At 31.8% G+C, this 62,894-nt stretch overlaps 2 protein-coding genes and 1 long non-coding RNA gene across 4 annotated transcripts in view; 2 read left to right on the top strand and 1 right to left on the bottom strand.

Moving 5' to 3' along the window:
- Positions 1-491: 491 nt before the first annotated feature.
- On the bottom strand, positions 492-21,634 carry LOC106679151 (uncharacterized). Of its 2 annotated transcripts, XR_001342909.3 has the most exons (6): positions 21,193-21,634; positions 18,935-19,037; positions 11,200-11,340; positions 10,954-11,048; positions 1,326-1,382; positions 492-1,250 (listed from the first exon to the last, which is right to left on the bottom strand). It is a non-coding gene; the product is annotated as an uncharacterized lncRNA (long non-coding RNA). The 2 variants fall into 2 exon arrangements; XR_001342908.3 differs by lacking the exon at positions 10,954-11,048 and having other exon boundaries at positions 21,193-21,612.
- An 8,850-nt stretch (positions 21,635-30,484) lies between these two features.
- LOC106679136 (serine/threonine-protein phosphatase 2A 56 kDa regulatory subunit epsilon isoform) lies at positions 30,485-53,177 on the top strand. Its single transcript, XM_067045352.1, has 9 exons — positions 30,485-30,763; positions 34,255-34,451; positions 36,334-36,435; positions 38,914-39,066; positions 40,170-40,420; positions 40,498-40,711; positions 40,787-40,906; positions 44,668-44,897; positions 52,954-53,177. The coding sequence occupies exons 1-9, from the start codon at positions 30,631-30,633 to the stop codon at positions 53,045-53,047; spliced, it is 1,494 nt and encodes a 497-aa protein (XP_066901453.1). The 5' UTR covers positions 30,485-30,630; the 3' UTR covers positions 53,048-53,177.
- An 8,684-nt stretch (positions 53,178-61,861) lies between these two features.
- LOC106679139 (uncharacterized) overlaps positions 61,862-62,894 on the top strand; it is a 29,855-nt gene continuing 28,822 nt past the window's right edge. The window contains exon 1 of the mRNA XM_014418111.2: positions 61,862-61,965. Within this exon, the coding sequence (XP_014273597.1) occupies positions 61,936-61,965 (30 nt within the window). The 5' untranslated portion in view covers positions 61,862-61,935. The remainder of the gene's footprint in view (positions 61,966-62,894) is intronic.

Below are 62,894 nucleotides of genomic sequence, written 5' to 3'. Positions count from 1 at the left end.
ATTCTAATTTATAAGTTTTTAATTCTGTTTATATTTATTCTAATTTATAAGTTTTTAATTCTGTTTATATTTATGTTATATCAATTTTATCGAAAATTAGTTCAAATGTGTTATTATCTTGTAGGACCCAAAAATAAAGGTTTAATTTCAATAAGCTGTGTATTTTAATTCACTTATTCCAACTAATCAACATATCTTCTCTTAAACTGTGATACCTTGAAAGAAAAAAAAAATTGAACAATACAATGTAAATAATTAGAAAAATCAATCCATCAGTCTAGAAACATATTATCTCTACAATTATTTAGTAGAATACTTATATATTTTTTTTTTACTTAAAGAATTTTTCAATTTTAGAATTTTCAAGATGTCTCTAGAATTAAGCATTAATTTTTATGTTTTAAAAATTGTATTAAGTTTTTTTTTTTAAACAACGATAAGTAGCTGATCAACTTTTATCACTGTTCTATACATTTCTCAAAATAAAACAATCAAATTTTATGAAATTTATTCTACCTCCAATCTCTCCAATTTCCTTTTGAAGGTTCAGGTCTTTCAGATAGCCCATGAGCTATCGATGATTTCAGTGTTAATATCCTTTTAGAATATTAACTATTAATCAATTTCTAGAGATAAAAAAAATTAATTTAACAATGAATAATTAATAGCTCCGATCAACAAGAATGGTATAACAATCTATTCAGTTTTCTTCAGATATTTTGAAAATTTGCAAAGCAAAGTTCATGTTTCTCATGTTAGTTATCATAAACCTCAAGTTTCACATTTAATTTATAACGACAATAATTGAACACATATATTTCTAATATAGAGTATAACTAAGTTGCTTTATGATACTTACTGTAAATTATATCTACTATTCAATTTAAAAAAAACTTATTCCTTTTTAGCTTATTCTAATATCTTAAATAATAACCATTAAATACAAAAGTTTAACCAAAAAGTTGATCCATTTTGTTGATAAATTTAAAATAATCATACATTTATATTTTTGAAATTTTTTCATAAAGTCTTTCCACTACAAACCACCTATTTTGACATTTGTTAGCTATTATTTTCCTGGCTTGATTAGTCTTATATAAGAATCCATATTTGTTTCAATTTTTCATTTTCAATATACTTTTCCCCTATATGGGGTATATAAATCTTTTGGAATAAAAATAATTCAAAATAATATTCTTCTTTGATTTTTGCAGAAGGAATCTCACTGATCATAAGGAATTCTGTTAGTTCTGAAATTAAAATAGTTATGTTAATATTTTTCCAAAAAAGTCAAAATTTAAGAATAAACATCACTAACAACATACCTTCCATTTTGTTGAGTTAAATTAATGGTTGGCAAGTATAATATACAGTCTATCCATCTAAAATATAAATCAGATATGTGGGTAAGAAATAAAATTGAATATGCAGTCAAATTTGTTATTTATCAAAATTCATAGTATAAAAAAAGTAATTTTTAATGATTTATAGTTTTTATTAAATTGTTGAGTCAAGAAGGTGAATCCCCATAATGAGAAACATTTTACTGAAAACAGTTTGTTGGTTGTAAAGGGTGTCCCAAAATTAACACTAGATTTGAAAGGTTTTTTTTTAATTATTTTTTTATAGAATCATAAAGTAGATGGGATAAGGTTAGGTATGAAATAACACATAGAGTAAATGGCCTCCATGGCTTTTCTGGTAAATACTCACTCTTGTTGAAATTTGCCATAACCATTTTGCATAAATGTGGCTGGATTTCGATGAAGGAGAGTTTAGTTAGTTGCGAAAACAGGACGAAGCGACTTCATGGTTTTGACCATTTCACCAACCACTGAACCTGCGAAGCGGCTAGAAGATGTCACCAGATAAGCCATATTCCTTTAGCTCTGAGACCACCCTAAGTTTTTTTCTCAGACTATAATAATTCACATTTCAACTAATACCATCTGCCCCTCCAGGGAATTAATATTTGAATTTAAAGGAAATATATGCATGTTTATTGATAAGCAGGTCTCACAATTTCAACACCCCTTTTCCACATTAATATAAATAAAAAATTCAACATACACTCGGGATACCTGAAGAAAGATGCGACCAGGTCCTGATGTATACACGGTTAGTTCTCCTCTTTTTTGGTTCTCAGATAGTCTCTACTGTAACAATGGTTATTACCCTGAATGGACCCTTGTACCGTTGTATCTCCTTACCACTGTTAGACCCCAACTTTCTATATACAATCGTCCCGATTTTGATCGCTCCCATCCTATCTATGACCTTTATATTCTCCTGTGCCACCCTCCTGGATTTTTCCTTTTCCATTTTTCCCCATTCCTTCTTCCATAACTTTCTTCGAGCAACATGGATGTTGTGTATTTCCTCTATTTCCGCTGCCATGCCCTTATATTATAGTCCTGTTGGTGTCCATGAAGCCCAAAGAGGATCTCAAAAGATTATATGCCGCAATCGCCTTAGGTATTGGCATGTCCGATTCCAGTCCCTGGTGGACCTGATATAATCGAAGATGGTCACTCAACGTGCCATGATGCCACTCTATGACTCCTCTACTCTTGGGGTGCCCTGGTGTGTTGAGATGCCATATTACGTCAAGGTCCTTCATTTCTGTTTGAATCATGGCATTGTCGAATTATCAGCCTGAATCTGATGAGATGCGCTCCAGAACTCCATAAAATTAAAACCACCTTCGGAGAGCTGCCAACACTGCTTCTGATGACTTTTCCTGCACCTGGTGCTCCATTGCCACCTTACTGAAGAGATCAATTATGGTTATCAATATTTAAATGTAAATCCTTTCCATGTGAAAGTGTCGACCTGTAGATCATTGAGCAGTGCATCTGTGGTAGGTGTTTCCTCTTGTCTGGCTTTTGGTGGGGGTCTGTCATACTTTGTGCGTAGACAAACTTCCCAGTTTCCAAAAATTTCTGTGATTGCCTTCTTCATCCCCCACCAAAAGTACCTTCTCTTTAACGCTTGCAGGGTCTCCGAGAATCCGTGGTGATTTGTTTTGCCCTGATGAAATGCAATGGTCACCTCTCTATGTCGTTCGTCCTCCCAAAGGGTTTCCACAATTAGCTTGCATCAAGTAAATGTCCTGTCCATTCCTATGTGTTCATCACGCCATAGCCGCTTGATTTTCTCCCAAACGGTTTTATTTGCCGTACAGGTGATACTTTTCTCCAGACTTTGAAGCATGATTCAACGTTCTACAGATCTTGTCGTTCTTCATGCCTGGCTACAACCAAATCGTCATGATATTGCTCCTCCCATACTTGTTACATTCAATTTTGACCAATCCAGTGGTTCTTGTCTTCCATATAATCTGCAGCCTCTTGTCGTTAATGATATCCTCAAGTTCTTCCATATCTATTGGTCTTCCTTCCTCCAAGCACTCGTTAGACAAAGATTCTTCCCTATCGTCTTCCTACGCCACATTCTATTCTTTCTCCGGAAGGCCGGTTCCCCAGCCTCTTCTTCAACTGCATTTACTGTTATTGCTCAAGACAACCAATCAGCTACCACACTTTCTTTTCCAAGTTTATAAGTGATTTCCATCATGTACTGTCCCAATAACGCCTTCCAATGCGTAATCCTGGCTGAAGACTCTATTAACTTTCCTACCCATGGCAGGGGCCAAAAGTGGTCAACAGCCCACACTATTCCCAAGAGCTCACCTTCCAGCATACTGTATCTGGTCTCCATCTCTGGCAGGCACTTACTGGCGTATACCACTGGGCGATCTCCTCCTGCACCCTCTTGAGACAACACCACTCCCAGTGCGTACTCACTCGCGTAAGTAGTGATATTGAATTACCGAGTAAAGTCTGGAAAAGAAAGAACCAGCTCCTGCTGCAGCTTCTCCATGCACCACCTAATATTGTCTTCCACCATCTGAGTGATAATTACCTTCCTGCCTTTCTTCAGAAGGTTGTTGAGTGGGACAAGATACTTAGCCATTTCTGGAATAATTTAAAGTTCCCAGGAACCTCCAAACTCCCTTCATATCCCTAGGCACTGCCATCTTCTGTATAGCTGTGACTTTATCCGCATCAGGTTTAACTCCTTCCCTGGAAATCATGTGGCCCAAAAAATTTATTTGTTCCTGCCCCAACGATGATTTCTCTCCAGATAATTTGAAACAAAATTGCCCAATTCTCTGGAATACACTGTGTAAATCCTGCACGTGTTCTTAGTTCTTACTGAACACTAGGAGATCATCCATATAAATCTGACATATAGATTTGTCAATTCCTCTCCAAAACTCGTTTATCAGGCACTGGAAGGTTATGGGGCGCATTTTTGAGGCCAAACGGCATCCTTGTAAATTTGTAGTGTCCTCTCTCAAATGTGAATGCCATCTTATCTTGAAACTTAGGGTGCACAAGATATCCAGCCTTCAAATCCAATGCGCTGAGTACCGTAGCTCCGCTCAGCCTGTCCAAAATCATCAATCTGGGGATTGGATACTTTTTGTTCATGGTATTTTCGTTCAGCTTCCTGTAATCAATCACCACCCGGTGCTTTTTGGTAGTTTCTCCAGGCACACTTTTCTTTTTCACTGCCCACAATGGACTATTGTACGGAGAATTACTGTCAATAATTATTCCCTGATGTTTTAAACTTTCGAGCTCTTCCCGGATGCGGTGACGTAACACCTGTGGGAATCTCCTCTCTTTCAGATAAGTCACTTTGTCTTGTTTTAGTAAGATCTCATGGATCATTCTCCCGTTCGTCCCGAGCATGTGTCCCCCTTCTTTGAAAAAATATCTTCAAATTACCTTTGTAGGCTTTATCTCCAGTCCTCGGCCTGATTGATTGCTCCAACCCGAGCGCCCATGTCCTTCCTCTGAAAATAACATTTGTAGATTTTACCTCCCAACTTAATCTTCCATTTCCCCCAGCTATTCCTAACCCAAGTTAGGTTCCAAGTGTTGGAACTGCCAGTGTCCACCAGGTATCTCACTCCTGCTATCTCTATTATAGGTAGATTGCCGCTCTTCTCCCTTAAATTGTAATTCAGCAGTGTGCGGTTGTCCCTCTGCTGACATCCTCTTCAGATGTCTTGTGTCTTCCTCTCTCCCATTCTTTGCCTCCATCTGGCTCTGTTCCCTTGTTTTCATCCTCCTAGTTCCACTCTGTCCTCTTGACTACCTTGGTTTCATGGCTCCTCAGCTTCTTCTTCGGTTTGCGATATTCCCAATGCCTCCATGGATTCACCAGATGATCTACTCAACCTCCAATTGCTTTTCCATATCTTTTGGGCGATGGTTCACCCCGGCCCACATCTCTTCTACGGTACATGTATGGGCACAGTTTGGCTATCCCCCTCATTTTCGCATTCAAATCACCTTGTGCGTGGACAGTGGGCTACTAAGTGTCTTACTTTTCCGCAACCGTGGGATTTTCTTGGCACCCACTGCTTCTTGGTATTATCTGCCTCCTTTTGGTAGTTGGAACTCTTTCCTTTCTACTGTAACAGTGTTCATTTCTTCTCCATGGAACTGGATTAGTCCTTGGTCAATTGAAAGCAACTCTCGTCCATCTGGTTTCTTTAATTTCCATACGGGACTTTTCCTCTCTGGTGCTGGTGTCAATTACGAAGGAGGCGCTCTCTCTTCCCTCCTTCTTCCCAAGCTCTTTTGCCAACTGAATCTTTCGTACACTCGATAAGAGTTGCATCCTACCCAGTACCTGGATTGTCTCCATCATCTCGCTGAGTTCCACAGCATACTGCCCATTCGTCTCGCCTTGATCAGACTCCAGGGTGTCTCCTCATCTGATTGAAGATGGTCCTCTTTACTCTGCAGACGACCACTGCTTGTAATGCCTCCGCATCTTTGCTATTGAGTAGATTTTCAATAGACTTCGCTTCAATACAGCTTATTAGTTGGTCACCCCCCGTTAAAAAGTGAATTAATTCTCCAGTCTTTCTGGTGAATTTTTCCAAGTCTAACACCGCCTTCCTCAAGTCCTGGGTGGTTGCCGTACAGGGCTTAATCCATTCTAGCATTGTGGCATGAGCTTGCGCTAAAGAGACTTCTGGTAGTGCCTGAATTTCTTCTGGATGTGGGTTCCCTGCAGATAAAGGTTGGTTGAGAGAGGTGACAGTACATTGGTAAGCAACAATGTGAAGAAAGCGACTGGTGGTCTGCCTATTATTCGGGTGGGAGGAGTCAGATGCCTCTTAGATACTGGGAGCTCTAATACTATCACATCCCGAGAAGCGCTGGAGAAATTGAGTAGTGGAGAGGGGGCACTCCGGGTTGAGGGATGCAAATGCCAATGAGTTACTCTGGGTGGACCCTACAGTGTAGGAGGGGAGATAGGAATGGAATTGGGTGCTAAGGGCAAGAATTTGATAGTCCATATGGTGGAAAAAATGCCACGAGATCACCAAGTAATCATAGGTTGTGATTTGCTAGAGCAAGTGGGGGCATGAGAGAGAAATAACAAGGGACGATGGAAGAAAGTATAAGTGCTAGCAGCTGGTAGAGGACTCTAGGGCAGGAGTAGGGACAATGATGCAGGCAGAAAGTTGGAAAGACACCATCATGAATGAGTAAGACAATTTTTTTTAATGAAGGAGTGGTGCTGGGTGCCATAGGAAGGACAGTTCACGAAATTCTGCTTAAGCAGGACAGGATGACATCTGTAAAGGAGTGGTAGTATCCACAGGCACTCCAAAAGCATATTCGGAATGATGTAAAGAACCTCAAGAAACAGGTAGAGAAGCATGAGATAATCATGGACAGCACATCACCTAATAATAGTCCGTTGTGGGCAGTAAGAAAGAAGAATGCATTAGCTGAAGAAGAAAAAAAAATTATTGGTTGGTTATTGATAATCGTAAACTGAATAAAAATACTATCGATGAAAGATATCCAATCCCTAGATTTGAGGACATTCTGGATATTAGGTGGAGCAGCTAAACCTCAAGGTGGGCTATCAACAGATTAGAATACACCCAGATGACCAAAACAAAACGGCATTCAGTTTTGAAATAGGCCACTATGAGTTCACGAGGATGCCCTTTGAACTAAAAAATGCCCTGCAGATTACATTTCAATTGCTCATGGACGAGTTCTTGAGGGGGTTGGATGAGTCCATGACATGATGCTGAAGGATGAGAGAATTTGGACTGAAACTATCCCGAGGGAAGTCGACACTGGGACAAGAGCAAATCAACTTTTTGAGACACACCATCTCCAAGGAGGGAGTAAGACCAGATATTCAGACTAAGTAGCAGCCTTAAAACGGATAGCGATGCCAACCGATATCAAAGAGATTCACAGGCTTAGGCGCACTGAATTATTATCACAGGTTTGTTCCTGATATGACAAGGTACCTGGTATCCCTCAATAACTTGCTCAAAAAAGAAAGTATACTAGTCATGATGCCAGATATTGAGCACAACATTCGGAAGTGTATAGAACAGTTACAGACGGAGCCAGTCCTAGCTTTTCTGGACTTCCAAAGACAATTCACACTAACAACGGATGCTAGTGAATATGCTCCACGTGCAGTGTAGCAGTGAGCAGATCGCTCGTTTATCCAGTGTACAATGATCATGGAGACAATCCCAAATGTGTCAAAAGGAGGTGATGCTCACGTATCATCAAAGCAAAACCAACCACCGAGGACTCAAGGAAACATTGCACACGTTACGCCACAGATACTTCTGGTGTGGCATAAAACGTACCATCTAGGAAACCATCGGAAACTGTAAAGTATGTCTAAGTACAAAGTACTATAGACATCCTCCCAAGGCGACACAAGAAGAGACCCCCACCGCAGAGGCTCCTCTCAGAGATCTTCAAGTAGACTACTTCACGTGGAAAGGTTATAGATGAATCACAATCATAGATGTCTTCAGTAAACTGGCAATAGCACATGCGGTGCAAGATAGATGGCGGAAGCAGTATTACGAGCATTATGGACTTGTTTCTAATTTTATGGAGTGCCAGACAGAATTTCATCAGACAGTGCCAGAGAATCAATAATGCCAGCATCAGGAAGGAAATGCAAGCCCTAGAGGTAGTATGGCACCTTAACATCCCAGGACATCCCAAGAGTCGGGATCACTACCCAAAAAGATGGTGAAAATAACCACTCAATTCACATGATCACTGGGTTCGCCCCTTATGAAATCCTTTTTTGGTATGAGGGGACATTGTCGGGATTATCGATGTACAGCCATTGAAGAGGGCTATCAGCAATAATCAATCCATGGGAAATTATCAGCAATAGTTTGGCACAAAGAAAGTTGTGGAATATTGTAAGAGATAGAATTGTGAGGGAAAAGACGTAAAAAAGTGGAGCGGCAGTACCTCGGGGATACAGGATCTGATGGGACAAGTTAGAATAGGGACAATAGCATACCGCAAATTAGGTTCTAACAGAGGGGAAGAGCATAATGTTGTCACCATTGAGAGCTGAAAGGTACACAAAAAGAAATAGACGGTCCAAATCGAACAATTGAAGCTTCCTATGACGAAAGTATCATGAAGGCCATAATTAATCAAAGTTGAGAACAGAATGATATGAAATATTTATATTTCATAATATAATGTTTAAATAAAACAAATTTGAAAATAACCAACTGCATTAACCCTTTCACAATATGGTAAATTATGAAGTCTATACAGTTTGGCCTTAATGGCAGTTGGGGAAATAATATCAATAAAATGTCGTTATGTCAATTGGAGAGGTGTGGGAGTAGAGGAAGGTCTATCACCTTTGCTTGGGCTTGGTACTTGTGGTATTTTGTTATAAGTTAGAACTAATGAAGCGCTAAACTCTGGTGCGAAGGATTGTGTGATCAGTTTCAAATTCGATGGCATACTGAATTCAAAACTAAACCATGTCTCCTACTTCAGTTAAAATAATCTTAGAAAACAGAGAATAAACCGTTTGGTACTTGACGCTCTGCCTGTGATCGTCACAGGATAAACTGTCAATGGGTTAAAAACTGCTGGAGGGAAAAACTGATCCCATGATTGCTGATTCAATATATAAACAAAAATAAAGTAAAAAAAAATTACAAACAAATGGACAAATCAAATAATATTTGGAAAAAAATAAATGGAAGATGGTTGGGGGGGGGCCGTCAAAGAACAAACTCAAATAGTCATAAAACTATTTAATTTGAGCCAACGTTTCACCCAACATTGTAGTGCTAAAAAAGTAACAAATACTCAAATGAGGTAAAAAGTAATACAGATAACAAAAATAAAATTTAACAAAGGTGTGGCTAATTATGATAATTTCTATAAAAATGGACAATAAATAATAACAGATAAAAAAGAAATATAAAAATACATTACACACTAAAAGATTGAAAAAGGGAATAAGAGTAAAATCTTTATCAGATACAATCTTCATCAATTTTATGATTGACAGATTTCTGTGTTAAATTGATATGAATGGATTCCAAAATGAGCCTTTTTTTTTATAGCTGGGGACAGTAGCGAGAATTGATGTATGGTCAAAGTTAGAAAAATGATAGAGGTTTAAAGCATGTCCAGACAATTTAGAGGCAAAAGGGTTACAAGAGTTGATAGAAGTTTTGAGCTGGGAAATAAGGTTTTAAAGTTGGTTTTTGTTTTCCCGATTTAAAAAGAATTATAACTAGAGGTAGAACAGGGAATCTAGTAAACAACATTAGAACAGTGTAAAAAAAGGAATAGGATTTTTGATGTGGGACTTCAGGCCAAGACATAGGGCAGTCCATTGTAAGGATTTTTGTATATAGTCAAAAAGAATAGGAATATACGGAAGGGACCTGTACTATGAAAGAGGAGGCATAGGCTAAGAAGAGTTGAGGACAGGAAGAATTGGAGTAGTAGAGTTACCATAAGAGTCTTAGAGTTTGTCACATTAGGTGGTTGCTAAGCAAGATCTGTTTATTAATACATTGTATGTTGGTCTGGTGATATTGAGGGTCAGAAAGAGAAAGAGATCGGTGGATAAGGTTATTGGCAACAATGATTTTTTTGGTGATAAGGATGTTGGGAAAATAGTTGAGGAGTCTGCCAGAATAGATAGGTTTGGTATACCAATCGGTAAGTAGGGAGCCATCAGGATTCCTAATTAGAAGTAGGTTAAGAAAAGTGAGGGAATGGTCAATTTCATGTTCAACAGTAAACTGAAGGCGAGGATGGTAGGAGTTTAGGAGTATAAAGTAGATAATTAGGACAATATTATATTGAAATAAGTAAAGGGATTTTCTTTGTAAAAAAAAAAACTGTAAAAAGCCTTCTCTTATATTATCCAAAAACAGTCAGCCTGCTTTATTGGAAAAAATATTTATCATATTACTATTAGACTAATAAATGTTTCATACAATAGAAACGTTTTAATTCAAAACTGCCCTTTATAAAACTTTATCATTTGAAGCATTTTTGAAGAAAATTATTAACTTGATATTACTGACCAGATTTAATACCAAGGTTCAATAGTGTTTAGTGAATATAAAAAATATAGTGGTCCATCATTATAAAGTGGTTTGTAATGGTGTGAATTTGGATATCAATTAGGACTAGTCCTGGGCCCAACATGTGATTAGTCTTAAAATAAAAAGATAATATAATTTTTTTTTTTTCGTACTGTAGAACAAAAAATAATGGAAGGAATTATACTAAGATATTGGTTCTACAACAATCCATACTGCCGAAATAGCAATGTCCACAATTGTTGTAGTAATTGATTTGGATGAAGGGGCATAAAAATCATCTATCGAGCCTGTAAAATTGCTCCTAATTGCTTCCATTAAACCAACAATTATGAAGGCACAGCAAAAGGGCTTAAAGAAACTTAAAATAACTGATGATTAATATTAACAACAAAATAATAACATAAATTTGCTAAGTAAATATCAATAAACAATTTTTTTTTTTACTTTGTTTTGTATAAGTTATTATTATTGATGTAAAATACCTTTTTATTAATAAAGTATCTTTTATTACATGCATGTAGTTTTATATTCTCCTATTGATTTATATTTTTCTGCCCTGGCTATAGCACAGGATACCCTACAATGAGGAAGGTTTCATTACTACTTGATCAGCTTCAGAAAGGGTATTATTGAATGATTAATATATGCACAAGAAAACACCATAAATTTATGTAATTGATATCAAGATCAGAGGTCAATGAATATATATACAATTAAAAAGAACTCACCTTAACACATAACTGCATACTGCTGAGCAGCCCAGACCTGAAGCCACAGCTCATAGTGTTACAAGTGTCACAACAATGACTCACTCAGTTATCATCCTCAATCTCTACTTGGATACTTTGAAAGCCCTTCTTCACACACCTCTAATAAGACAAACAAATATTTGTAAACATATATTACTAAATAGGACCACCAATACAAAGCATAAAGAAATTTTAATTGACTTCAACCAAGTAAATAAGAGTTTAGAATGAGATAAATTCAAACATAAGAGGATAAATAAGTTTCTTCTTCTAACGTATAGCTCTGTCAAACAAACGATTGAGGCAAGTAAAAAACTTCTAAATGAACTAGTACTGAATAACCTGTTTAGAAGGTACAAATATTGCCTGTTTCAGAATACAGGCTGGGTACAATTTCCTATCAAATTATTTATAAAGAATCGATGTCTTTGAGGATCCACTCTGCAAACTATGCAAGATTGAAGACATAATTGCCATACATCTTGACACTTGTCCATCAATATAGGACATTCGAAATAATTTCACTGAAGATGAGACTTTCTGGGTGAAAAAATCTAAAATATATTAGGCTGCACGAGGACAGAAGATCAGTGTCCCGTATCATGGCATAATTTAAAAAAAAAAATAATGTTTTTTTTTTTTTTATTATATAACCCAACATTCCCTCATTCTCTGGGACCATTTCATTAAATACTGTCCCCGTATGGTTGCCACAGTAACATTTTTCCTTGTCCCATCCATACTTACTGCAGGACACAATTTGTCCCATATTTTGGTGATTCTTTCATTTTAGACAGAAAGATTTATTTTAAATATTGGTTACATTGATTCTGTAATTTTTTTATTTCAGGGAAAAAGCCTAATAATACCGTCATAATCCCTCTGTGCTATCTAATATTTACTTTGTGACTCGATTCACAACTGTTTGCAATTGTCATTTTTTTCTTCCTCGGTAAGAAAGGTAAGGAAGGAAACAAAAATAAAATAAAAATCAATTTTAGTAAAAACTGTTCACTAGTATTTTGCATTTTAGACATCAAGGAACAAATTTGGTTATACATTATAATTTATTTATAAAATATTGTGTGTAGAAATGATTTGTTTATGGCAGACTTTGTTTATAAAATCTATAAAGAAACTAATTTTTACCTCACAATAAAAAAATCATATTTACTAGAATTGCAGTGTTCAATTTTTTTATTTCTGATATGATTTTTTTTTTTCAATTGATATCCAAACAAATTAAAAATTTAATAATGTAATAAATCAACCTTTAATAAAAAAATATAGATGACTTGTTCATTATTTTTGAGAGAAACCACCATTTTTAGTAGACAGCAAATTAAAGCAAAAGGGACAACACATTGGCATGGTTGTATTAAAAGAGATTTGGGCTTGACTTTAGAAGCTTCTAGGCTCTTGAGTTTTCCCCTTTTTTTCAATGGAAAATGTTCTCATTTTTATTCCAAAATATGCATTTTTTTTTGTTATGATAAAAATATCAGATATATGTATATATATATATAGATATGGATATCCATCCAATATCAGAAACCAAATTTTGAGGTGGGGATTTCCAATTGCTGATGGAGGTCGCAACCTAGCTATGTTCATAGATCACAGCAAATACGGCAGTCATCTTTGAAATCGGTTGTGAAATAAAGGAGGCCATTGTAGCAGAGTGAGATAAGGCATTATCTTAGCAGCCTTTAGTCTGTAGCGGCACTAGTTTAATACTTGCTTGGGCAGATTGACTTTTATTTTTGTGGAGGTCTAAAAAAAAAGGACTACAAAGCAAAAAAAGTGTAACATTTAGGTATATACAATAAGTATAAATAAACTTTAATCAGTCAAATATCTTCCATTCTGTTTGATGACCTTTTGCCGTCTTTCTATCAGTAAACATCTGAATTGATCGTTCAGTTGCTTGGAAGCAGCTGAAAATACACAACACCTTTGTAATCCTACCAAATTGACAGCATCTTTTTCTGATTCAATCTTTTGATATGGTTTGAGCCGGTTCATTATGGTTGTACCATGATCTTTTTCAATTAACGTTATAGTAGAGAATCCATTTTTCATCACCAGCGAAAATTAATATCAAAAAAGGGTCAATTGCATTATATTTGAAATGTGTATAACAAATTATGTTTTGATGTGTTAGGTGAATTAATTTTAATCCATGAGGGACTTCAGAAGGTTAACAAGAACATTGGTCATCTTTTATCAAATAAATTTTAAAAATCAATTCTGACACTTCCGTTTTGCAAAATAATCAACACAAAAACTTCACTATCATTTTGTAAGCCGCTTCAGCCTTAGCCCCTTTGTTGTCATTATGAAAATAAACCAGTAAAATGTGCTGAAAATACTTATTTTTGCATTCTATGTTAAAGTTGGCCTTGAACTGACAGCTATAAACATCATCATAAGCAACTTGTTTCTATAACAACTTAATGGTATAGACTACCAAATCTCAAAAAGAAAAAAAATCTAACATTGACAACAACGAAACAAACATAGTATTCATATGAATTCTGCAAAAGGATTGAGCACCTAGAGCGAAATGTGCGGTATAGGCTTACGTTTCCTTTGTTTTGTGAAGTTCCATAGAAAATAATCATTTCTTAAGAATTTTTTTTTTGTGAATAATCCTTTTCGATAAAAAAATTTGTTGTTAATAATTTTCCATGAATCTTTTTTTTTTGTCATTATTTAATATATGGTAATCTCTCTTTATCACTGAATATATACATTCTGATCTAATGAATGAACTAAATCAAAAATGGTGCAAGTTAGTATTAAGCGAAACACAATCATGTACCCATGGCTAATGATAAAGTTTATTTAAGCTAATATATTTTGTATGAATTCAAATAATGGTTCAAAAATTTTGAAATAGATGATTTCGACTTTTCATATAAACCATAATCTGGTAGTGGTGACTATCTTTAATCAACAACTAAACTGTTAAGATCATATTAGAGCAAAATCCTTTTCTGAAAACACTGGAGATTGTGGAAAGGCTTGATTCAGCTGAACAAACCATTTTAGACAATATTCAAAAACTAGGTTCAGTGTGAAAATATTTGTGACGGGTGCTACATGAGTTGATTGAGAAGAATTTAAATGATTGAGTCATCATATACATATCTCTGCTTACACGGTACTAAATCAAATCCTTCTTGGACCAGATGATAACTAGGGATGAAAAGTGGATTATCTACAAAAACATCGTGAGGGAAAGGGCATACTGTGAACCTAGAAAACCTGCTCCTCCACACCTAAACCAAAATTGAGCATAAGTTATTGAATGTTGTGTTTATGGTGGGACATTCCAAGGACCAATAAATTTCGAGATTGTAAAACCAAACAAAATGCTAAATTAAGAGATGTAATAGCCAATACAGAAGAAATTAGTGGCAGTGGCACATGCGTAGGAGGTAGCAAACAGAGAGAGAAAAAAGTAATGTTTTTAATGAATGAATTGATGTATGTATGACATGTGGACATCAGTATCCCAATGAGTTTGATTGAAAGAATGAGATGAAAAACTGATTGACATTAAAATAAATATCTCTCACTTCATGATCTAGTTGGCCTTTTTCTAGGACATTCTCAAGTGAAGTTCCCTGATTTATGATACTGATAACATTTCCTTTCTTTCTCTGAGGATATAGGGGTTATCCAGAATTACTAAAACCCACCATTCGGTTTGATTAGATGGTAGCAATACTCTGAAAGTGCTTTGATGATCTATTGCAACTGAAAAGTGATTATTACAGTTGTTTTATTCAGATATTTCTAGGTTTGATTGTTGATTCATATAAAATGTTGAGGGGATATTATCAGAATTATATTATAACTAGCTGTTATTACTAGTATGACTGGCATGGACTGTATTTGTAAAAGGATTTAAATTAAATCGTTCAAGGTGAAAAGAAAAAAAAACATATATATATATATAGCTGACCATAAAAATTTAAATATAAGAAGATGGTCAGGGTTGCGGTCAAAAAAAGGACAAATAGTTTAAAACTATTTTAAAGTCCGACATTTTGCCCCACTATGCAGGGCTTCATCAGGGCTAAAAAGATACAAAAAAAAAAAAACTGAGAATATTACAACAATAAGATACAATAAGGTAATTTAAGCTAGGATAAATATTATATAAAAATAAAGTGATAAGAAATAACATATAAATAAAAGGTAGGAAAACATGAAATAGTATCAGTATAAAATAAACTTGAATGAACAATGATAAGAATAAAAAATAAGTAGCAATGGCAAGAGTAAACATTTTTTAAAAAATACGTAAAATATACAGTTAAAAAAGTACAGGAGATGTACATAGAACAAAAACAATACGGTAAAAAGAAGAAAAAGTAGAGATTAAAGAAACGTCTTGAAAGAATAAATATAAATAAAAATAATAATAATGATTTATAATCTTAATATTTTCTTGAGACTGGTAAATTTTTTTAAAAATTCAAAAAAATGGATAATGGATAGAATTTAAATTATTTATTTTAAAAAAAATAATAATGATATTAAATGAGCAAAGAACAAATTAGGACCACCTACTTGTTCAAAGCGAACAGTTGAACAGAAGACAACAATGAAGCGGAAGTGTGGAGGGGAGGTGGCCAGCCATTTAACAGTTATATTTCTATTTCAAATACATCGTGTATAAAGGAAGTAGTTATAAAGATATGACGAAAAATTAAAAATAAGAGAAACATACAGAATTTTTTTTTTTTTTTATACTCTTTATTTATTTTTACTTATTATTAGTTACTTCTTTTACAATCATTGTTATTATATCCTATATTGTATTAACTACCCTAACTATATTTTCTTCAGTATATACTCGTATTATTAGTAACGATATGTATCATTCTAATTTTACTTAGTTATTCCTAAATTAGAAAATTATTATAGTTATTATTATTATATTTATGTATCTTTCTCTTATTATTTTTCATTTTTCGTCATATCTTTATGACTACTTCCTTTATACGCGACATATTTGAAATAGAAATATAGCAGTCAAACGGCTGGCCACCTCCTCCCCACTCCTCCACGCTTCCGCTTCATTGTCACCTTCTGTTCAATCGTTCACTTTGAAAAGGTAGATGGTCCTGATTTGTTCATTGCTCATTTAATAGCATTATTATTATTTTTATTTATATTTATTCTTTCAAGACATTTATTTAATCCCTACTTTCTTCTTATTTTTCCCATATTGTTTTTGTTTTATGTACATCTCCTGTACTTTTTTAACTGTATATTTTATGTATTTTTTAAAAATTTTCTCTTTCCATTGTTACTTATTTTTTATTCTTATCATTGTTTATTCAAGTTTATTTTATACTGATACTATTTTATGTCTTCCTACCTTTTATTTATATGTAATGTCTTATCACTTTATTTTTACATAATATTTATCCTAGCTTAAATTACCTTATTGTTGTAATATTCTGTTTTTTTTTTTTGTATCTTTTTAGCCCTTCATCAGCCCTGCATAGTGGGGTGAAACCTCGGACATTAAAATGGTTTTAAACTATTTGTCCTTTTTTTGACCGCAATCCTGACCATCTTCTTATATTGAAAAAAAAAAAACATCTATTCTTGATTAATTAATATAAAGAAACATATTTTATGTGGGGTTTAAGCCAAAAGGGTGTACAATATAGGTTAGTGTTGTTAATAAATTAAATTTTGACAATTGAATTAAAACTGGAAAATGATAGAGTATAATAAAAGATGTTACGATTCTACTTGCTGATAATTGGTGGATGACTTCTAGAAGTTTTTATGAAGGTTTCTGAACTTGGTTCACACATTTGGGTACAGTACCTCTACTAGTTCATTGGTTTGCCAATAGATTGCAGGAACTCGATGTCTTCAATTAATTCATTATAATATATAGTTCTTCCCTAAATAACCGCCCACCTAAATTAAGCTTCACAAAAATACTGAGTTTTAATGCTTTAATAGCATCTATAGAGTTAAGGAAGAGAGGAATTTAAGCAAAAAATAAAGTGAAAATAAAAGTTTATAACTTATATGGGGAAAAAAAGAGGGAATAAAAACAATTGATGCATAAAGCAAGAAAGTAAAGGCACACCCGAAGTGCATGTGATAAAGAGAGTTCAAAAAAAGGAAATAACAAAACAAATGAAAATATAAAATAAAAGTTTCACTACTTAGAAAATCTATAGTCATCGGTCAGAAGGTTTTCTAGGTTATAGTATTACGTGCAATGATGCTCTAGTCAAAACTTGTACAGGTGTTAGCGCTACTAAATGCTCCAAAATGTTTGAGTACCCGAATGATGATCCGGATGATCCCAAAATTCTAAGGCAGTTAAGATTTGGTGATAGAAACACACTATCTTCTTAATTGAGTATATTGCAGTTTCCAGCGAAGGAATGAGGCCTGCGATCCCAAGAAGGTTGATGCAATGGTAGGGTATCCGGCCCCTAGTACTACCAATGTCAAAGCATTTTTGGACCTAGCTGGATATTATAGGCAATTTGTACCAGGATTAATTATAGGATCCTCAGGATAGGGAAATTAAAAAGATATACTATTAGCATTGGGATAATTTAAAAACAGCACTCTAAGAAAAGGGGCAGCACTGTTCAATAGGAAGGACATCTCTGTAACAATACAATGACATGCCAAATATTGCTTTGGAGACTCCTCAAAAACTTGCATAGCTTGGCTGGGAATTTCTGTCTTATCCACCATACTTCCCGAGCCTTGTACGTTCTGATTATCAATGGTTTCTGTCTTTACAAAACTGTTTTCAGGGGAAAAATTAAAAAAAACAAAGAATATATTATACAAGAGCTACTTTAATTTTTCACCTCTAAGGATCAGACTTTTTTTTTTCATGCTGGCAAGAAGTCATAAATAATGGTGGAAATTGTATTATTTACAGAATGAAAAATTTGAAATTTTGTTTGATTCTAAAAAGAGATAGAACTTTCTGGTATACCTTATATATTTTTAAACACAATTTAGACCCAATGTTACACTAATTTCTTGGAATATTATACCTAAACCGACTAGTGACCCCAAAAGAACTCTATAGCTAAACCTGGGCACATCTTTATCTTCATTTCTTTCTTTCTTTTTTTTACAGTATTTAATAGGATTTTTTAAAATGTAATATCTAAAAATACATAATAAATTTAATTTTTTTCATTTTTATTTCAGATGATACATGAAACAAAATAAGAACTGTTTTCATGATTGTAAGAACTTATACCTTGTCATATCACAACTTACCATATTTAAAAATAAAAGATCTTCAAAACCAATACATTAAATTTACACTCTGTTATATTAATTACCATAACTGATTGTAATCTGGAACATATTTACTTTCATTAATTATTAATACTTACATACTTTCATTATTTATTAATTAAATATCAACAAGATATGATTTCATCCACATCAAATGAAATTGGTAATGTGATTATAGTGTTTGAAGAATACAGTATTGGAGGTTCAACACATCTCTATCCATTATGAGAGAAAAAGTGATCTTATAATATACTATCTCATAATTTATTACTATTATATTTGATGACAATGCTATTACTGTTAAAGTAATAAAAAGTTTGAATTTATACAATTTATCTTTCATAATTATGGAAAAATTGTATTAAAACTAGTTTCAAAGTTGGCAGAAACAAACCTCTAACAGCTTGATTATTGGTTCCTGAGGTGTTAAAATGGAAAAACTGAACTGCACTTGTGCCCGCTGGTTTAATGAAGTCAGGACTTCTGTTGGACCAAACCTATATGTAACACAAAACATTCATACAAAAATTGAACATTATAAGGAAAATAGTTCAGGTTGCATTCAAAAATAGTATTTCTTGCTATTTTATTTGAAGACCTTTTTTGACCACCACCTGGACCATCTTCCTTCCATTCTATATGGTCAGCTAATAACATTACTATCTTTTGTCACTGAAAGGGATAAGTGATAAAAGTTCTAAATCATTCCAGTATTGTTCTTAGAAGGCTATTTCGAAGAAATTAAAAATGATAAATACTAATCCAACTATTCATAAAACATGGTAAATAGTTTTCCACTCCTTACAAATTTAAATTAATTTTTGTAAACCAAATTTCTAATAAAATAATATACAATACTTTAATAAAATGACTTAGAGACATTCAGATAATGGTAATGAATTAAGAAACAGGTCATTTATAAATATTAATGAAAATGAAAACAGCAGATTGAACCTGATTCTGTGTTTAAAAACAGTAGGTAATCATAGAATAGTGTTTTACATCCCTTATCTGGAAAATGATACAAACTATTTGCCTTTAGATTGTGTCATTCTAATTAGGGAATAATTCTAACTACATTGTTATTTAACTCTCCCAATGGATTCTATTAAGATTGTTTAATCAGGCACAACATAAAACATGGATTGAAACATTATTATTACAGATTTTAATGCCCTACATAAAAAAGAAACAAAAAAACTAAAGTATATTGTATAGCAATTTTAGAAAACTATAAATGATACAACTTTCACATTTTTGTTTAATCTGTCTATCGATCTAGTTTTAGTCTCCCACGTGATCTCTTGCCTACTATATTTTAGAACTATAAACCATTTTAATATAATTATTATTTAGTAATCGTTAACTCATTTTCATTTGAAAATTTCATCAGTGCTCAATCCCTGTCACAATTTTAACAGGTTTTTATCATAAATTACTTGTATTTATGGTTTTACCTATCTTAGTTTTCTCTATAGTTTTGCTGAGCAATAAATGTTGGATTTTATCTGGAATGACAGACAACCAAATCTGTAATTATGATGTATCAATGCATCTTGTGTGTTGTTGAGCCAAACAAAACAATCTTAATCAAATCTGTGCACAGAGTTGAATAATATGAAATAGGAAATCTTTTAGGAATTTTTCTCCATCTCATATGAAGCAATCTATAGACAAACAGTATGAAACATTCTTCTACTGAGGGATGTGACATTAATCTACTTTTACCAACAGTTCTTTCTTCATTCTAATCTTAATTTTAAAATTTCAATCTCACAGATTTTGATATAGGCTATAAATAAAATGACCAGAGATCCTACATCAGGAGGATGTATTCCACATCAGACAATCTTTTGTCTTTTAGATTAAAGTTGTATTTATTCCCTACATTTTTACAAAATCGATGTGGATGTTGATATTAGATGACACTACCATACTCGTCAAGGATTCACTTTAGCATTGAAAAAAATAGCAACTTGATAAATATTGTAAATATGTCTTTACGTTTGGTCATGGAAGCTATAGATTATGTAAGCCATGTAAACTGCAAATAATCTAAATAAGGGAAAGAAAAATACTTAAATTGGAAATTTAAGAAACACCTGATCACCAAACAAAAATCTGAACTTCAGCTTTCTAACTAAAAAAAACTATCCAACGGCATTATTATAATTGGTATTCATGTTTTATGATCTTCTATTTTTTAAAGTTTTATGGCTGTCCCGAACAAGCTCCTAGCCTATAGAATTCTACAAGTCAGTATAAGGCCGACATCAACTGCAAATAATTATATAGGGTGTTTGTTTGTCACCTTTGAACGAGCATAGACTGTAGAAGTCCACAGCTATCTAAGAAAAATAATAATAATAGTAGTATAAGTAGGAATTTTTATTTATTTTTTTAATTCCTGACACTGGAAGTTATTCTGTTCAGTGGTTCAATTTTTATTTTAATGAATGCTTAAGGGTTCTACTTCTAATGCTGTTTTACATAAATAGACAAGCCTCACTCTAAATCTCATATAGCTGGATAGCAAAGCCAGCTTTACAAAAATAGAGATAAAGTGTTTTTCAAATGGTAAAATCATCATCTATATTTATATGTAATTTATATAATCGTAACTGAAGTTAAGTAATAATTGTTTGAACTTACTTTTTACTGAACATATCTTCAGATGACATATTATCAATGAAATAATGATAACCAACTTGCTACCATAATCCGATAATAAAGTCATAACGACTGAAGAAGGTTTCATATTATGTTCACCATAATGTGATAGATATATATCTTGTACCACTATGGTGAATATAATGTACTTCACATGTACCTTTTTACTTTAACACAATCCTAGTTTCAACACAAATTTTGTTTACTGGATATGTTAAGAGAGCTAATGAAAATTTAAAAGGAATAGGTTTATACTGGTCTTCAAAATAGGATATTAGTTAGTCGCCAAAATAGGGTATTAGTTAGTCTCCAAAATAGGGTATTAGTTAGTCTTCAAAATAGGGTATTAGTTAAGTCAAATGGTGCTCAAAAAGGGCTCGAAGTGAAAAGCTTTTTTAGAAGCGTAATTTATACTTTTTGGGGTGGTATACACCAACCCGAAGTTTTACAACAATTTTTTTTTTGGTAATTGTGAAAAATCATCAAAAAGTTATATATTTTTGGCTTATAACTTGAAAAGTTTGTTCGTTATACGACAGAAAATCTTTTATTAAAATTAAGATGAAAAAATAAATCTTATTATTAAAGCTTTTGACACACTCAAATCAGTAGCTCCCAATTGTGTATTGTCTCAGTGGATGGACTGGCTTCTTCCTTAGGTAAGGATCTTTGTCTTGTCCTAGAAACACATTCTTCATCCTCCTATCATAAATACCTCTTTCATGTTTTTCAGGCTTCTATCTGTAACGATAACATCATCCGCATATGCCATCACTTTGGTCATCTTGTCAAAAATAGTACCTTGTGAAATTATTTCGACTTTTTTTATGACGACACTTAGTGTTATGCTGAAGGGTAGTGGAGCAAGAAAATCTGAGCACACTTAGAATGAGTCTCCGTGTCTTTCATTTTAATTATTGTGAGTCGTATGAGCTTAGCTGGGAAGACCATTTCTGTCATTGTATGGGCGTACCCAGTGGGGACCAGTCGCCCCCCCCCCCAGAAATGAAAAAATGACTAATTTAATAAAAAATCATCTTTTTTGCTAGCAAATACTAATTTAAGTAACTGATAAAGCACTGCGATAATTAAATATGATTTTCTTAAAATTTTGGCTTCACTCGCCTTTTCCGTGAAAATGCGAAATTTCCCTTGAACTGATCCTAACTCAACCTTGGTCCTCTCCGAGTTGTGATTCCACGAATGGGATTAGGTGGTTCTATAGTGTAATTGAGAACACCGTATATCCCATATTTAGAAGGCTAATTCTTCAATAGTTCTTGCTTTGAGTTGAGTTGCCTTTATTTTTAAAAATTGATACAATAATAAACTCATTCTATTCTTGAGGCATTGTTTCTGAGGTCCAGAATTGTTTTACTAGCTTTGCTATTTCTTTTGACAACGCTGGTCATGCAAACATTGTGAGCTCAGCGGAAGCAGAGGGGTGTCATCCGACCTCCAAAACGTGATTACATTTCTTCTAAATACCAAAAAGGTCAAAATTGTCGTAGGAACCCACACGACTAGCCGGATCAGTGTACTGCCAGGAGTACCTTAGGATGGAGCGATTGTATTAAATAAGAAGCCATTGACGAAACTGAATGAACACCTTGACAAGTTTGTAAGCTCTTGTTTCCTCAAGACAGATCAGAAGATCAACGTTGTCAATCAGTATTTACTGCCGGGCTTTATTTTCCCTTTCCAAATTGCACCCCTTACAAGGTACGTCCTGCAGTATTGGAGGGTATTAATACAATTATCCGCAGGAGTATCAAGGCCATCATCGGATTCCTGCCAACACCTTTTCGCTGATATACGCACCGAGGAGGTATCGCCAGTGGTACAGCTTTGGTCTTGGATCCACAGGGTGATTTGAGAATAACGACCTCGATCAGGTGGGTGGAGTGGAAAGGGAAAAGAAGGCAACAGTGGTTTCTTGAAGTTGTTTCTCTATTTATACTACATTTCAGGTATTTATACTAATCCACAGCTTTGGTCTTGGATCTGCAGGGCGATTTGAGAATAATGACCTCGATCAGGCGGGTGGAGTGGAAAGGGAAAAGAAGGCAACAGTAGTTTCTCTATTTATACTACATTTCAGGTATTTACACTAATCCACAGCTTTGGTCTTGGATCCACAGGGCGATTTGAGAATAATGACCTCGATCAGGTGGGAGAAGTGGAAAGGGAAAAGAAGGCAACAGTAGTTTCTCCATTTATACTTCATTTCAGGTATTTATACTATTCAACAACTTATATTCATTATCTCTGACAGTAGAATTACTGCTGAAACCTGCAGTTGTCCTAACTGCTTCAAAAAAGATCTTCATTACTTCTTCTCGAGTCTTCAGTAGCCTTAACATCTCTAGTAATGCTTACTTCTTCTTTTTCTGAAGTATTGACTTTTCTTTAGTTTTGGTTACTTTGTACTGTTTCCCACAATGTCTAATGTCTCGGCTCAAGAAAATTGATATGTTTGCATTACTTACCGCCACTATGTCTTCACAATCCTTACCAAACCGGATGTTATTGATCTTCTTTGTGACGACACTGTTCCGCAGAGTCTGATATGACCCGCTTCAGGAGGTTCCACTCTTCTCCCACTAATTTTTCTCCTTCAGCTGCAGGGATTTTTCTCACTCATTAATCAATACTTGATAAGAATGAGTTTCTAATTTCCTTCCCTTTTAATTGCCTCATTTGGAACTCTGAAACACACGTAGAAAGGTGCATAGGATCAGTAGGACATACTTCTCCACCCTCACTTTCGCATCCACCTGCAATCTCAGCAAACGTTGCTCCCTTGCCACAAGTCGAGCCGAAATGCCATGGATGGCTCGCAGACTGAGGATAGTTCTGTGACAGGACGATAGGTCTTCGGTGATTCCTTTTCCTTCACTCCTCCCTTATAGAGCAATCTCATGTATGCAATCATATACTTGCATAGAAAGTACACCTCATCCAAGCACTTGTTAAAATCGTCAGCAATTCATCTTCTATGTGAGAACCACTGTTCTTTAAAATTGCAGCATCTGTGCCATCAAGTCCCGGAGCCCTCCAGATTCTCTTCCTATCCACTGCACGAAGAAGGTCACATATATCTCAAAGTGCACATAGGTACCTAACCAGTATAACAGTGTGTCCTACTATACCATCATCTGCACTATCCTGAGACGGGTCATTCCTAAGGTATTTGTAGTCTAATATATATCTTCGGGCCTCCTCCAGGGTATTTGCCAGGACATCTACTCTGATAGCCGCCACCATCTATAGCAGCTTGATCTTGCGCAATGCAACTCTATACGGTATACTCCAGGTATTCTTCTGTAGTTCCTCTACGATGAACTCTTCTCAGGACCTCTTCTGGTGACGCATTCCGATTCGGTATACCCTATACCTATATTTACTCTGTTGTGGGAGTGCATGTCGCCTCTCCGCATCTCTGCCCTCCTGTAACCTAACAAAGCATTTCACCTGGTTAGCAGTGGTGAATTTCTCCACTTCCATGAAGTCGAGGGCAGGGTTAACTACAACTGTCGTCGCTCGAATTAGGTCTCTGCTTACTACTTCCCCGGCCTCGACATAGTGTCAAACCTTGTGACCACGTTCTTATGACACAATAGCTTCTGAACCGTCAAGATGTCAGCACTTCGAGCGATAAATCTCAATTCGTCCGTGTCTTCGGCCCACATAGACCTGGAGGATTTGTAATCTACGTATACCGGGTCTTTTTCGCCTGCTTGACCATCAGATGTAGTGGGCAAGGATGTACCCAGGATCAAAACAAAGGGAGAGACAAGCCATAGTGAATCAGATTGACATTTCATCACAGAAGAGGCGAATGAAACCAAAATTTTAAGAAAATTAAATATAATTGTCGCAGTGCTTTATTAGTTATTATAATTAGTATTTCATTGAAAAAATTAATTTTAATAAATTGATAATTTTTTCAGTTCTAGGGGGACGGGGCGGCTGGTCCCCACTGGGTACGCCCATGGTAGTGAGCATTCCCTATTACCCGCAAAGAGTCGGAGATCTTTCCCTGTTCTACCTTTTGCCTTATAATCTCGGCAGCATGAGGCTGCACCTTGGTTCTTTAGAGGGAAATCCATAGCTTTTTGACCTTTTCCTGGAAGCCACCTGCACACCTCCTTCGTGCATGACTTGGCTGGGTGTCCATAATCTTGACATCGCAGACAGAGCAAGGAGTAGATATAGTATCTAATGGTCAAACTCCACCTTCCTCCGCAGAAGACCTTTGCGGACAGGTCATCTGGGCGAGTCTCAAAGCTTGATACACTTCAAGCACCAACCTATTCGTGAACCCGCCCCTCCATCTCATTTATTGGTGACAATGAGTTTATGTATGAACACACAGTATTGTTGCTTACTGGGAAATCATATTAATCTACCTCAATACAATTTATATTAAGAAAACAAAATACTGCGAATTAATGGATCTTGTTATATTTATTTATAATCTTACCCGGCCATTTCTGGCATTGGTAACCAGTCTATTTTAACAGAGTGGAAGGTCGGGTTTTCATTAGGTGGGACCGCCTGGCCGGAAACGAACTGGCACTACTGCACTTTTGAAGTTGCTAAGGTAACGACTCGCTCAGCTACAACAGCCTCAAATCATCTTTTGATTGTTGAAAATCCTGAATATTCTATGTAACTATGAAATGATTTCCAAATTTGATGACCTCTTCAATATATACTTAGTTAGAGATTACCACCTCCTTACTTCAGAAGAAATAACATTAAATATTGCTTAGAAAAGTAATTTCTCCCTTATTGAATGGAAACAAGGATTTCATCAAATTCGTATAGATGAAGGATCCAGTAAACTAAACACGAAAAGACAGAGTAATTAAAAGACTGCTAGAATGTAATTAAAGGAAGCTAGAATGTATGATGAGGATAAATAGTTCAAAAAGTGTTTCAATAATTATGCTTTATTGTTTTGATTTTGACTAAATATTGATATCTTGTATGGGTCATTCTCAAATAAATTGACACTTTCTAAATCTGGAAAGGATAAGAAAAAGAAAAAAATCAAGTTCATTGAAACCCTTGAGTTCCATATAAATATAACGCCAGTATCCATGAACGCAGAATCTTATTTATTTTGCGATTTTTACGATTTTTGGCTTTTCCGGATTTTTGAAAATGAAAAAGCACTATGCTGCACGACATGAGGCGTTGAAGGTGGTGGTCGGAGCGATGGTCTTGGACCTCATCCTCAAAGAGGATTTTCTGAAATATGATGTCAAGAGGCAGGGGCGGGAAGTGCTACCGGAGGGGCTCCATGAGAGGATCAGTGAAACCCCGAACCTATGGAAGAAGTTTCTACGGGAGGACTACATAGAGCAGTGGTTCCCAACTGGGGTTCCGCGAGTCTCTTCCAGAGTTACCGCGAAATAATTTATGAATGGGCCATTCTACCTCAATTGAAAACAGTTTTGAACCTTGCCATCTCAGATTTTCTTTAATTTTGCACAGGTTTTGCTTAGGTATCCCAGCCTATCTTATATATTGACGCCTATTGACACTTTATGTGTATCTGATGATAATGTAGGGATTCCACCATTTACCTACTTCCACAAAGTAGTGGACTGTGGAGGGGGGGAGAAAAGCCAGAAGAGCGTCATTCTGAGGAAGTTCTTTCCCACCGTCCATACAACACTGAGAGCTAGATAGGGCCTCCCGGATTATCGGGTCTCGTAGATCCTGATAGCATATGAAGGGTTATGTGGAAAGCTAGAGAACTTTGGGTAAACGACTCCCGATGCCCCACGTGTGGAGTCCCTGAAACAGCCCAGCACGTATTGGTGTATTGCGCCACCATGGAAGGATATCGAGCCAGGTTGTTGAGAAAGACCGAGATCTTCTCCCTCGCCGAGTCGTACTTCCTCTGACTGATGGAAGAGGAAAACTATCCCTTCCTCAGAGAGTTCACTTACGAGTAAAAAGAGGTGATAGTCCCGACGCACCACCTGGTATCGGTGAGCCACCATAAGAAGATGAAGGCGAAAAAGCAAACGCAGATTAAGAATAGGAAGGCTGGATCTGGCTGCTTGCTGAAGGTTGATGCACCTGGACGAATGCGGACCAGGAGGGCTGGACCAACTAGACTCACTCGAGAGCTGCACTATGGTGTAAATATTTAAATTGTCCCCAAGAAATTAAATGGTACCAACAAATAATTGTACTATGTTGTTAATGAATAGAAGATTATGGGCAATAGTGGCATGCATAAGCCTAGCGCTCTACCCCGTATGGCAGAAATACAAAAATCAGAAATGAAAAAAAAGGTGGAGAGTTTATTTCGTATCGGCCCTCTTAATGAGAAATCAATTCTCCCAACCTGGTTAGAATAGTTTGATTACCTATAGGATAGCCCCCTCCTCCAGTATCTCAGATATCTCCAGATTGGAAGTAGACAAAAAAAAGTTGAGAATGAATGTGGCGCAAGACCATTTTTATTTACTGAGAAAAATTAAATTATTATATGAGCAAGTTTTAGTATTTATATGAAATTAAGAAACTTAATATGGGACGATTTTTCTATATTCGTGGTCTACGTCTTGGCCGGGAGTTGGGCTTTTACAGATCTAACAGTATCTTTCTAAAATTTATAATTTACTCAGTTTCCAGCAGATAGTAGCAGATGTACCTGATACACTCCTAAAATTCAAATCCTTCTTTGTTCCCCTCTCTCTAAATTCAAACGACCGCAACCGTGAACGAAGTTCTGGAAAGTTTAGGACAAACACTTTTTCTCCGATATCCTAAAAATTAAGAAATAATTATGCCTTATATAATTTCTATAAATAATGATGAAGTTAAACCCCAACCCTTATTTTTTTATTTAAAATCTTCATGGAAAATGCGATTAGGACGCTGATTCCCTTGAACTTTTCACAAACAAATTTTGTTTCAATATTTTATTTTTAGTATTTTATAATTTTTCAGTGGCCGTATTAATTGATATTAAATGCTGGGGAAAAAATGAAAAGGACGTTTTTCCTAGCTTCTATAAACGTCAGGATGGTACAGTGGCTGTTCTTTGTGAATGAACCGTTTCAGATCTTATCATGTTGAGATAATTATTCCATTTTTAAGGATTTATACTTTTCAGTTTTAAAAATATTTTTTTCATAATTATTAATAAAATATATTACAACTGTTAAGTGGAAAAATAAATAAAGAACCTCTCTTGTGTGGTTATGTTAGTAATAAAATTATTTTGTATTGTTTGTGTTCTTAACAGTAAATTAAGCGTTAATGTGTTCAGTTAATAGAAATTATTATATATTGTTAAATATTTAGCTAGGAGTTCTGATTAGTGAATATTTTTTTTTGTTTTATTGGTAGCCAAAAACAGATGTTCTAAACAATTGCCATTTCCTTTTAGTATTATCATTTAGTCAAAATTTGTAACCCACCATGTGACGATATTTTTTCCAATTCAAAATCATTGAACATTTGGCTCACTATGGTTTGTTATTCGTTTGTGTTGAGTAAAACCTGCTTAAGTATTGGTCGAAGAGGTAATGATGATTGAGTAAAATACTTTAAGACTTACTTTTATATGTATTATTATTTTTTTGAAATTATCAATTCCTGAAAATTGAAGGTTTTTTTTTTTTTTGTAATGAGCTTTAATAATTTTTTTTATGAATGGCTGAGGATTATACATAAGCAGTTTAACATAAATTGTTTTTACAAATTTAATTTTATCAATTATAATGATATATAAAATGATCAATGCAGCTTGTTTAATGTTGTGTAGAGGTTATGTGTCAATTTTTTGTTATTTTATACTCAATTACCAAAATGCTGTATATACATGAAATTTGTATTGTTTTTTAATGTAGGTATTTTTTGGAAACAAAGAAATACTGGAAAAGGTTAACTTAAAAATATAAATGTATGGATATTCAATCAATAAATGAAAACTTTTCTGTCACATTTATCCTAGAAATAAAGGTAAAAATTCCAATAAGACAACAAAAATGAAGTAATTTTATATTTCAAAATTAAAATTTTCTATCCTGAGTACCTACTACAAGTAGTCTTATTTTTCAGTCATTTACGAAGTACCGTGTTGATTTTGTGTGCATGAAGTTTATCAAAGACATGCCATTTGTATGGAATGAAATGTACCTTATGGAATATAAATTTTTGTTTTTACTTGTAGTTTTTCATTTACGCCCTTCTGTACTCCAACTTTAGACAGTAAGGGCGTATTAACTCGCTCAAAAAATTTTTGTAGAAAAGGAACAAAAATGTATTCAATTATATGCATTAAAAATAACATATAGAAAAATCTTATTTCCTTATATTACAAAATATGCATTCACATATTTTCCGCACGAATAATAATTGTAATAACTTTATCCTTAGACAATGAAGTTGTGTTTGTTAAAATTTTATTGGAACTGAAAATATTTGTGGTCCAAATAAACATTTCAAGGATATTGGTGTTCATTTTAAAATACATGAGAAGATATTGGTGGGCAATATGTATTCAACTTTAAAAATAATATAATATCAATTATTATCATTTGACGGTTAGATATTGGTGTCTGGGATCATGTCGGCTGTAGTTGGTTTAGAACTCTCTCGTGTAGTGCGAGATTTCACGTGAAGTTATTTTCAGGCTTAAAATTTTGACTCCCGGTTATATCTTAAACGACGTGATTTAGATGTACTGACGATTGTTTTGATTTTTAGTATGTTTTTAATATTCCAATTATAGGTAATTCGAATGATCTTGGAAAAAGTGGTGATAAAGGAACATATAGTTAAGGGGCAGTGTCGGCACCGTGTTATTGAGTTTTGTGTTCGGTCATATTTATATAGCCTGGGTGTAATGTAACATTCATACAATTTTAAGTTATGAAAGTGCTTTAAATCGTAGTTGTGTTTACCGAATTCTATTTGATTTTCTGTGTTATGTATTATAACAAGTGAGTGTGCTCGGAGGAAAAATGTCGAAAACTAAACTACTTATGGCTTTTTGCCGTTTCACCAGAGAAAAAAATCAAAACTAAATATTTTATGCAGTTCTCATTTCTATTTTATCATCACCGCAATGCCTGGACCCTTTAATATTATTAATTTTTCAAAACTTAGTTTGTGGTTATGAGTTTTTATGGAAGTTATAATGTAATGTTCTTTAACTTATTCGAGTGTTTTGGTATCATATTTCAAGTTTTGTCTGAAAGGTATCTTACCTTTCAGCAAATTATTTTCTGTATGAATACAAACTATGAAAATAATAAGTTTATTAATTGAATTTGATAAACTTTGTTATCCTTCTAATTTGGTGTTTACTTTGAATTTGGACTAATTATTAAATGAAATGATAGTGCTTGTCCATTGTTGAAAGTTTTATCAAAATAATATACAATGTCGGCAACTTTTGTAGACCGAATTGATCCTTTTGCGAAACGTTCATTGAAGAAAAAGAAGAAGTCCCAAGGTTCATCTAGATATAGAAATAATGCAGATGTTGAATTGCAATCTCTTCCATTGTTATCAGGTATGCAGTATTATTATTGATTACTATTATTTCTTTAAATCTTAGTTATGGTTTACTATGTTTTACAACTATTAAAAAAGGATTTATTGGATGTCATAGTTATTTCTATATACTGCATTAATTTTTTAATCATTTACTTCTTAGTTTTTATTTGTTATGTTTTTATAGAGTAGCTAAAATTTTCACGTGTGTATATATGCCCTGGTAATGATAATGTAGATCATTCCTACTTTAGAGTTATTATTACCTTGGATCAGAAAACATTTGTTGTAGTTTTTTCTGTTAAATACATATACATATTTTATTTTTATCTAGATAATAATTGTTTTGTTCATATATTTCTACATCCTAACATGTTATTAATTTTATGATTATCTGTGTGTCACAGCATCGCTTATTTATGGTATGATTATTTTTCATTCTATGTTCTTTAGTCTCATCAAGTATTGGGTGTAACCTCCCTCCTTATATGGATAATAGAACAAAATAACATAACTCAGAGGTTACTTTTGATTGGCCAGGTTATTTTCCTATAATTGTTTATGTTTAATTGATCATTTTTTTTTGTCTATTTAAACTTTTTTGTTTATCTTATCCAATATTCTAAATTGTGAGTTCATAATGTTCAAAATGTTAAAAAAAGTAATTTCTGAACTATTCTTGAATTGAAGTATTAATATGTGTAAAGTAATACTTGTCTAGTTCGTATTGGAAAACAACTATCATCCTATAAAACTTTTATATTTGTAAGGTATATAATCAATTATAGAAACATTATGTTTTTATTAAGTGCCTGAAGCTATGTTATTTATCTGGTGAGCTTCTTTTTTTTTTTTTTTTTTTTTTTTTTTTTTTTTTTTTTTTTTGTATTCACAATAGCAAAATATGTTTTGATTTGAATTAACATTTTTAATATATTCATTAGAATGACCATAATAATAATATTCACTGTTTCCTTAATTATGAAATCTGACCAGTTATTGTTAATAACCTTTATTAAAGGTTATAAATATTAATGAAAATTAGTTTTTGTTCCTTTACATTATTATATCCATTCTTGTTTGAATATTTAAATAGTATATCCTAGTTATACTTGTATCTTATATTTCAAGTATCAATTTGTAATTTTTATGTTTAGTATTTTTCTAATTATTGATTGTTTTTTGTTGACAAGTTGAAGTTTTGTTAGAATGATGATTTCTACATTTTTTCAGTGAATCATTATATGAATTATGCATGATACATGCATGTTTTGTTTTTTTTTTGTTATTTTTTAAAGCTATGTTTTCTATTTCAGATAACATTATGCATATATATTTCAATCTGACTTATTTAATTAATTGTCAATGTTAGTTCATTTAATTATACAATGTATGGCAATTACAAAGTAAATGACCCTTGATGTTGCCACAAATTTTTGTTGTACAATAATAACATACAGATATTACATTCTAATAGATATTGTAGTGATTAGTTTAATAGCTTATAAATATTTTCGTTAATGAAAAAACTGTATTTTGTGCCTTGTATGTTTGATTGTTTAAGTATAGAACTTTTTGCCTTTGATATTTGTTGGTTCAAGTTACCTCTTGTTTTAATGGATGGTACTTTAGTGTATAAATTACTATTAATAATTTTTCTTACTAATTTTCAAAGTATTAAAAACTTAGGATTTTCAATTTTTACATGTCTGATCATCTAATTTCAATATTTGATTGTGGTTCTGTTGCATTGTTAAGGTAAATTCATGAATTTGAGAAGAATCTATGTTATTAAATTATCTGTTTCTCTAATGACTTCTTTTTTAAAATACAATTATGACTTTCCTTTTCTTATTATAATATTTTAACATTTATGTGTTAGTTCTTAATTAATTTCTTTTTGTTGTGATTTGTTATTTATTACTTTAGACAGTGTTCATGTGTTCATGATAGTTTTCTTTATTATTTGCTCATCCTGTTGTTAAATAAGTTTTCATTTAATATACTAACATTGTATTTGCAGTTTTTTGAAATCACTGAAGTTTATATCTCTTTCCCTCTCTATTATTGTTTTTCATTGCATTGCTGTGAAATACTATATTTATTGCTCATAAAGTGTATGTATAAATTTAACTTTTATAATGCAGTCACATTTGTTTTACTTTTTATCTGTCTACTAATCTTTAAATTTTAGATCTTACAACTAGCCAAATTTTATTAGGTTTCATTTGTATTTAATTTAATTTTCTCATGAGTTTATGATTTATAGCCATGTAAAAAGAAGTCTTGAAATTAGAAAACAAAACAATAATAGAAGATTATTAGTGTTTTTTTGGGGTTATGTATTTTCAATTTGTTGTAGTCCCATAGCACTGGAAGAAGGTCATTAGGTCTTATGTAGCTTATCTTATTTTTTTTTCTTCTAATTTTCATTTCCATTCTATTTAATTTTGATTTTATTGTATTAATAATTAAATTTCAGAATTTTCAGTTTGTAACTGTTTGCTAAATTTTTTTTGTTATGTTTGAATTCAGGCTTGTTTGACCATGTTTATTTTATGTGCATTTTAGTTTAGAAAATCTCTGAGTAGTGCTTAAAATATTTGTAGTTGTTGCTTCCATATTGGAGCATATATTGTGCTTTGAATGAAATCAAGTTCAGTTTTTACCTCAATTTCTTTTCTTTGGGGGACTAAATTATTCTCAGCCTATGTTTGGATTATATTTAATCATTGAACATGCTGATAAGTATTTATTAATTAAATTTCTGGATTTGATGATTTTGAAAATAAATAAGTATTGATGTTACTTATAAATGAACGGCTCTAATTACTTCTTTAAAATTTAAGTTCATAATTTACCCTCAGTTATTTCTCACCTTAATCAAGAATATTCTATTTTGGTATGTTATTTTCTGGAATATAATATCTATGTTTGTACAAAGGGTGTTAAATCCAAAAACATAATTTTGAGAAAAATATGATCGAAAATTTTTGATTTTAGCAAAGTCAGTTTTTAAGCTGCTTACACTGCCGTAGACCTCATGTTCAACAGTTTTAGGCTCCTAATAAACTTAATACACTGGCTTTGCAAAAGCCCTAATTTTTCTCAATACTGTAATTTTGGATTTAACTCCCTTTACACTGCCAATATAGTTATGTCAATCAAAATATTTTGGTAAAAACAGTTATTAAAATGAAGTGAAATATTGTTTGCTTCTAGAAGATCTGTTTTTCTTTACTTGATTTTTTTTACAGTGATGATGATAATACCATTCCTCTCATTTTATCCAGTGCTGAACTTTTATTAATTAATATATCAAGAAATTTGAAACAGTTAGTTAAAAATCACATAATAGTTTTTGATGATTAGGCTTTTATGACAAATAGGAGATTCTCTGTTTCTAAACCAAGGAAATAAAAGATATACTTACTTCTCCTCCCTTGTGCTTACTTACAAATAATCTATTGAAATTATTAATTTTTATTAATTTGTGTAAAATTTTTTCAGATGTATCATCTTCTGAACAAGAAGAATTGTTCATTCGAAAGCTCAGGCAATGTTGTATTGCTTTCGATTTTATGGATCCTATGGCTGACATCAAGGGGAAAGAAACAAAAAGAGCTACTTTAAATGAATTAGTTGAGTATGTTTCTACTGGAAGAGGTGTACTCACAGAACCAGTATACCCTGAAATATTAAAAATGGTTAGTTACAGTTTTCTTATTGTTAAATATCATTTAAGAATAGAATAAAAAACATCATTACATCATGTTATGTAATCTTCTGAACAAATTTTTAATACAATAAGCAATTTATCTATTTCCACGATCATGATATACAACTACTGTTTACAATTAAATGAATTCATATTTTACACATTGTTTTATTTACAGCTTAATATTAATTTATAGACTAATCCTTCCACTTGCTGAGTAATTTTCCTCCACTGAAATGAAAATTTATTTGTTTGTTTTATATTTATTGATAAAATTTAATTATTTTTTTATTATGATCTTAAATCTGGTAATATGACTGTTGTAGACTGGATTTATTTTAATTTTTTTAATATATAAGTCTCTAGTGAACTAAAGGACAAGTTATTCAAGTTATCTACTTCCTGGTATTTAAACATTATAATAAACAAAAAATTAAGTTTTTGTTGATCGTTAGGGCTTTAGGGCGTTAAACTCAATGGTCATCAATGCCCATCAAATATTAAGTGTAGCAGAGGTTATGGAGAGATTTTTCATTGCTGCCCACGGTATGGCACTCTTGGGAGTAAACATGAACTTTATTTAATAGCAGACTTGTGCAAATTTATCTCTTTCACTTTAGCTACTGTTTATGAAATATTTTAAATGCTTTGCTAGTGATGAAGTCAGAGAAACCGGATTCGTAAGAGCGTTATGGGTTCAAAACAATGCTGTTATCTGTTGATAACACCTGCAAACTACATATACTATTTAGTGTTGCCATCTATTGATTGTAACCTGATAATGACATGGATCCGTCTCCTCTCTCTGGTTCTGATTCCGCTTATATGACAATGTTCCACTTTTTTATTATAAAAATAAAGCTTCCATTTTAAGATTATAATGCTTCAATATTGATAACCAATTCAAAATATGTTATTAACAAAAAAATTGTTTAATATAGAATAGTTAACAATAAGATATGTACTAAAGAACATTTTTCTGTTCTTTAAAATGCTTGTTTTAAGGTTCGCAATCATTTGGAAACAAATATAAGAGATATATAATTTATTATAAAAGTTCAAGGACGCGTATCTTAAAACAAAAAAAGTATAGGAAGTTTTGAAAATAATTTTTTGTTTGCCAGTGGTGTTGGGCACTATATTCACACCATGTGATACTATGTTCAAACAAGTTCTTATTATGGTGTGGTCTTACTATGTTCAGAAAATTTCTTATTATTGTGGTGTGGTCTTGGATTCCAGAGTATTCAATTTACCAAGTTCCAAGATACAACTTTATAGAAGAGTTGTTCAGGTACATTAAAAATTAATAGCTCAAGACCAGTATTTCCCAACTCATAGATAAATCTGTGACAGAAATTGAACCATTCACATGCCCCACCAAGCCAGAATTTGAACCATCTGTGGCTCCCCCCCACTCTTGACTTGAGGTAAAGGGGAGTCCTCCTTGGAAAATATTTGATCATTAAGTTGCCTAACAATGTATTCTGAGGCACCTTAATATTGTATTTACTAGTAAAAACCTTTCAACTAACACTAAAACATATAAGACTTATCTTATTCTTACATAAAGCAGTTTTAATAATTATTCTTTATGAAATATGTATTGCCGAACACTTCCCGCAGCCCCCCACTAAGGCTCTTGTGGTCCACCTATGGGCAGCGGACTGTGATTCCGTTTAAGAACCACTGCTCCTGACCTATACTAAGTTCAGTAATTCCGTCATCTGGAAGTGCAAGATTAGCATCAGGCTCTTGTACCAGACACCTAAGCTAACACTCTTAACCAATGTATTTGTTATTATTAGGAATTTATATTATTTTGTTTTTTAAGAAGTAATTTATTAATTATTTTCTCATTTTTCTTCTAGATTTCTGCTAATCTTTTCCGGACCTTACCTCCTAGTGAAAACCCTGACTTTGATCCTGAAGAAGATGACCCAACTTTAGAAGCATCATGGCCACATTTAACGGTATTTATTCTATTGTAACTATGTTTTAACAATTGATGTATATTCATAGGTGTTCATTTTTTGAACGTACTCTGTCTCTTAGTCATGATAAAGGTACAGTGACCGTCACTTATGACAGCCTTAAATTTCATCTCTGTTCTGTTCGAATTATTTCATTTTTGTCGCAAATTTTCACCTAATTAATTAATTTCTATAAAAATAGTCATAGTGTAGTTTTCTTTTATCCAACCTTAATTTTTAAATGGACTTCATGGATTTATTGTTTTATGGGCTATGATTTCAACTGAGATTAACATTACCTACAACTTTTATTTAAATGACAATATTAGTTTGTGGCTTAGACATAACATTAGTTTTACTGATTTTCTCATAGTTTTCCATTTAAAATGAGGATATCCTTAAAAAATATTTTACAAGCTAACAAATAGTTTTAAGCATCCTTTCTTAGTAGTACTTTGAATAAAAGTATTAGGTATAATAGAACATCTCTAATCTGACTTCTGCTAGCTCTCTCTGGACAATCTGACCATCTTGGGACCCCAATTGCTCCAAGACTGAACTAGTGCATTTACAGTTAAAATTACCCAAAAATGTCTTTGAAAGTAATGGCTTAGTTAAAGCATTCCCTCCTTTTAGTAACAATTCTTTCAGTTTTATTTCAAACTTGATCTGTTATAAATTAAGTATTTTAAGTACAGTGTTTTTAATTTTTATTTTTCTAAATGGAAAAATCAGCCAGTAAAAGAAAACTCAAGACTAATCCTCTGTATTATATGCCGCTTACCTTTGAAATGATTATTATGTGTAAATGTCGACACTGACTTTATTTTAAACACTTTGTTTCCAATAATGCAGTGTTAAATGCATAATTTTTTATTGATTGCTGGTGGGAGTTCTGAGTTTTATTAGAATTGTATCTGAATCATCAGAAACATGTAACAAAGGTTGAAAAAAGTTGTATGATTTTGTTGCTTGACTTAATAGAAAAACTAAACGCAAATCTTGGATAAACTTAATTTAGGAATAACTGAAAACTTACCAAATGGATTTAGTACTTTGTAAGGAAGTGCTATGTCTTGACCAACAATTAAATAAGAAAGTTGCATGATCAGGATTATGCTCATTGCCAGGTATTCCACGATTTAAGTAGTCTCAATAGAGGCTGTTTGTGCTTCAGGAGGGTCTTCCGACTCCAGAGTCGATTCACAGCTGCTATTGCAGAATGAATTATCTGCCACAGACAGACTTGAACCCTAGCCTCTGAGATTGGACCATGGTGCCTTACTCAGTGGACTACTCTGTTCCTTTGCTATTTTTCTATTACTTAAACATTTGATATATGCTATCGATCCACCATATCATTACTGAAAGATTCAAACTATTAGATGGTTGATGTGACATATCTCACATGGAGCTATGAGGGCTCTGTTTGCGCCTTGTGAGATTTATCATTAGGACTAGTGAAAGGATCTTTAATTATAACCATTTTTTGTGGGGAAAGAGTAATTTTGCCTAACTTTTAGTATTTACAGTGTATTTAAGAAAGTAATATTTACTGAAAAAGTAATCCTCAGAGGTTTTTACTTTTTCTCTTGTTACATAATGTATATTAAAGTGTTATTACATGTTCTAAAAGAATATAAAAATAATTAAGTTGGTTGCAGTGGTGATTATCAAATTTATTTTTGTTTTTCATACAGGAAAATATATTTAGCCGAATTCATAAATTTAAACTATGAATTTTTATCATAATTCTGTTCATTATATTCGTAATTGGCACTTGTAATATAAAAATGATTACAATTCTTTGAAACTAATTTTATTCTTAGGAATTCCTGTGGGAGTAAAACATTACTCATAATTAGTAAGGCTTACTAAGAACATTGGCATTCTAGATTTAATAAAATTTAGTCAGACTGATAATGTTGAGATTTAAGCTATGGCCCCACCACAAAATAACTTTTAACCCTCTTCCCTTCCTAATTGAAGAAGAATTATTGCTATTAACTCATTGCTGTTAACTCAACTTGTTGAATTTATGGTTTAATGGGGATTGTTGATTTGATGTGCACTACCTATTTGGCTCTGAAGCTGTTCATTATGGTATGCCTGATTGCTATTATTTTTGCAGTCCTTGTTATTAAAATGATTTTTAATTATACATTTAAATTAGTTATTGGTAGTTATAGGATTTCCACAATTTTAATATTTTTCCATTATGATTTATCCTCTTGTTATTAATCATCAGGCACAATGGAGGTAGAAATATAGAAAGTTTTTTCTTTTATAGTTGTTGCTTATAGTTAGAAAGCATATCAGCGGTATTCTTGGTTTGGTATACTACTTATTTGCTAATATAAATTGTTCTTTAATTATTGAGTATTTATTGACTTGTGAGAAATATTAACAATTGTTGCGAGAACTCAGTGGTTTATGAGGTTGAAAAAAATATATAATGTGTTATGACAAATATTGCAGAAAAAATTAACTTGCAGTAGTGTATTTCTTCAGCTTCAAAAAAGGCATTTGACTATTAACCAGCAGAAGCTGTATAATATTTTTATTGAGCAGGAAATATCAAAGAAGTTAGTTAGGATGCACATTCCTAATAAATTTACTAACTTTGAATTGGTAATTACTGTTCAACTAATCTGAGAAGTTTAAACTTTGTTTGAGGTTTAAAACGAGGCAATTCTTTTTCACCTGCCCTGTTTAATTTAGCACTAGAATGTGTTGTTAGAAAGGTGGTGCGTACTGAAAAGGGTTTAACTCTGGTTGCTAAAGTATTCATGCTTGTGCGTGTGCTGATGATTTGGTACAGTTTAGGGAAGATGAGGAAACTGTAAAACTAAATACAGCTACTTAAAACAGCTGGTAAAGAACTAGATCTTGAAACAAAGGTAAAACAAAATAAGCAGCAGTACAGAGTCAATTTTGAATTTTGGTGATATATATATATATATATATATATATATATACACACACACACACAATATCAGTGGTGTTTATACTGTTTCTTAATAACATCTGGAATATCATATTCCATATTTTGTCCATTACTACTGCTCTACCCCAATTCCTTGACCTATGGCTTACTGTTTTATGTCATCGTAAAGTAAAAAATGTATTGAAAGGAATATTTATACTTTTCATCCTATGTCATCAGAATATCAATACCTTCCATTCAATAATAGTAGATAGCAATACTTTACATAAAGTATCACAACATTCCTAACATTCCTGATACTCTATAGGAGGAAAAGAGGTAAATTTGTTTGAGATTGATTAGTAGCAATTAAAAGAACCCAACTTTAAAGGACTGACACATTCTTTTTATTACCAACTTATGTTTTCATCTATATACCTAAGTTCAGTTATAACATGGTCTCATTGGGGAATTAAATATTCTTTATATTCTTCTATTCTACATTGATTATTTTTTTTAAGGAAGGGGATTAGAAAATATTTAATTATCTTAACATTAAATGAGAAAAATTTTTTTTTCTCAGGTGAACTAAGTTTTTATTTAAATCAATATCTGGGCTCTAGTTATTAGTTAAAACATTCCTTTTCTCAGTTAAGGTATTAATGATACCTTAATATTAAAAAGATTTGTTATTTATTTATTTCTCTGACGCTTCAACTCGTGTTTGTCGTCATCAAGATTTGAAACCATAACCTTCATTATTAGTGAGATTATTTGGATACTATATTTTTTAAATCTTGGATGATGGTTGGGAATGCTGTCAGTACTAAAACATGCTGTAATGCAATCAACCTTAACGTTTTTCATAAATAGTACTCCCAACCATGATCTCTATAATTTCCTTAATGACCTTATACATCCATTGAGTTTCCCAAACGTATATATTAATTTATACTTTTTTATTTTAAATAAAATATATGGTACACATTTTTATTTCAGGTTTGTTTATGAAACTGAACATTTTAATGGAGTAGGTGAATTACTTGAAATTTTAGGGAGGTAATAAAAATATATTTACTATCTGCTGTTATTAATGAAGATATATGTTTGTTAATTCATTTTTAAAATTATTTCAGTATTATTAATGGTTTTGCTCTACCACTTAAGGCTGAACATAAACAGTTTCTGGTAAAAGTCTTGATACCTCTTCATAAAGTGAAATGTTTGTCACTTTACCATGCCCAACTGGCTTATTGTGTTGTTCAGTTTCTTGAAAAAGATGCAACCCTTACTGAACCAGTAGTTCGAGGTTTATTGAAATACTGGCCCAAAACATGTAGTCAGAAAGAGGTACATATTTGTTTGCGATTATTTATAAGTTTTTACTTTGAATTATTATTTTTACTACAAGATTAAAATTTCTAGGTTATGTTCTTGGGAGAGATAGAAGAAATTCTGGATGTTATTGAGCCGTCTCAGTTCGTGAAAGTGCAGGAGGTGCTATTTAGACAAATAGCCAAGTGTGTGTCCAGCCCACATTTTCAGGTATAAATTTTGTTTATTCTCGGTTGTACCTTTTTAACTGAATCGTCAATTGTTTCTTTACTGAATATTTTATTGTACAATATTTTGATATTTTTTAAATAATTGCATTATGATGGTCTTCCTGGTTTAGTTTTTAATTAAATTTTGATGATAATAACTTCAATTAACAATCACATTGTATTTTCGTTGACTCTACATTAGCAGGTAATTTTTCTTCATTAATGACCAAGTATTATCAAGTGCTTTATTTACATTACTGTTGTTTTAATATTGTTCTATGGTGAAACTTCTCTGTTGGAAACAGCTCCTGGAACTCAATAATTTTCTTCTGAAGGACTTTTGAAAATAAGCAAATAAACCATAATTAAATTGTATTACTTCTCAAGTATTTATTAATTTGGTGTGCTGTATCTTTTATGGATTTTATAATCAGATTAAATATACATTTGAAGTTTCATTAAATTTCTACATTGAAATTACATTTAAATTAATTGTTTGTATCAAGTGGGTTCATTATTCTATTTCAATTGAAACAATACATCATTATGTTTAGTGTCTAGCAATCGGGAAATGTCAAGGAATAGCTACTACGGTCAGAAAATTATTATAGCACGCAATATAAAATTGTTACAGAATCTTGATAACAAGCCTAAAAAAAAAAACAGCCAAGTACATATAGGTTCCTTATTTTTTTTTTTATTTTTTTTTTTTTAATTATTTATTTAATGTAATTCACAACTGTACAAAATAATACAATAGGTAAATATGTAGTATGTTTCATATACACTTGAAAATCTTGGGAAGGAACCACCCATTGGTGGTACTTCAAACATTAATTTAAATTAGAAGGTCCCGTGGCCATCTTCTTTTCAGACGCCTCGGAGGATTATCAGGGATTGTTAAGGATGAAAGATTAAGAATTAATGGGTTAGGATGGTTAAGGAGTTTAGAATAAAAAGACACATATCTGTTTTGGGTCAAATCTGCAACGAATGGGATGTTAAGGCCTTTATGAATGAGTTTATTTGTGACGTAATAAGGAGCATCAAGGATTTTACGTAGGATTTTGGATTGTAACGATTGGATGCGGGAAGAATTTGATGGTTTGGTGGAGCCCCAGAGCTCAATTCCATATGTCCAAATTGGTCTGATTATTGTAGTGTATACTAATATTTTTTAGTGAATGGGAAGTTTAGAGCGTTTGTCAAGTAAGTGTTGTAGCAATCGGAATCTACGAGCAGTTTCTTATCGTTTCAGTCTTGTGTATGGATTCCAAGTAAGTCTCTTGTCAAGATGGAGTCCTAAGTATCGAATCTGTTCAACAGGCATTCCTTATTATTTTAATTTGGTTCATTAGTGATCATATTATCTTCTTTCATGGTCAATGATTAATAGTGTATATTTCTATCATGAAATATAAGTGAGGTTTGATTTAATACCTCAAAAATTTCTGGCAGTCTTGAACCTTTTACTAAGTAGCTAATTATTTGTTAAAGTTGCGAATCAGGTTTTTTTTTGTGTTTCTTTTTGCCTAGAATTCCTAAATTGATATATTGCCATGTATATACATTGTTGTGATTGGGAATGCCAGGATAATTACTGATTATAAATACAGTGATAAATATATTTATATTAATTTGAATTATTTGAGTCCTTTAAACTATAATATACTACATAGAGGAACATAGTATTTATTTACATTTAGTAAATGATTTGATAAAATTATTACAATGAAATGATTAAATAAATGATCCAAAGAAATAGTTTGCCATAAAATATTACATTATAAATGATTGCCTGATATATGTGAATGATTAGCTGATTGGATGGTGAATGCCGTGGGGTGTTGTTGACATCCACATGGCATTAGGGTTCTAGATCTGAGAAATCCATCTTTCCTCTGTTCTCTTCAGAAGGCTTCCTCTGGTCAAAGTCCTCCTGAAGGTCCTCTTGGTAGTGTTTTTCCTCTCTGTCTAGAACAAAGTACCTTCTTCTGTTGCCTTCCCAATGCCAAGTCCTCCTCTCTCCCACTTGGTCTTTAGGGGGTTTTGCCTCACGATCCCAGCCTCCTCATTGGCTAATTCAAGCTGTACCCCAACAAGTACCAGTCCTCCAGTGTGCAAGAAGGGGTGGAAATGTACCCTAATTGATATCCTGTTATCTTTCCTGCAAATACCTGGACTAGTAGCTATTGACCCTTAAACATCGTTTATCTATTATATTACTAGAAAAGGTCCTCTTGCATTGACAGGTGTCAATCTCTTTTCTGTACCTTGTCCTCCCCGGGATCAGGTTTACTACAGACGTTGCTAAGTCACACAAAGACATTTATGATATTGTGGAGCTCAATACATGTTAGTATCCTAGAGAAATGGTTGTAGTATACCAAATTAAAGTTGGCATCATGGATGAGTAGCATAATGTAATAATTCACTAAAGTAGCATAGTCATTAACCATAAATATCATCTACAAAAACTATACTATTCTTTTCAAAAACTGAGATAAAGTGCCATATATTTAGATCAAATTATCCTTGTTAGTGAATATTTGTTAACTCATGATTTTTTATTAAATCAAAAAGTGTAAATTAACTGCTTCCCCATCCTTCATGCTTAAAGGAACAATCCCAGTTTTCAAACGCATGTTTGACATATTAATTCTAATCCTTCATATAATTTGTGATAATAGGGTTGTTGAACAACTCCTCGGGAAGAAGTATAACTTTGAAAAATTGATCTTGCATTTTTTTTTGTTTGAGAACAGGATTTTAAAAAATGTTTTTCATATTCATAATTTCCATGATGTTATAATAATGGTTTAATGAAATTTTTATTGACGATCGGCGCATAAAGTCACAATTTAAGCCATGCGGCAAGTTCAATTAGATGTCCAAATATAATCATTTTATACAGTTTTTAAAAAAACATTTTTATAAAAGGTTATTGATTCATTTCAATTATACAAAACCCAAATTTTTCATTTTTTAAAGTGCTATAACATACTACTTTTTGTTTTTCACTGGCACTGTAGTTCATTACTAGTTGAGTTTATTATTTCTAAAAACCTAAATGAACACAATTGTGATTGATCAAGAAATTTCAACTCTGTCATTCACCTGTTCTCAACTTTTTTATAAGACTAGAGGACTGATTTTTTTTTTTTTTTTATATTTGGCACTTAAATCACAGGTCACCCCAGGATGATTCCTAGATGATAACATGATTATCCACCATTTTGTTTCAAAAATGGTGATTGATTAGTGGCTTTATATGACCATGTCAGAGCTATCATAGAATCATTATAACAATATTAAGTTCACTAAAGTATAAAAATTTGATTAGTGCATTTAATAAGGAAAAATAGTAGTGAATAATATATAATCAGTATTATTTAATGTATAAGTAGTGACATATAAAATATTATAGATTTGAAAATTGTTAGGGAAAATTAAGAAAAGTCAAGAAATTTCTTCAAATAACTTTTCTAGACTGCTTGTTTTTATTTCAATTGTAGTTGGCTAGAAATTCGATTAACTTTTTTTTTCCATATATTTCTGTTACAAAAAAAAAAAAAATTATAATAAAAAAAAAGCTTGTCTGATTATTGGATGTTTCTGGTTCACAAATAGAATATGATAATTATACTGTTTACTTTTTTTACACCTAAAAAGTTCATAAAACTTGTTATTATTATAATAATTAATGCTGGCCATTATACTAAATTTCCTAAACATAATTATACGTATATTTTTGTGTTTTAGGTTGCTGAGAGGGCTCTTTATTTCTGGAACAACGAATATATTATGTCCTTAATGGAGGAAAACAACCATGTTATCATGCCTATCATGTTCCCTGCATTATACAGAATTAGTAAAGAACATTGGAACCAAACCATTATTGCACTGGTTTATAATGTCCTTAAAACTTTCATGGAAATGAATAGCAAACTGTTTGATGAATTAACCTCTTCTTATAAGGCTGACAGACAGAAGTAAGTCACTATTTAAAAATATGATAATTTTTTTTTATTCTAAAAATGAATAAGAATTATATCATGTGAAAGCCAGTCTTAATTCACCACTTTTTTAAAATTAATTAACATTTTTTTATACCAATATACTCAATGTTGAGGTACAATAAAGAAAAATTTGAAAATGTTTTCATGAAATATGGAATTTTTGCTGATATTTACTATTTACTTCTTGTGGAGACATAGGTCAGGCCTCCCAGCTTCATGTTACTATGAATTATAGTTTCCACAGTGCATTTGTAGGCTACCCATATCTTGATTTTATGTCCCATTTGGTCTTTTTCTAAAATTATCTGAAAAAAAATATTCAAGGATATTCTAATGGTCAAATGTTATACCATTGCGTGTTATTAGTTGATAAAAAACTTAATAGTAGTTAGTAAAGTTAAAGGTAAGTTTTTATTTGCATATCTTTGTTAAATCTAAAGTATTTAGAAATAATCCTATTTATTCTGTGTTCCTTTTTTATCTTATTGTTTAGTATAGTCTATTTCCTTTATTTACCATTATACATTATATATATTTCAAAATACAACTATCCACATTAGTTCTATTTAATATTTATTCCAATTTTTAGGTTATGAGATTTTTCTTTATTGTTATTTTCGTATGTGGTTATTATAATTTTTTGTTATCCTATAGGTAATATTAGCATAATGGTTGTTTAAAATTTATCAGTATTTTACTTATGTAAATGGCTTCCAAAATTTTTCAATTTTAACTCATTTTTGATTGTCCAATTTTTTTGGTTTCTCAAAATTAAATTCATACTGTTGCGTTCATATCAACTGTATTAGGGTAATGTGATAAAATCAATTTTTTTTTTTACAATTTGAAACATGAAATTCAATGAAACAGCTTCCGAAGTCAGAGAATCTTACTAACTTAACCATTTGTAATCATGAATCAGAATGATTATTTGTCTCAATAAGTTTACATGTGAAGTATATTGCAGTACAGTATATTAATTGATTTTTCATAATGAACTATGATTAACATGCACCTCATAGATCTTAGTTCTTTAATTGTGAACTAAATTATTTCGTTGCCGTTCATTGGCTTATTTCTTTGCCACATTTCAGAAATTTGATATACATGAATGTATATATGTATATATATTTTTTGTTTTTGGTGGGTTTATCGACCTTAGGGATATTCATCTTCCTCTGCTAGCTTCCTCTACATCTATATTTTATATTTCCCCTTCCTAGCCATTTCTGGCATAGCAGGATTATGTGCTCGGCTTGGGCATGTCACTGTTGCCAATTATTGACACTTATTTTTTATATAATCTTTGCTTCTAGGGAATAACCCTACATTAATAGATCTTATCTCCAAATATAACTACATTAAATTTTTCACTTGAAGCATTATTTTTCTTTTTTTATGAAATTTAAATTGCAGAAAATAATAATAATATAAATTGAGTACAAATCAGCAATAACATTATAGAATGCGACATTAAAACTAAAATTATCAACAACAATAAAAGTAGTCAAGGATTCAATATATCAATGCTATTAACATTTTTTATCCCTTAAAAAATTCTTATCCTCAAATTATTATATATTGGGCATTAATATTCAATGGATAAAACTATATCAAGTTAACCAAATATAAAGTTTAAGTCATTTCATGCAAATGATTATGTTGTATTGTAAAAGGAGACTTTGTTAATCAAGTTATTCTTCGAAGTTTTATAACTTAACCCTCCAGAAATGAAATAATATAATTTCCTCATATCACCTATGGTTGATGGTTTAAATATATCAATGCTTTTAACATTTTCCATTCTTATCCTCAAATTATTATATATGGGACATTTAAACATTACATGATCAAGTGTTTCATTTTTTTTTTTTGTTGGACATTTTACATAGTTGTCGAGGATTAATCTTTATGATAGTATTATTTACTGACATCTTTATCAAGTATTTGTCAGACAGTTTCGTCTGTATCACATATCTCGTATCTTCAAAATTTGCCAGAGGTGACAGATACCGAGAGACCTGGTTATGATCATGATAGACTTACATGTTCACTGAAATTTGAACACTACACAAATCTCTTATCATTTTCCTGTAACTTTTTTTATAACTCTTGAGATATTGGGTTTTAACCTCATCAGATATTTTTCTAAAATCAAATTCCCTCTTCAATCATATCAAGGATCCTTTCTAATTGAGAACACCAGTTGTATTTTATTACTGAAGGGGAGAACCTGTTGCAGATGAATTAAAAAAGCTGGAGTGGTTCTATGAAGAGAAAAAGATTCTGTATAAAAACTTATGTTTAGCTTAGAAGGCTCCACACCTGGGTACAATACAACAAAGGTGTAGAGATAGCTATTTTAATCTTTTTCTTGCCTCCCATGTGTTCATTTTGTCTTTTGAACATGTATCAATAACGATTCCTATGGTTGAATTTTGGAGTTCACCTGTTTTACTGCTTTCCAAAACAAACCATTCCTACAAAAAACAACACCCAAATAATTATTAATGCTGATTGATTCAATTAGTTCTTCATTTTAGTATGCTGGGTTAAAGTTCTTTGATTGTCCCCAAGAAAAATTTAAAATTTTGGTTTTACTTATGCATCATCAATAATTTATGTCATCTCTCTTACTATATAATATTTGGGGAGATGAGATATTATTTATGGGAACATTACAAGTATAACTTTTATCAGCCTTACTGAAAGGGCTGTATTCGTCCAGTTGGTTGAGCCATCCTATTCCATAAACATCCATCTGCTTCATTGAGTATGCCAGACTGGCCCAATCTTTTTGGTTTCAGTACTATGTCAGCTTCCTCCTTAAAGTCGGGTGGTTGAGCTTTTCCTAACATGAAATAAATGAGGCCCACAAGCTCCCTCCACCTCCTGTACTCCCTGCTGAAAGGATAGTTCTCTTCCATTAAATGGGTGAAGTCAGACTCTGTGAGGGTGAAGATCTCACTCTTTCTCAACAACCTGACATGGTATCCTTCCTTAACAGTGCAATCAACCACTACATGTTCTGCTGGTTTCAGGGACTGCAGGCAGGACACATATTCTTTTTGAAGTTCTAGAGCTTTCCCTAGAACTCACCATGTCCTGTTTGGATCTGTGATACCCGGTTGTTCAGAAGGATCCATCTAGCCTTCAATCTTGACTGGAATTTCCTCAGAGTAGTGCCCTCACTCACCACCCACTATTCATTACTCTCTTCTATGGAGGCCTTCCATAAGTTAGGCGTTTCAATGATCCTTTCCTAGAGTCCTTCTGGTAGTGCTTCCAGCCCCTGTCTCTTCACTTCATATGTTAAAGCATCCTACTTGAGCACGAGATCCAGCAGCGTTGCTCCAGCTAGCACTTGAGCTCTTCATAAGACATCATTCTTTTAGTACTTGTAACCCTCAGCAGAGCCAGCCTCTGTATGGTGGTTGGTTTCTATTTCAGTCATTGCGTTAGGTTTTGGTTCTATGTAGGGGATGCATACCTCAGGAGGTAATAGTTTTAGAGTTTAGTGCTAAGATTCTCCATCTTTCTTGCCAAGATGGATCACTTTTCCTTCTTTTATTCACTATCTTATAGCATTTGTTTGAAAATTATTTTTTAAATTTTCTGTTATTCCTGAGTGCCAGTTACATTTTGAGCTACCTCTTAAATTTCTCTTTCCATTTCTTCCCAGTGATTACCTTTGCAAAATCTCTCAAGATTACGGGATTCAACTCTGTTCTGTCAATAATGCATTTGGTCCAGTGATGTTCCAATACCTTGATCCTATCTCAAAAATGAGATTCCTCCAGGCCTGCAAAATACCTCTCTAATTCGGCTGTCAGTTCTTCTGTTGTAGGATATCTCCATCCTCCTTGGAAAATTTTCAGTTTGGGGAAGAGATGAAAGTCTGATGGTGCCAAATCAGGTGAATAAGGCAACAGTTCATACCTCAGTTCATGAAGTTTTGCCGTGGCAATAGCACATGTGTGCGGGTGGGCGTTGTCCTGATGAAAGTTTACTTTTTTCCTTGCCAAACCAGGCCTTTTTTCGCGTATCTTTTCCTGTAGTTGGTCTAGGAGGTTTGTGTAGTATTGCCCTGTAATTGTTTGGCCAGTAGGAAGATAATCTATCAGCAGAATGCCTTTTGGATCCCAGAAAATGGTGGCCATGACCTTTCCAGTTGAACGTACTGCCTTTGCTTTGTTTGGTGGTAGTGGTCCAGCACGTTTCCACTGCTATGACTGCTGTTTTGTCTCTGGGGTATAGTAGTGGACCCAAGTTTCATCTGTAGTCAGAAACCGGCACAAAAATCTTGTTGGTTGTGCTGAAAATGGTCTAGATTATGTTCAGACATTTCCAATGTGTGTTTATGGTTCAATGTTAAGAGCCATGGCACCCATCTTGCGGATAATTTTTTCATTCCCAATTCTTTGGTTAAAATGTGATATACCCAGTTCAGATGACATCCCTACAGCTTCAGCAATCTCACGCACTTTCAGTCGACGATCCTCCATGATTTTTATATGCCCTTTTGTGATCAATTCTGGAGTCATTGGACTCTTTGGCCGTCCACTACGCGAATCATCATCTAAGCCTTTCCGACTAAATTTAAACTCACTGGTCCACTTGGCAACAGTTGAATATGAAGAAACTGAGTCCCCCAGTGTGTTCTGGAAGTCGGAATGAATTTTCTTTGCTTTTATATCTTTCTTTACAAAGTGTTTAATCACTACTCGATTCTTAGTTTTTTCCATTGTCTCAAATCACTACACATAAAATAATAACAAAGAGTCATCACTACCACTCATGCCACGTGTTCACACACAAAGAATGTCTGATTATTGTGCGGCAACCCCGTTGCTCTAGCACTGGCATCTAGCGGTGATTCCGAGAACTTTTTAAACTACCCTTGTATCTTGCCCTTTTGTTTTCTGCCTCAGTTTTGAGGGTCCTCTTAAGCCTTTGGTTGAGATGTATTCCTTCAGATCATGGCCTAATCTGAGTTGCAATCTGCTCCGCAAAAGCATTTCGATGACCTACTATTTTTCTAAAAATGATTTTGGAGACTTGGAAGTTGGATAATTCCTTAAAAAGGTTTTGGTAGACACCCTGTTTAATAGTGATGATAGTATAATATTAATAAATAGTATTTCTCTGGTATGTACAGCTATCCCTTCAGTTTTAAGGTTAATACATTAAAACTTTCTGAAGTCTAAACTGTGATAAAATGTTGTGTACCCTGTTATAGGAAATAATGCAGCTTGTTGCTTTAAATTTGTACTATAAAGGATATTTCATCCTTTGTATAGAAAGGTACTGTGACCTCTTTTGAGAAACTTACCAGAATTTCTACCTTTAAGTTCTTATGACATCAAAAGTATTGACACTATCATCATAATTATTTTAAAACTTTTTCCTTAGACATTACACTGTAATCATAAATTTTCCAGCAGAAACGACACATTTTCCGAGGGACAAAGTCAATCAACTTTGCTCTACTGTTTTTTAAGGAGAATCTATTCTTGTTCCTTTTCTTATGAATAACAAGTCCAATTTATGTGTTTGTTTTTTTTATACTCATCTGAAATCTTTGTTTAACCAAATTAATAATTATTCATTTTCCTAAATAGACCATCTAAGCTAAATCTTTTGGGCCTCCCTCCACTCTTTCCGTTTGTTAGTGTTAGAAAAGCTGGAAATGGTTTTAGTGTGGTCATTTGATGTCAGATAATAATTCAAGAATTTTAAAAAGAACTAGGGCTACCTTCTTCGTTTTGTTAAAAGGAAGATTTTTTTTGTCTTTTAGTACTTGTAACTCTGGAACACACAGATGTTGAGAGATATCGGTGGCCTGGCAGCGAGCCTTGCCGCGGCCACCGATGATTTGACGGCAATGAAGCACACACAAATAGAATTTAAAATACTATATACTACCCTGAGCACATATTGTGGCCCTGGGCTAGAACCAAGGGCCACTCTTGTCTGAGGGTTGTTTTGAAAAAGAGGCAGTGATGTCTGCTTACACTTTTTTTTATTTTGTCTAAAATCATTGGGTAAAAGCATATTAACAATTATAATAAACAATTGGCACAATTATCATTTGATAATGTACAAATATTTACAGTGAATTTCAGAATCTAATGTTGTTTTAGGGCAGTTGAATTAGAATTCTTGGTGGAAGCTAGTATTGGAAAACTGGAAATGGTTTTAATATGTTCATTTGACCCCAGGTCAGAGTAGGGGAGGACTTTTTTCAGTTTCTGACCTATAATAACTATCAGACCATTTCTTTTATGAATTGCTAAATAATTTAGAAAATATTTTAAAAAAATGAATTAGAAAAAAAAAATATGTTGTAATACAGTGCCTATATGTTATATGCCTTATGTGTCGCTAGTAATTGATCTTTCAGCAGTAGAGCCAAGATGACTAAGTTCAGGTGCTTTTGCTAAATATTTCTCTGTGGCTTTGTAATTATTTTTAGGTTTTTTTATTTCAGACAATAAGTCTTTTTTTGCTTTCTATGGATTAGCATGTTGAGGGGTAGCTAAATGCTTGCCACATTTAGCTCCATCCCCATTTAATGGAGAACCTGATGAAGATTCTTAGGATGTGGATATCTGAGATTTTTTATCCTTGTACACTGTACTGAAACCTTTAATTTATGATTAAATAATAATTAATCATCTATCAAATAAGTGTCTAACATTATAAATTTGGTGCAGGAATACAGTCAAAATTGATGGTGCAAAAAAGTTTTAACCTACTTTACCAAAGAATTCAATATAGTAACTTGAAAGCATTTGGACCATGAAAATGGTAGTTCTAAATTACTAAACTTTCTGCTAAAAGTTTTAGAGCATAAAATTTGCTGTTATTAGCAAGTACCTTACATTTAGAATCTCTATATTACTACACAACTACTGGTGTGACTCATTCTCATATTAAGACAGTCAAATTTTCACCCTCACTCATCTTTACAAAGTATAACCAATCTATAATAGTTGAGGTATAAACTTGAAAATTGGCGAACTTATAGCTTTTAATCGCTGTTCAAATTTTTAATCAAATAAAAATATGCTAGAAAATAGAAAGTCCAAAAATTTAGTAGTCACGGGCCTACAACTTTCGAACCTGGCAAATTAAAAATACTATTAGCTGAGGTCTAATAAACATGTTGAAGCCATTTCCAGCTTTCTATTATTAACTTCCAATGAGAATATCAGGTTAGCTGTCCTAAAACAGCAATAGATTCTGAAATTCATTGTAAATATTTTTACATTATCAGTTGATCATTTTGCCAATTTTGTTTCGTTATATAGGATAAATAAATTTCAAAATGTTTTTAATGCTATGGTTTTAGAGTTCAAATCATTATTACCTAAATATCATTATTATCACTATTATTACCACCAAGCATTGGTTGATAAAGAATACCTTTAAAGGCACAATGATGTAATGAAGGTCATTTGTCAAGCCATGGTTGGAAAAATCAATCAATTAATAGTAAATAACCATCTTTTAAATATCACTCAGATGTAATGTTAAAAAATAGATTACTCTAATTGCATTGGATCATACCATTATAACTAATAATGTTACCCTCCCACAATAGGTTTGTGCTGTAACACTTAAGTCTTTACTTATTAACAATAGGATAAAGATAGCCTAACCATCAACATAGGAATTCTTATCAGTGAGCCTAATCAGTATTAACGTCCATCAAATTTTTAGGCAATCCCACAACTTAGTAAAGGCTCTTGAATTTTACGAAAAAGGTAAAATAGTAGGGAAAAAAAGATATTGTAAAAAGTAATATAGACAAATTTTTTAATTTATGTTATATTACTAACAACATGTTGAGCCTATCCTTGATCCTTAGTATGGGTAAAGGTGAATTTACTTACTAAAACAAATTAATGAATTTAATACATAGTAAGCTTGCATGAACATATGTCTTGTGTTTATATAAATTTACATGCTTATATATGATTTTATATTTATTCATATATATGTATATATTATTTTTTTTTTTAAGGGAAAAGAAGCGTGAAAAAGAAAGAGATGAACTTTGGAAAAAACTGATGGAGTTAGAAAATACATGCAAAAAACGTGAAATGTTTAAAAAATGATAAATACATAGCTGGTGACCTTTCTTAATTAATTGGCTGTCAATCTTTATGATCAGCTTAGCGATGGATTTGTGCCATCTACCATTAAATATTCTAAATTTGAAATCATTATTTTCGGTAATAAAATAGTATTACATTTTTATAATTAAAAATATTGTTGTTAATAAAATAATAGCATTTATTATCATTTCGTGTTAATTTAAAAACGGAAATATGTTCCAGTAAACAAGTGACACCTGGTTTTTAGTTTCTTAAGAATTTAATGTCCTGAAGTGCTCCAGTGTAAGAGGAGTAAGTAGGGCAGGGAGGACCAATAGGTTTGTTCTTATGTACTTACTTGAGCTGGTACAATATCTTTACTGTTCTCTGTGTGCTGAGCCCTAATAATTAACGATCAATACAAACCTTATAGTATAAATTTTAATTGGGCTAAGTTTCATTTCGAGAAAATTTATTTGTATTAAACTAGAATGGAATCCTATCCAAAATTAACCAGCTTATTGCATCCATACTGTTAATGTAAATATGATAGCATAAATTTGTATGTGTTATGATTTAATCAAATAAAAATTATTGTTAGCTATAATAAGAAATTCTTTTGTTTTTCTTCTTGCTCTTCTCAGAGTTTAACCTATTTAATACAATTATCCACATTATTACAAATACATTGGGAAAAAATTGTATTAAAAATAAAAATATTTTCATTTCACAAATCAGGGCCAGAAATTTGTTCAAAGCTTCTTTTAACTGCTGAATTTAAAAAATATTTTAAAAGGATAAGAAAATAATTGAAGTTGTTACTAGTTTTGTTTTTATGTATATAATATTTAAAATTATTCCCTCCATAAAGTATAACTTTATGATAGGTGTGTATGCTATCATATGCCTTAAAACAGAATTCTGTGTGGTTTGTTACCAGATAATAGAATTTAACTACTTGAATTACTGTGGTTATTATTATTTAATTATAATATTAATCTTTATATTGATCCTTTGATTTAATCTTGTTCTGTTGAATTCTCAATTTTCAGAAATGTAAAATCATTACTTCCATTATTACTAATTAAATGTGAATATATTGAAAGGGCATCTCAAAGACCAATTTTAATTCTTTTTTTCATTCTTTGTGTTACAAACAAATTGATTTTTGGTAGGACTACTGTATGAGTTATACTTAAAATTTATATTTTCATTAAATTAAATTAATAAATACATTTAATAATTTTATTAAATGTACAATTTTTAATTAATCAGATAAAAAAATTGGAATATAGTAGAAAGAGCAATGTTAAAAATATTTAAATGTTTTCATATTTTTAATATTTATCAGATTGCAGCAACTGGTTACAAAACAATTAATCATCGGTTAGTCTAGCCAGGATATCATGTTGAAATGGAATATGACACTAACTTGATTGTAATTTTCCATCATTGAAAAGATAATGATTAACTTCAGAGTTAAGATGTTAAATGTCCTTAATTTGAAGTTTCTTAAAATGGAATGAGTCTAAAACTCATAATATTTTAACAAATTTCACAAGATTTACACCTGTTTATTGTGGTCTCAAATATCACTTTCAAAGTCCTTTTAAAACATATTATTTTGTGTGGAGAGAGAGAGAGAGAATGTATACACATAACAACAAACAAAAATATGATATTGACTGATGCCTTTTTAACTAATTCGCATTCAATTATTTAATCAAAATTAACTGTTTCAACCAGCTATAATTGGACCTTGTAAGAATAGTAATTCCTGCTACTTCGAAACTTAAACATTCAATTACCATTCATACAATGTTCATGTTTTAGATGTTGAATCCTATTTGTTTATCTTTCATTTAAGGAAACAGCTTAACTGTGTATATAGTAAATTATTGGAAAATTATTTCCTAAAATACGTGTTAGTTTGTAGTTATTTTTCTTTTCTTTTTTTTTTTTTTACTACTTGAATTTTTTAAGGTATAGTTTGTTGAATAAGTATACATCTGTAAAATTATATGCTTATAAAATGTATAATTGAATATTTTCGTGTAAATATAGAGACCAGTAAATAATTACTAGAACAAAATTTCTGCAATCTGATTGTGATTTATTTATTTCTTTTTATTACCTCTGTAACAAAAGAATTAATTTTGTAAATAAAATAAAGGCATACATGCATTAGTTCATTTGTTGGTTGGGGTAAGGCTAGTGGCTCCTATATATAAATTATATACCTAATTTTATTATAAGTGTATTTTTAATATTGAATATGTAGTGAAATGGAAGAAAGAATGGTACAGAAGTTAGTATTATTGATTTAAAGACAGTTAAAATGTCTCTTTTTTTTTTTTTAATCTTACTTTTAAAAAAGTAAAGAATAAATGACTGCCTTATTTCATTTGTAAAATAAATGAATGATGAGTTGGTTAATTAAAGATTATAAAAAGTGAAGTTGTTTGCTTTACCATTTGTTTTATATTCATTCATGTAAAGAAAAGTGCTTTGTTATAAATAAGTGGTTAACAAAAAAAAATACACAGAACAATCATAAAATGAAGCTTCAGAACTGTTCTTACAAAATTATGAATGGCTTTTTAGTAATATTAACTTTACTCGTTCCTCTATATTACTTATTGTTAAATTTCAATGTTTTGAAATTAGTAATTATGGATGTTTGTCAATTATAATCTGAACATTGAAATTTCTTTATATTTTGAAATGTTTTGATAGTGAAAAACATTGTATTTGTGGATGAAGCCATTTTTCAATATTGACAAAAAAAAAAAATAAGGAAAAAAGAATCCAACCATTGATAATGTTAAAAATGTTTGAGTGAAATGGACCAAATATGTTGTTAAAAGAATAATTCATTTGATGAAAACTTTTTGATTCATCTTAATCATAGTTAAAAAGGAATCTCCTGGTATAACAAAAGGAAAACTCAGTAACACTATTACTTGGGGATTTAATATAATTTCTGTACAAAACTAGTATAAAAAAAGTGTAAATACTTGAACAATAACTTATTATTGATTTAAGGTAATAATTTCTTTCAGTAATGTTTGTTATAATTTATGTTTGTTTATAAATATGTTGAAAAGTGAATTATGAGACAAAACCATCTCATTTTTTTTTTTATTTATTTTTTAAAATTAAGTTTACTTGTAAGAAATATTTATGACGAATATATTATTAATTTTATTCATTTATTTACGGTAAACAGTATTGCTTTATGGCAGTTAAGTTCTATTAGTTAAATATATGAATACTAGTTCATCTGTACAAAGTAATATTCTAAAGTAAAATATATTAACAACATATGTACATTTACATTTATTATATCTAGTCCGAGGAATACTTCGTGCTCTTTTTGCTTTTTAGAATTTTACATTCAATGTTTCTGTTAAGCTGGTAAGTGTTTTTATACAAAATTGAAATGATACAGACTTTTATGTCCATTATTTCCCCTCTGACTGTTAGATATTAATTTTAAAGTATAGGTAGAGAGCATGACAGAAACCTAACTCAGTTTTTCGGTAAATTAAATTTACTATTTAAATATATTTAGAGCTGTATTGATGTTTTATTCTTTCCTCGTCTGCCCTCAAATTCAAATTATCTATTTTATTTATGTATTATTCAATATATACAAATATTTTATTGCAGTTTTATGTTAATTTATTTTTAAATAGTTTCTTGTATACTGTTTTGAGTTCACTTATGTACTTAGTATGTTAGTAGCTGGTTTTCATAATTTAAATTTTAGGTTTATTCTTAAATTGACATTTTGATGGTAATAGTAATTTAAATTTACTATTGGTCTCTAAATTCTAAAAAAAAAAAAAAAAAAAAATGGTCCCTATGTGTAGTTTTAACATTTTTGTCAGTTTTAAATTATTATTTTGAAATTCTGTTTGTTGTATATATTATTTAAAAACATTATCCACTGCACCTTTTATTATTGACATACATTAAAAAAAAGTAATATTTTTGTTTACTAAGAGTTGAGAAGAAAATATACTGTAGTTGTTTAATAGTGAAGTTATGAAAAAAGGTATACAAGAATTTTAGATAACTGTTGTGTTCTCGGCCATTATTAATTCTTCATGGTTCCTGTCATAGTCTCTGATTTGGTGTAAGGAACAAAATTTGATTTTTGTTCTCATCCTTTAATTTTTTATTTTTGCTATAACTGGTATTCATATATGTGGTTTTGAAGATTTAATAATTTTTTTTGTAACCTTTTAAGGTCTGTATCTCATCTTTATTTTTTATATTTTTCACTTATATCAATGTAAAAATTAAGTTGTAATTTTACTAATTTTCAGGAGAAAAATGGGGCCTTTTTATTTTAATAGGAAATAGTTCTTAATATCAAAGTGGAAAAAAAAAATGTTTTCTATATCAAGTAATGTATATCAATATACCTGTGTTCATATTAATGAAATAGGGAGATACTAGCTAAACCCTGATCTTTAATCAGTGATAATACATTCTAACTAAATGTTTGTCCCTGTGTGATATCAGTGTAAGTTTATGTATGCAAAATAGGCAAGAACACCAGTAGACAATAAGATTTATTTCCGATGTGTCCTCACTTGGCAATTGTAAAAATAAAATTAGTATAATTGGAAAATATTACATCAAAAATCGTATATTTAAAAACTCTGAAGGTATATAAATATTTTGTTTTAAAGCTTTATCAAATTAATATAGTAATGTTTTGAGTGACTTAAAAAAATACTAATGCATAACAGGTGATTTTTGAAAATAAATTCAAGTTGCCAATGTAATTAAGCAATAATTAAGGAACAATATTATTATTGAAGATAGTGACTATTTATGGATGTGCCATTGTATACCAGTAAATTTATATGTATATGGAGTGGGAACACAAAGCCTTACATAACTCCAATACATTTTTTCTCTATCCTGTGGTCCATTTTTGTTCATTACGCTTTTGTGGAAATGAAAATAGATTATACATTAGTTTATTATATGTACATATTATATCTGTGTGTGTATAAATTAATACACATGCAATCACACACACATACACACATTCACATACAGAAACATATATTAATACGCATGAAGTGTTTCAAACTTATAAGAAATTAAAAAGATTTTTCTATTTATCTCTTTTTAAAAGTACATATAACCCTCACCCACTACCTTTCCCCTCTTTTTTTTTTTAGTTTTTAATTTAATTTGAAGTATTTTTTGGAGATGGTAAATATCGTTACAAATTTATTGTAAAATATATATATATGATATTGAAGCCTACAGGCGTCTTACCTTAAAATTTATTTAAGTTGGTGCAGAACATTTATGTTGATATCTTTATTGATCAAATGTACACTTATTTGATATTTACAATTTTATATAGATACACATTAATAAATCATAATAAGTAACGAAATAATATAGCCTTGTTTTACTCAAAGATATTACGATTTGAAGAGCTTTGACGTTCTTACTCCATGGGGCATCTGAGCGTTCATAAAGAAATTGATTGTCGTCAGAGCGCATAACAGTTCGCCTTTGAGCCGTTATTTGTTATTGTGACTGATGCCTACCTTAATTTTTCGGGGATCCCATCTGAACAAGTAGAATTTATTAGTGGTTAATTATAGCGGATAAAATGGGTGTGGGAGAAAAGTATGTAAAATAAAAGTAACTTTAATTAATGTTTCAGGAGGAAAAAAGAATTTACTCTTTTTTTTTTTTCCTAGTGTGTATCAATTTTTTTAGTTATAGTAAAAATAATTTATTTTTTATGCGCGCCATGCCACCATGTCTTCGGGAATCGGGCCATGTGCAAACAATCCACACTCCCAAGTGGGAATACAACAAGTGATCCCCCATGGAAAATACTTCAAAATTAGGATGCTTTTTAAGTCACTTTTATTGTGAATTTGCCTGTTAAAACTTTTCAGCTGACACCAAAATCAGGATAGGAAATGAATAAAACAATTCCAAGAATAATAAATCACAAAAATATGTCTCTGGCACACACTTCCAAGGTATTCGCGGACCACCTGTTGGGAACCTCTGCTTCAAGTTCAAACAAGCGCTGAACTAATTGTGATTAATCAATCATAAATATGTTTAATAAAATATTTACCAAGCTATTGAATTAAATCTTAATTATAATTTTCTTGATAAACAATAAAAAACCGAAGATTTTTATACATTTTCTGTGGGTTTCCAAATTAGGAAATTAAAGGTTTATAAGTCATTCCTTAGCTGTAAAACGTTATAACTCGTAAACCACATATTTTCAATAACACGCGGACAATAAAATTATGTGAATTTTTAATTAGTAAGTTGTAAATTTTGAGTTTTCAAGGCCAATCAAATCATTTTTTTAATTATAGTGCACTAATTATCTATTAATCCAGTGTTTAAAACTTTGAATACATCGCTTGAAAAATAGTGGATTTCCAGTTATGACGTTTTTGGATCTTTTTCGAAAGAAATTTTCAAAAAAAATATTTATTAGATTTTATATGATTAATTATTATAAATTAACAATTTATTATATTTAAAAACAAATTTGATACTTTTTCTCAACTTTATTCTTTTTAAAAACTTACAACATTTCGACCACTTAGGTCATTTTCAAGGATACCTTTACTTTGTTGTCATTTTTTCTTTTAAAATTCTTAAAAATGCCGGCTAATTGCCTTTGTCCCATCTTCTATATAATTCTTTCCTAAATTTAAAACTTGTACTAACCACTTTTCTTTCTATTATTTACATTTGCAAACTCTAAACAGTTTAGATTAGGTGTATAGCAGACCTAAAAAAAAAAAATGATAGAATAATTAAGAACTGGGGTTGGTACTTAGGTAATTCTTAATTAAATTGCACTATCATTGTTTAGCAATTTTGTATAAAATAATTGTGCGTGTTATGCAAAACAATAAATATTTTATATATAATATTTACACATTTTTTAGACTGGTTATTATTATTTAAATAAAATAAAGTTTATCCTATTTTAGTTTCAAAGCAATTTATATTTCTTTATAAGTCAGACGTTTCGGCCAATTCGGCCAACCTCAAGGACTATCTTAATAAAATTTTAGAACTGCGTCAATTTTAAAGAACATTATGCAGACTATTCTGTCTAGGTCAATAACTTCAGTCCACAATTACCCTAATTAGTCAATTTTTCACATTAAATTAAAAATTAAAACTTTTAATCACAGTGAACTTTCACTACTATAATTTATCACAACGATCAATTATAGTAATAAAGGTTGACTGATTAAAAAATAAAATAAAATATTAAAAGTTTTAATTTTAGTTTAGGGAGCGCTTGGTTACTAACTCCAAGGACCCGAATTCGAATCCGGTTGTACAGAAAATGGTTTTCTGTTGCACTGTAGCCGTGAGTCAACTCTTGTGTGTTCTGGAGTCCTCCTGGAGTCCACCCAGCGTCTTAAATTAGGTACCCTTAATTGGTATCACAAATCACCTCCTTGCACTACCGTTGGTCTAGTAACAGTAGTTTACAAAGTATTGAACCTCTGTCCCTTCATGGGTTGTAACAGTACAGATTTAATTTAATTTAATTTGTTATATTGACAAAATAAGATAACTGTGGACTGAAATTAACGGCCTGGGCTGAATGAATAGCCTGCATAAAGTTTTTTAAAATTGATGTGGTTCTAAATTTGTATTAAGTTTGTCCTTGAGGATGGCCAAAACGTCGGACTTACAAAGAAATATAAATTATTTTGAAACTAAAATTGGATAAAATTTATTTTAATAGTTTAACTTCCATATACTAATTCCTTAACTCATATATTAATATAATTGAAAAACCTAAAACGAGAGAAATATTGATTGGGAAGAGTGCAATAAAATATTTCATTAACTAATTATGTTGATATGTGTTGCAGTTGGAAGTATGTTCTCAATTCTCGAATTTCTCTTCTTGTTGGATTTTCTGATTGTTCCCCTTATCATAGCTGGCAAAGCCATCAATTTTGACTCTTAAGTGTATATAATTTTAATTAAAGTAATAAAAAATTGGTATGAAATAATTTACTACGGTTTAAGATTTATCAAATATTAGAGATATTTATGATCTTAGTTATAAGATCAATAAGGCACTCAGTAGCCAAACTTTTACACAACTACCACTTTTCACTCAATTCAGACAAGCTGTAATAAATTACTTTAATCAAAGCTTAGAAGTAAACAATAACATGAAGTTGTGGACGGAAATGTTATAAAAGAAATTGCTCAGAAAATCCACTAGGAGCTCTTGTGCGTTTAACATGACTTTAAATAGGGCTGCTCACAATTCTGTACTTATAACATTTAACATAGTAAAATATTTTACATTTAACACATCATGAATACCCCTACTACTTGACCGAAGTACTGCGTTGTGGTACTCATAGGACAGAGGATTTAATGCTGTTTCATTTCTTAAACCATAACATTTTTAATGGATTGCACTGTTTAGGAGTTATATGTTTAAAAAAAATACCTAATTCGTTACGTTACTAAACTAATTAACTAGTTACTAAGAGTTTAACAACCGCCGGAGATGCGTTTTTGTGTTAAGTATGATAGATACTTAATTTTTTTAATTATTTGCAGATGTTATATGAGATGAATTTTATACATCGGGCTCTTGTGTTGTGCGAGTTGCTAATAGAAAAGTACGAAAATGGCAGACTTCGTATCGATTCGTTGCGCTACTGATTCCTGCTCATTACAAGTACTCTAATAATAATGTGAAAATGGAATTAACACGAAGTGAAATATGGATAAGTGAAGGGGTTGGTGGGGAGACAGGAAGGAAGGGTATTAGAGAGAGGAAAGTGAAAGCCAGCGACTCGGCACTTTCTCCCGGTCCATCATTCAAGCATTAGGCCGCCATGTACCTCCGAAGGCTCCTTCTCATATGCGTAAGTTTATATTATTTAAACTATTTCATTTTTATATTCAACTATAAGCTTTTTAAAGTGTCTAGCGTGTTTGTTTTTGCTAATGCTGCCTCAGTGACTATTAAGCTATTACCAGTTACTCTATTTATAGTTGTGCTAATCGAAGTTGGGTCGTAGAATATGACTTTTTTTTTAACATTTCACTCTCATTAAAATAAAAAGAAAAATTTATTAATTTTAATTTTCATATATTATAATGATTAAGGATTTATCAAAGTGAGGATTATATATTACATTAAATATAAACGTTGCATGTTCTCAGAACTAGCCAAACTAATTATAAATTGCGGTAGTTTTAAAACAACACGAAACAAAACAAAAATTTCCATTTCAAAAGTTAGTGCAAAAAAGATTTGGTGTGTTGGTGTCAATTTCTCTTTTGTAACTTCGATCCATCGCTTTCAGTTAACCGAATTCAAGATTAGTCAATTTACTTTCAAAGCTGCAAGTAGGTTTTTAGCAAATTAAACACTAAGTGAGAGAAACACTTAATTTTCAAAAAGGTGCTGTCCGAATGTATTGAATGTTTTACGCCCAGTATCCTTTAAATCTCATTTCATAATTTGTTAAAAGTAATAATAAATGTAAATAATGTCTATTAACTAATCAGTAGATTATAAATGAAATATATTATTACCTATTTTTATTAATGAATACGTTTTTGCCCCATTTTCTCTATTAATTCCTTTAAACCTTTCCACGAATTACATTCAGATATCATTCATTAATAAATATAAACTAAAACCTATATAATAATTAAATTAGAATGTTTAGTCTGATAGTTGTAAGTATAGAATTAAAACGAATCACATATGTAGAAAAGTGCAAATAAAATTATATTAATTAATTTCACATTAATCTGCACAAGGTTAAAGACAGAACCACCATAT

This window comes from Halyomorpha halys, unplaced genomic scaffold (genome assembly GCF_000696795.3).
Source record: "Halyomorpha halys isolate HHAL.00 unplaced genomic scaffold, Hhal_1.1 Scaffold179.1, whole genome shotgun sequence".
NCBI lineage: Eukaryota > Metazoa > Arthropoda > Insecta > Hemiptera > Pentatomidae > Halyomorpha > Halyomorpha halys.
This window is presented reverse-complemented; position numbering and strand designations above follow the sequence as displayed.

Coding starts and splice junctions, on each gene's coding strand:
- LOC106679136 (XM_067045352.1), top strand. CDS start 30,631: ATGTCGGCAACTTTTGTAGACCGAATTGATCCTTTTGCGAAACGTTCA. Junction 39,067..40,169: donor AATTTACTAACTTTGAATTG/GTAATTACTGTT, acceptor CTTGGATGATGG/TTGGGAATGCTGTCAGTACT. Junction 40,712..40,786: donor AAACATGTAGTCAGAAAGAG/GTACATATTTGT, acceptor TAAAATTTCTAG/GTTATGTTCTTGGGAGAGAT.